General features: G+C 40.1%; 1 protein-coding gene across 1 annotated transcript; it reads left to right on the top strand.

The window, feature by feature from the left end:
• Nucleotides 1-36,065: 36,065 nt before the first annotated feature.
• Nucleotides 36,066-58,403, top strand: smad6b (SMAD family member 6b). The gene is made up of 4 exons (XM_057348079.1): nucleotides 36,066-37,624; nucleotides 39,693-39,749; nucleotides 40,407-40,484; nucleotides 57,475-58,403. The coding sequence occupies exons 1-4, from the start codon at nucleotides 36,817-36,819 to the stop codon at nucleotides 58,014-58,016; spliced, it is 1,485 nt and encodes a 494-aa protein (XP_057204062.1). The 5' UTR covers nucleotides 36,066-36,816; the 3' UTR covers nucleotides 58,017-58,403.
• The last annotated feature ends 13,686 nt before the right edge of the window (nucleotides 58,404-72,089 follow it).

The raw sequence follows: 72,089 nt of genomic DNA, 5'->3' as shown, positions 1-72,089 counted from the left end.
ATAATCTTTGTTAGAAACATGTTTAGGCTAATTTTGTTCAGTATATGCAAAACAATAATTTGACTGCTTTAACTAAGAATTCTATGTTCAAGTTACTTATTTATCTTTGTAGGGAGAACATTTTGCAAGTTAGATTTTTTACAGTGATAGTCACAGTGATCATATGTTGGGTAGAAGGGGGTGGAAGCATTTCCTTCTGTGTGTTAAAAAAACATTTGGTTATATGACCTCATAACCTACAGAGCTTCGAAGCGTGTGTACGGGGAAAGATGTGTGATGTAATATTTCTGTTGTGGATTAGGTGTCTGTGTATCATTACTAAATAAATTGCACTTTATTATATATACATATTGAATACTTAATTAAAATTCAAGTATGTTTGCAAATACCTCTTTTAAGTGGCATTCATTTTAGGTAATATTTATTTGCGTAAATACTCTATTTTTTTAAATATATTTTATCAATATATTTCTTTTTTGCTTCTTTGTTAAGCAGTTAAAATGTTATAATACAAAGCAGTTAAAAAAATGCAACAACATAATACCACATCATCAAAAATGCTTAAACAAAAAACACAGTAAGAAGAATATAATATAGGCTAATTAGTGGAAAAAATCGCAATAATGTTTGTGCAGACAATCAGACGCTTTTAATAAATCTCTTCAATATTTATTTTGAATTCTACAAGAGATCTTGTGAATCTATGACATCCTGTAGCATTTATAACGTGTGACTATGTAGCTAAGCTAAGCGATCCTTTGGCTTGCTCATGGTGTTGTAAGAATTCGAGGCATGAGAATTTTGAAACTGTCTCGTGTAATATTACATTGTGGTTAGCATCTAAATATGGAGTTAGCTTTGAAGTTCTTGTTCTCCTTTTCAATATCATAAGACAGCAGGGCTAAAGTAAATCTGGTTCCAATTTAGTTTCATAAAGGACTGGATGAATTTGGTTTTATGGTTGATGAATCAGTGAAGGAGCATTCTAAAGGTATTTGTAATAAAATATCATTATTGTATATGTAATAATAGGAAATTATTGTTAGATTGTCATTATTGAGAAGGCAGGCTAACAAGCTGAGGCAGTTTTTAAACACAGGCTAATATACATGCATAGTTGACATTTAATGTAATTGGTGTGTACAATGTGTTTATGTTCATGTACTTTATTTATTTTTTAATAAAATTATTTTAAAAGCAAATAGTGACCACAATAAAATATTTAGATGCTTAAAACACATTGAAAAACGTTGTAGATAACAAATATCAAATCCAGTAACATCTATAAACAATAACTTTTACATTAGATTTTATTACTTAAAAGTGTATGTCTTTGAAATTTAACAAACTTGCATTTATCAGAGTATTTATCAAGTATTTGTTTTACAATTTCTTATAAGTATTCCACTTGCTTTGTTATAATGTTGACATATGAATATAGTTTAAGTCTGGGTTAAGTATACAAATATTTTGGGTGGTCATTGTTTTTACAACCTGTCATTGTAAATACTATTGAAAAGACTGCGCTAAACACTAGTGCGAATACTGTTTTCTTTGATTTTTGTTTAGCTAACCATTTGACATACTTGTAGTGCTACTACAATGTTCTATATGTTCTGTTGTTTACCACTTAAAACAGACAAACAGATCATTAATCAGGGCTCTAGACTAACATTTTAGAGAATATATTTAAGCCACATTTAAAGCATATCTTTCTTAAAGCTACTTTCTTCCTTTATTTGTTGTGAACAACTCGTATAAGAGAACACAATTCCTTTAATATCAATGGGTGTTTTTGGGCCCGTCCTTTGTTGTTTGATGAATATTATAAACAGAAATCTTTATTATGCTGCTGCCCCTTTGAGAGCTAGCTCACTGTACTGTAACACACATGCGTTTTGTTTCCCAACTGTTTGTTCACGAAATGGACTACCTTTACAAGGATTCTTTTTAATATGGGAATTTTGTGTTTATGTGTCCGTTTCAGAGGAAGATGGCATGGAAGAGAACCAGTGTAGTATTTTGTGCTCTGACTTCCCCCGCATATCTCAAACAACCCTTGAGACCTGAAGGCTTTTAGTCATTATTCTTCATGAAAGCTGCATTGATTCACGTTTGGCTTTTATCAGTAGCGACTCACAAATAAATAAGATTTAACGTGATGTATAACGTTTACATTTTGAGCTTTATACAATAGTATAGTGCTTAAAGTTTAAAAACATGTTTCCTGCATTAGCTTCACATGCATACAATACATGCAACACATTTCGTTATATTTGCCGTTTTGTATCTTAGACAGGGAAATTCTTGTATTCTGCAGACGGCAAAACATATTAATTTCAGTTGCTAGATTAAAGGGTTAACAGATATATTTATTAATTAACAGAAACAAAACACCCACGAGGGGGTAACGAGGACACGACTAATATATATGAAAACTGAAAACAAAACACCTCCCTCGATGGGGAAAAAACAAAGGAGACAGGATAACTAAAAACTACTTACAAACACACTAAAACACAGGGTGGTAAATAATAAAGTTCCAGACACTGATAGGGAATCCACAGGGAAGACTAGCACACCGGACACGGAATACAAGGCAAGGTTAACAGGCATACAAGGTACAGTGTACACGTACAATGAATACAACGGACGAGCAACAAGACAATGAAACATGAGGACTATATAAAGGGAACACAAACGAGGAAGATAACGAGGGGCAGGTGAAAAACATAAGACAGGGCAGGGAGGCAATACAGGAAACGAGAGGGGCGGGGCCAATGACAAGACACGAGAAAGCACATGGGATGTCAAAGGTAAACAACCCATGACTTTCTCACACTAAACATAAAGGATCTGTCCCGATCCTGCCACACGACTAGAAAATCTTGAACAAGAAGGCAGGACCGTGACACGTTGTTGATGTTCAAATCACCAAAACAAACACACCCCTACCCCCATCTTTCGCTTTCGTCAGCGCTCGGCTAATGTCCGTCCTGTGCACTGTGCACCTTACTGCTGATTGGCTACAACGTTGTTTTGGTACTCAGCCCGACTCAGTTGTCTAAAGCGTAATTCGGAAATCGGTTACCCCACCTTTAAGCGCACTTCACGCACTGATAGATAAGTGAATGGTTGAAGGAGGGGAGACGAAAATGAGTGACTGACTGCACCGCTTGCGCAATATAACATTTCTGTGTATTAAATTTATAATACGCAAAAATTATATATTGATCAGTCTGGCAGTCGCACCGGTGCGACCATTAAGAAAGACTTGTCGGAATGGCAGTTAAAATAGTCGCAAAATGCGACCATACAGTCGCAGTCTAGACCCCTTTTTATTAATGAATTGACATTTTTAGGCCATTTACAATACCATTTCCTCTTCTAATCAGCACATATTTGTTAAACACTAACGTAAACTGACTGGCTGATGGAGGTTGGAGGGAGGTTACTTGTTGGACCGGTGATGATGTGACGCATCAACTCCCAGTGTTTGGGTTCTAGTGCTTGGGGTCTGACGTCCCGTGGCACTGCCTTATCTTAATGACCATTAACCATCTTTGCTCCATGTCAGAGAGGGAGAAGACGTGGAGAAAAGGGAGAGCGAGTGGGAGAGCCTCAGTTAGAGAATTCCGGACAGCTGATAAGAGGAAGTAGGAGATTCAGTTTACTGCACAGATAGGGCAGGAATGTGCTGCCAGATGATGACTCTGCCCATGACCACACTGCTACCCGTATCCTACCCTGCCAAGAACCATCAATGCTCTCTCGCTCTCTCTCTCTTGCGCTCTCATTCTTTGCCTTTTACTGAGAATGAGGGCTGTTATGACCCTGCATATCTCTTGTGAAGCATCATAAACCTATTTAGTTTATGACCGCAGATTGAGAATATCATGCCTAAATCAAACGTAACTATGGTACTTTTTAAGATGTCATTTTGGACATTAGGACTTTGAAAATAAATCATTTTATATATAGTTTATATTTTTATATTATTTATTATAACATTCATAATTTAATATTTCAGTAATTTAATAGATTTTTTTACCTTTTAAAAATCCGCTGTCGCCTATAATGATAAAGTGACAACACATTTTCTGTCTCTTTGTACTTTTTCATATTACAAAACAAAAATATGTAGACCCTTTGTTACTTTGAAAGTCCGTCTTTGGTTTCAGTTCCAGATGCAAGTGCTCGGGTATGCTCCTAATAACTTTGCCCATCTGGATTTGGGCAGTTCCTCTCAAATTTACGTATTCTCACAATAGTTGTCAATTTCCAATCTTCATGTCTCTCTGCAGTCCAGGCCCTGGGCGATTCAGGGACATTAAGAGATCTTTCATTTAGCCACTTCAGGGCTGTGTGCTTTGGCTCTGTTTTGTGTTGTTGTCATGCTAGAACTCATAGGCGCTCTGCACTTTACCAATGTGTCTACTCAGGAGTGACTTCTGTCTTATTGCTTTACAAGAGAAAGCTGGATTTATGGAAGTACATGAAATGGCTTTCCTCATCGAGGTCCTTCTTACCCAAAAATACACTCACCAAAAAGCCTTATGTGTATTTGAGGATTTTTAAAAATCTATATTCCTTAACATTAATGAATAGTAGTGAATCTTGAAAGCCCCCTGAGTGCTTTTTTTATAATGTTTCATGGATAAAAGAAATATAATTTGTGTGTTAGAGGTGGGACCAAGTCATTGCTTTGCAAGTCCCAAGTAAGTCTCAAGTCTTTGCATGCAAGTCTCGAGTCAAGTCCCGAGTCAAGACAGATAAGTCCAAGTCAAGTCCCGAGTCAAGACAGATAAGTCCAAGTCAAGTCCCGAGTCAAGACAGATAAGTCCAAGTCAAGTCCCGAGTCAAGACAATCAAGTCCAAGTCGAGTCCATGTCCTCCTCAAGTTTAAACTTCAAGTCTTTAACAAGTCATTAGTTCTCTTTCCCCAAATCAGTTTCACTGTATTAAATAGTATAGTAGATTTATATGAATTTATGTCAGAAAGGCTTCACAATGTTTTATACATATAACTAAGGGCACTGTGGTAGAAATTTACTTCACACACCTGACTGAAGATATAGCTTATAGATAATAGCTGTATGGGACACACCAGCTATTCTAACCATTCTAAATTTGGGTCTGACCTCTATAACTGTAATATTATTGTATACTGTATGTAGTTTATATAATAATATACTGTACAAAATTTAATTTAGGTATTAATTAAGTTATAAAATTGTTGTTCTTTTGTCTTGAATAGCATATTCAAGGTTTCCAGTAGGAATACACATTTTATTATCCCAAACACAATGCAATTTTCATTAAACCATACATGAATTAAATTACTTATTGTTATAAATTAATTATTAACTTTCCAATAAAATTTAAGTATACAACATTAATCAAAATATTATTGAACAACATGAAGGTGAATAAATAATGTCAGGTTTTTTATTTGGCGATAAATTATCATGTTAAATAATCCATTGACTATAAAACATATTTGAACATCACTTTTGTAAGACTATAGAAAGAAAATATTTTCTGGCATACTAATGACTGGGCAATGTGTTTTAGTTGTAAGAAATGGTTCACTCTTTTCTTCATTATCTCTTACCTTTCTACAATCATACTTTATGTTAGCTTTTATTTCTGTTAGCTAGTTACAGGCAAAAATATAGAGCTTGTATTCGAGAAATGTGCTATGACTGTCAACGAAAAATGTAATGCTGTATGCTTCAGATTGCACAGAATGAGCAAGCGATCATGAATTATAAGCATGATAGCAACAAGAGAGCAATTCTCTTAGATATTGTGTAGGCCTACATGGAATGCGTTTAGGCAGGCTAGCAAACAAGTTGAAATCATCACAAAAATACCTTCTACAATCTCCTAAACGACATTTGCTGCCTACAAAGAAGTTAAAGTATTTTAATTACATTATTAACAGTTTACTAGCACTTGTGTTCAAATTTTCCGAAATATGAAATAAACATAATGTGGTTTAAAACACTGAACAGTTTTGATAAATGACAAGTGCGTCAAAAAATGCGTCACAATGGGCGAGGCTTTCTCTGGCACAGTGCCAAACACAGCGCGCAGCTCTAACCTGTGTGATTCGCTCCAGAGAACAGCCGACTGTGATCACAACTTCGATGTTTGGTTTTAAAATATATAAAGACTTGCCGAGTCATAGTGTTCAAGTCTAAGTCAAGTCACAAGTCATTGGTGTCTAAGTCGAGTCGAGTCGCAAGTCATCAAATTTGTGACTCGAGTCCGAGTCGAGTCCAAGTCATGAGACTCGAGTCCACAACTCTGGTTATCACTGAAGAATTCAAAATATTTCCAATATTTTTTTTTTCAATTTAACTTTTAAAGCAAAGCAAAAACAAGTGTTTGACTACATTGCAAAAGATGTTGTAATCAGATTTTGTGAGATGGAGCCAAGCAGACGCTAGATGATTCATTTAAAAGCATAACAGCATAAACATTTCAGCATCCTTTTTGATATAAAATGACTTTTATCATAAATTTGATTGACATAAGTTATATTAATGCAGTCATTTTGAATACATCTATAACAGACAGTACTTCCTAAAGGCACTGTAAAATCAACACAAAATTCAGTGAACCACCAAGACCTGGATCTTATTTGTTTTCCACTCTGCGTTCCAACAAAACAATCAGAACTAAAGAAAAAGAAGGGAGTTGGTTACGTTTGGCAGACATTTGTAACTTTGCGTAATTTAATGCCTAAAATCATACCAGTTGTATGACATGAATTACATGATTAAAAACAGAACGTTTTCTCAAAAAAATGCATTTGTGTGCCATACTCTGATAAGCTGGCCGTCGTGCACTTTTTTCATCGGGTTCAAAGGATGCTGAAATGTTTATGTTATAAAAGCCTAATATGAATCATACAGCGTCCACTTGGCTCCATTCCACACAATCTGATTACAACATCCTTTGCAATGTACGAGGACAATTGCAGTTTCACGGAAGGTGCTGCTTTTATAACAATTATAGGGTCAGTTCAATCATGTGTGTCATGATCTTATTGCCTTTCCTTGAGATGTGAACGTGAGCTTTGTCACTGTGGCAGAACGGAAGGGGTTGTGTGTGTTGTCAGGGGTCACAGTACAAAGCCATCACTGCTGACCCTCTCTCCTTCTCCAGCCTAGACAGCAACAGTAAACAGAAGGACACATGGGCAGCAGGCTAGTCTTCAATCCCTGAACTGAACTTGAACCTGGTTTTCACATCCAGCTTAGTCAACAGTAGCGCTGCATGGAGTAAGACACGTTCACCCGTTCATACACGACTGTATGTGTACCACTTGGAGCATAGCAATAATCACCTTCCTGCGGTACCCTACTAACCTGATAAATCATGTTTACTTGCTCTTGTCCTTCTGTGTTGTTACTTTTAAAGGGATATTTCAAAGGTGAAACCAAATTTCCCAATGTTTTACTCACCCTCAAGGCATCCTGACTGAATATGACTTTCTTCTTGAAGAATAATGCAGTCAAAGTTTTAATACCACATATCATTTTACTTCCAAATGGTAGAATGGGTGTGAATGGTCATCGACTTTTTGAAGCTCCAAAAAGTGCAACCATCGATCAAAGAACTGCTCGACGCGGTTCTGTGGTCTTAACAAAGGTCTTCGGAAGCGAATCGATGCGTTTGTTTAAGATAAATATCCATATTGACAGGGCAATTAACGTTGATGTCTAGCTCCCGTGCAGAGGAGATGACATCCTATTGGAACAAAACTGAAAATGCAGCGTTCGTCACCAGAACTTACGACACGCCTGCATCATCAAAAACAAGCCTGAGGTTCACGCGCAGCAGAGGGATAACGGAAGCTAGACATCAATGTTAGTAACGCTGTTAATATGGATATTTCTCTTAAACAAACGCATCGATTTGCTTCAGAAGACCTTTGTTAAGACCACAGAACTGTGTCGAGCAGTTCGTTGATCGATGGATGCACTTTTTGGAGCTTCAAAAAGTCGACGCCCACTCAATCCCATTCTACCGCTTGGAAGTAAAATGATTCGTGGAATTTTAACTTCAACTGCATTATTCTTCAAGAAGAAAGTCATATTCAGTCAGGATGCATGAGGGTGAGTAAAACATGGGGAAATTTTGTTTTGCATGTGAAATATCCCTTTAAGATTGCAAAAAGATTGTGACAAGTAACAGGTCTGAAAAGTCTAAAAGTAAAATATGTTTTGGTAAAGCCAACATAATGTTTCATTTAAAACATGTTTCCAGATGATCCCTGTCTTCCATTGGTTGGACAAACAGATCACCCTGCCCAAAACTCACACCTTTGTTTGAGCTAATCTTGCTGCTTGGATGCTTAGACAGGTGATGTTTCGAAACTTTTCACAAACCCCCAGTGTTTACATTTTCAGGCATGTCAACCCACATTGACTTTTTATACTTTTATATTAAGCCAGCCCTGGCATACGTATTTAAACATAAAAAACCAAGACGCTATTTTTAACTGCTATTCATGACGCAACAAAGACTGGCGACATGGAAAAAAGTGATCTGATCCCTCTGTCTATTTTTCTGTCTGAGCATCTCCGAACAATAGCGTTGGGTGCATTTTTGTAAAGATTTCCCTCTATTATCTACCCAATCGTGCCCTGATGATAGCGCAGAGACTGGCGTCTGAGTCTGCGATGGCTGTCAGGAGCTGTATCTCTCTCTTTCTATCTCTCTTTCTCTGTGCATTGGACCGTGCCGTTATGGAGGCGGTCTGTCCGGGAGGGTGAGAAAAACTATCAAGTCACCAGCCTCTGTGTATGCGTGTTTGTGTTAGCGCTGGAAAACGAAGACAGCATGGCACCAACTGGAAGCCAGAGCAGACAGGAGCCAATGGGGAGAGGCCACCGGTATTATCACCCCGCGCTGTGCGCTCCGGTGACGCTATGGGCCCTTATCTCCATCGTCATTGGCCTCTTTGTCTGTCGCTGAGTCATGGCCCATCCTGCTCATAGCCCAGAGATACAGAGGGTGAGCAGGGCACATCTTCCGATCTTGTTGGGTGCATGACAGGCGTGCCCACTCCTTAAAAGGCAGCACGCAAGCACTTGAGACAGGTCCTCACACTCCCCTTGACAGGATCCTGAGATGACATCCACGGTTGGTCATCCGTTCCAAAGACACTAAGGCAGATTTGTTATCCGCTCCTGTGGTGGCTTTTCATCTTTTCCTACTCTCATGAAGAACAGCTGATCTTTAGACAGCTTTCCCACCCTTATCTTCCTTTGATATATGGGGGATTCTTCAGTTAGGGGCAGTTTTGCTTACTTTAAATCTCAAGACAATGCAAGATCTATGTTAAAACTTAGGACATGCATTAAAAGAAGAATCTGATTATGGCCTTGATGAACCTTGACGTGTGATGATGTGGGTTTTTTAAATTGTTGATGTATGACGATGATACTGCAGTTTTTTCACTTTAAGAAAAAGGATGAATAAGGATTGTTGTTATTAGGTAGACTTTGAACTTGTAAAAAAAGTTTTAGAAGTAAAATCTTGACTGGTATTGTAACAATAAAATGAGTAAAAAACAGGGAAAATCAGGAAAGTAAATTTTTGCAAATTTGTCTGACTTTCTATTATTTTGTATATATTTATGAAGGTGAGGGGATATTCCACTCAAAAAAATGAAACATCTGTCATCATTTATTCACCCTCAGGTTGTTTCAAACCTGTATACATTTCTTTGTTCTGATGAACACAAATAAAGATATTTGGAAAATGTTAGCAACTGACATTTCTGGGACATCACTGACTAACAGAGTATGAAAAAATTATTGTATATTTTTTTTTAGGAAAGCATTTAGGAAAGCAAACCATTCTAGGGCACCTTTGACTACAATTTCATTTTTTTTCTACTATGGAAGTCAATGATGTCCCAGAAATGTCAGTTGCTAACAACTTTGGGGGGGGGTGTAATTCATGACAGAATTTTTATTTTTGGGTGGAGTATCCCTTTAAACGGTCTATGCAGATGACAAGCAAAATTTTGGTAAATGTAACAGTACAGCACGAACCTTAATAAACTTTTAGCATGAAAGTTGAGCAATCAAATCAGTCTTTTGGCAAGGCTGGCAGTTTTTATTGTCTTAGGTATGCTATTCAGATTCAAAGATAGGTGAGGCTGGTTTTAGATGAGGGTAAAATCAGGATGGGCTTCCTTCAGATTATGCAGATAATCACAGTGCACACCCCATAACTATGTATAAAAACAGAAAAACAGGTAGTGAGTGTGCTGGGGCTTTACTGTGGATTAACCAGTCTGGACTGGTACAGTCATTAAACAGATCTTGTAATCCTTGCCACTCTGAGCAAAAACGTAGCATGAAGCTGATAGAAAAGTATTTGGAGTTTGGTTTAAATATTTAGCCTTTAGTTGTCAGTTTGCAGTTATGATCTTCATCAGCAAAATATTTGTTTGTGTTGCCTGACAACAGTTCTGAACAAAAGGCTTTTCTGAGGAGTTTAAACTTGGCGGTGATTTGGATCCTGTGATGTTTCAATGGTGATTGTTTGGAAAGACTTTTTCCCTTTTTTGTTTTCAGAGGACCACCTCTGAGAGAAACTTGTTAAAAGATATTGGATTAAGTCAGATTCTCTCGGATAAACAAACTGCGGCCCTTTTGTATTTAATGTTTAAATGTTAGCATCTTCTCTCTAACTCAGTTCTGTGTCTGCATTGGGGGGAGCAGGGTGGCCTGCACCATGAGAAGTGGGTTATTGAATGAAATTAAAGACCATAAATTATTAGCAGTATAGGTCGATCTTTTTCTGTCCTTCTGAAACCTTGGTTTGTGATTTTTCTTTAAAAATCAGTGAATGCATTAGTATTATTAGTCACCCTCTATGTTTGTCACTGGGTTTTGCAAATATTTAACCAATAAAAAGTGCTTGTCAACTTTTGACAACACCGTATTTAATCTTTTTAGAAGTAGCGTTTTTCCCATTTCCTGAAAAACAGCAAATTTGGACATAGGTGGTTTGGGAAGGAAAGCGACAATATTATTTTTTTTAGTCCTGCACGAAACACATGACCCACTAATGAATTCTGCACTGCTTTATCCACTTATAAAGTTTCTCCGTGTAGTACTTTCATCTCATGTGAGACTGCCTTCACACCACCACCCCACCCCCTGTTTCCAACCCCCTGCCAGACATCCTGACACCTGAGAGCTCTGATGCTGTTATTCCACCTCACCCTGTCCAACCCAGAGGAGCGTATTTCAGGAGAGCCCCCGTTTCCTCCGCCCCTGCTCGGGCTCTGTTCAGTGTCTGTCTGTCTGTTCCAGGTCAGCAAAAATAAGCAGGAGTACAAAAGACTCCGCCGCCAGTCCTCAGGCGCTCGCTGTGAGGTACAACTGTGAGAATAAAAGGGGAAAAAAGTTGAGCCACGGCTGACAGGAACCACAGACTTGATAGCACTGTTACTCCCACACAGTTGCCAAGTTCCTATTAAATCGCTGTCAGTATTACTGTATTTAGTCGTCTAAGTAACCAAAATCATAATTATAGCTGTGCAACCTGATTTTTTTTGTGTAGGCCGTGTGATTTTACATCACAAGTAGGAGTCTCCACATGTGTTGGATCATTTATCATTGATAATAGCTGTAGAGTGTTCTCTGACACATTGTCTGGTGTCAATAGAAATGAAACAAGCTTTCAATTAAATATTTTTTGTTTATACTTTAGCTTTTTGTTTACTTGATATGTTTACTTTAGCTTTCTGTGTGACTTTGGTTTAAAAAAGCCTACACTTAGGGTGCTTATATATTAGGATGCTGATTTGACAGTTTGTTATCGAAGTGCGAGAGACTTTATTTCATTTAAAATTATTTTTGACCTAAAATGAAAAATGATGTCATCATTTATGCATCGTCATGTCATGCAAAACCTGTATGTTACTTTTCACTGTGTTCCATAGAAGAAAAAGATTTTGAGAAATGTCTCTGTGGTTTTGTGTCTATACAATGGAAGTCAATGGGGTCCGGTGTTGTTTTGGCGTTCTTTAAAACATCTTTTCTGTTCTGGAAAATAAAGAAAGTCATACAGGTTTGGAATAACACGAGGGTGAGTAAATAATGAAAACATTTTCATTTTTGGGTGAACTATCCTCTTAAATAGATAGGAGCTGTACATGTATGCTATTTATGTACTAGAAAATCGCTGACCGGGTGGCAATATGGTTGGGTTTTTTTTTACTCTGTTAGTACTTTTCGGAGTGAAATGTGAGTGAAAGTCAGTATGGCTGACATTTTGTTTTAAGGAGTCTTAGACACACGCACGCACTCACACGCACACTCGCACGCACGCGCACACACACACACACACGCACGCGCACACACACGCACACACACACACACACACACACACACACACACACAGAGAAGATTGTGTGTGTTAGAAGATGAGGATATTTGAAGCAGATGTGGGTTTGGTCCAGAGCTGAGCCAAAGTGTTCACCCTTTGTTATTGATTGCCAATCCTCTGGCATGTTTGGCCTATCAGCGGCCCTCTGCAACCATGATGATGGATTATGATAGTAAGGGATATTTAGCGCAGGGGGAGAATTTAAGGCAATGGAGACATTAAATATTTTAAACTATGAAGATAAGAGACATTGATGTTATTCTATTCAAATGAGTAGTACTGTATACCCAAAATGAACGTTTGGTTGTCATTTACTCACACTTTTTCAATGGATCACAAAACAAGCTCTCAAGTTTCATTCAAGCTTGTGTATTAAAATATGTACTACCAATGGTTTACATGTCTAGGAACTGAGAAGCAGTGTAAACATTTTTCAAAATATTCAATTTGTATGCTTTAGGAAAAAAAGTTTGAGTTTGGAATGACACGTAATGGGTTAGTGATGAGAGATTTTTTTGTTTAATTGTTTTTTAAGAGCTTTAAGATTCATACCGATACTTTGTTAGGCCTCACATTAAAGGGATAGTTCACCCAAAAATGAACATTTTAATTTTGAATTACTCACTCTCTAGTTGTTCCAAACCTGTATACATTTCTTTGTTTGGTTGAACACAGAGAAAAATATTTGCTTGTTACCAAACAGTTCTTGGCCACCAATGACTACCATAGTAGGAAAAATTACAACGGTAGTCAAAAGTGCCCCAAAACGGTTTGCTTTCCTACATTCGTCAAAATATCTTCATTTGTGTTTAACAGAACAAAAAACAAACAATATATATATATATATAAAGTAATTTTCCCTACAATGGTAGTCAATGTGGTCCAAGAACTGTTTGGTTATAAACATTCTTCCAAATATCTTTATCTGTGTTCATCAGAACAAAGAAATTTATACAGATTTAGAACAACTCGAAGGTGAATTTTTAGGTGAACTATCCCTTTAAAGTCCCTTTAAAGGCAGCAGTTTCTCCATGATGTAAATATATGACAAATACCAGAAGAGTTTTAAACATTACGAAACTCGTTGTCGTCCCATGTAATGTTAATGATTTATATTTTAAGAGTTCATTCTTTGTGTTGGTCCTCAGAGAATGACAGTAATATATGAGCCGCCATCGAGGGCACCTCACTTCCTGGATGCCGACGTCTGCGTCTCTTTCCCCGCTCCCCGCGCCGATGCAGCCTGCTGATACATTTCACTCTCACCAGTCAATTAGGTGGCTCTGCCCTTTTGCCGTGAAAAGAGTGCGAGAGAGAAGAAAAGAGGAGAGATTAGGGCTGGGAGGAGAAGCGGTCAGGGGAGGGCAGGGTGCAGTCAGAAAGTCTGCTTCCCCAGGCCCCCGGTCCATTTTCCTGGCCGCCGCGGACCCGCCGCCGCCACCGCGTTTCTTATCAACCCGCTCAGCTCAGCACAGAGCGGCTCAACGCAGCGGCAGCTCAAACAAGAAGCTGTTTATCTGAGCTCAGCCTTGTATCTACACTCTGGCTCCAGTCAAATCTGACTGGACAGACCAAAAAACAGTCTGCGGGGATACTGAGAAAGACAGAGAGGTTACTGAAGGATAAATCAATAGAGAAGCACTGCCTCCGCGCTTGAGTATCCCACAGTCACGCTGCACGCCTGTCTTATCTTTATTATGGCCTGTTCTATCACAAAACATGCATTTTTGTTGGGCAACTTTGATGCATTTTTTGTAGTTTCTAGCTTGTTTGCACCTAAGTAACACAAAAGGTTTTGGCTTAGGTAAATCTGCACATTTCGTAATCATTTATAATTGCACCAATAAGCTTTGAGAAAGGAGCTTTGGTGGCAGGTGGATTGAAAGAAATGACTATAGCTTTAAAAATATCTTACAAACCATAGAAACAAAAAAATTGGTCCATAATATTATTAAATTTTTATTGTAAACCTTTGAAACTTTTTGTTTTTTACATTGTGTTACAGTATCATGTTCGAGCCGAACCATTGTAATTTTGTTTTTCATTTTTGTTTTGGTTGCTTAATGCAATGGTTCTCAAACTGGAGGGATCAAGGGGGATACACAGTTTTAAGGTAGTTTATGAAATATAGAAATTTATGATAAGCTTTGTGCAAATGTTTGAAAAATAATACCACCAACCAAAATAATTGCTGTTCCAGCATTGTATGATTATTAATGTTTTTGGTTTAATTAAAATTCTATGTTTAAGATCACACATCTTTATTCTACACAAAGGGGGCCTTACAATGAAAAAGTTTGAGAACCACTGGCTTAATGTCATATTCTTCCACATGTGTCTTCATACAAAGTTCTGGATAACAAAAATATAAACCTCAAAGAGTAAAGTGTTTTCTTCGGTTTTCACATCACTTATATCATTGAAGGTCAGATTATTATTCTTACAGTTTGACTGGTTTGATATCCATGTTATTTTTTTCCCAAACCTGCTCTGAGCTCTTTATGTGCAAAAGCCTTTCGTATAAATCCCATTTGCATTCCTGAGACGTGGGGTGAAAAAGAGCCCCCCTGATTCCTTTACTATCGCAGCGGCGGGGAACTGTCTGAAAGACATCCCAGCAGACAGACAGCTTCAGTCTCTTTATCCGCTTGTTTATTAAATGAACGAAGAAAGACAAGTTATTTGATTTGTCCATGTAGAGGACAGAAAAGCGCTGAAAAATAAACAAGGTCCTGTTAATTCTTTCAAACATATCAGACCTATTGACCCAGTCTTGGCTTTTGCTCGTTTTAGAACCAAACTGTTACATTTTAAGGACTTCTGCACCCAGAAAGTTTACATTGTATGTCGCTGTAGACATTGTGGTATAACTTAACCTAAAAAAAGATTTGCCAGGCTTATTTAAACATCTGTGGTCAACATATACGCTGTCACTGACGCCAGTGTTTCAACAAAACACTCAAGACTCCATTGACCCACATGTTGTTCATCTAAGCTAAGAGCGTTTTGACTGATGATCTGTAGAGCATTAAAATACACTGACTCTTCTTATTTGCTGACCTGGCTGAATGTCTGTAGTCAAATTCAGTGTGCTGCAAATAAAAAAATACATTCCATGACTTTAGTGTAGCTTTGAGAGAACCCACTGAACCCAATGTAGTTCATGAGGTGGGTTATTACTGACGTGCGACTAGAGCCCCATTGTGGGTGTATGTTTAACTTTGGATGGGTTTACAGTTCAGAGTTCATATGTCAAGATCTATTCATGCCTGTGTGGAGGAGATCAGCTGATGCTCATCAGGAACCCTTATTATGTCATATGTCCTTATTATATTCATTTTGCATTTTTAAAATCTAATTCATGTATTGAACAGCAAGAAGATGACTCGCAGTACCACACACCTTGAGTGATGTGTTGGAATGTGACGACTGACCAATCAGAATCAAGTATTCTAGAGAGCCGTGTAAGAAATGGTACATTTCTGTTGTAACTTTTGTAAGTGTAAATAATCACTTTTTAGAGAATTGTAAGTATTTTTTAGTTTTATTAGTTGTATTTAAATGAATCCTTAATTGAGATATTTATTTTAGAGATTTCACCACGAAGTCGCTTTAATATATTTAGCGACTTATCATTACCAGTTTGTAGATTAGCTAACTACATTTGTAGAGGGATAGTTTGTGTATAAACGCTGCGTTCGAAATCGCCTACTTCCATAGTTGGCGAAAAGGAGTATGAGTAATGAATAGTATGTCCGAAACCTCAGTATGCAAAAAACATTACTGAGGACTGGGTTCAATTTTCTGCGTTTTTTGAAACCGTAGCAAGCATTTTGAGAGGCGTTTTGACAATTCAGAGACACCGCACAAACTAGCCCCAAAAACGAAAAAACGCATATGAAAATTTCGGACTGTACCTTAAAGGTGCAGTTTGTAACAATTTTGCAGTAAATTATCCTAAAACCGCTAGACAAGTGTTATATATTTTGTTCAGCTGAGTACTTACAATATCTCAAATGTTTCCAACTACTTGTAAATCGTGAGAAAATCGCCATTCTAAACAGTGACACAGGGCTGTGCAGTCGCCTGTCAATGGCGTCATATCCGCGTTCCCCTTTGTTACCGCCGTTATTGACGTAGAAACCGCATGACAACAGTGTCGTGGACAAATGCGGAAGTAGTGTCTAGCGTCTAGCAAGCCACTAGCTTTTTTCCAGCAGTCACTTATTTATGGACCACAATTATTCGCAACATTTATAAAATTTTACTTCATCTGCTAACATGATTTCTCGTTGCCGTCTGATTGATGGACATCATCGCTGGAGTTGAAGACAACAGATCCCATCATTCCATGCGCCTTCACAGCGTCATCAAGCTACGGCATTGTTGATGTTTTGATAGTGCGCCCTCTAGCGGCGGTTTTTACAAACTGTAGCTTTAAGGCAGACATCCGTTTTTAATGTAAGTGCCAATAAATGAATTTCTCGTGACTAAATTATGTTTTTATCAACGTTCACGTATAGGTTGTTGTTAATACGTCATCGGTCAAAGCAGAGCATACAGGTCACATGACCATAAAACATGGCGGACGCAGTATGTTCGAAATGTATTCATACTACTCCCACTCATGCTACATAGAACGTACTGTTTTAATGGCCGATAGGTAGGTACTTATTCAAATTTAGTACGTATTGTCACAATATGCGATTTCTGCGATAGTCTATGCTTTAAAGCTTGGGAAGGTACATTTTGCCTGACACTCTTAAGAGAGCAGTGATGTTATGTTTATATGGGCAAGACCAAGAGCGCTGACTACAACCATTAAACAGCAGACAGGATAGAGATGTACTGATTGTCTCCCTGCTGATAATCACGAGAGGGAAATGACTCAGTTTGTGTTTACCAAGCGCCATAACACATCTGAGAGTCTGCATACATAATTATTACTGATTATTCAAATCATGAAGGCGGCATGTCAAGTACAGGTCTGGCTGGGATCAAACAAGCACCCACTACGTCAATGATGAAAACTTGTCTATCCCGTGTTCTTCGTCATAGGTTTTTGATTAATCACAGTTGTGTGTTTAATGTTAATGCTTAGGTTAAAGTACACGTAAGTATTGTCAGATACATTTACTCTGCTCTTCAGTCACGCCTTTCTTTGCATTACTGTAGCATTCCAATTGCCAGGTATACACTTAACAGTCTTTGTTTTCAAAAGCTTGGTTTGGCATTAAAGAAACATACTTTTAAGAGGTTTCAAGCAATTGAATCTCCCTAATTAATATTTAGCGCTGAGCTCCTATAACATTTGTCTACTAATATGTAAATAACCAATTTATCAACATGTTTACTGAGTTAAAAAAGGAATAGTTTTGTTCTGTATATTCTGTTTAGACTTTTGCTTTTCTGAATATGCGAGTGCAAGCTTGCATTTAGTCTTTGACCTTGATATTTCCCAGAAGTCCTGGTCCTCACAGGGAGCTTAATTATTTTCTTCTGGATGTTGTATGAATGGAATGGCCCAGTGGGTAAATCAGACTGCTGCCCACTAGATTCAAGCTTATTTTTATTGCTAGTTTGGGAAATGCAAATCTGCAATCGAGCATGTTTCTAATTAAAATCCTTAGATTGCAGTCCTTTGTGGCCAGTCTTTCTCTCTCTCCCCATCAGGGAAGGGTAGTGGTTCTGTTTCCAGCCATATATGTACTGTATATAGTGGATTTGTCCTGTTAAAAGAAATATACTTTTAATTTTAACCTTTAACATGATATTGTTTTAAAACAATATGGTTCTGAGGATTTCCTTCTTGCTGGGTGTGGAAAACGCAAAGCCTGGTTTGGACCCACATCAGTGTGGCTATGTTTGAGTGTACACACGTAGGCCTCATGGCTCCACTCCCTCTGTGACAACGCAAAGAAAGCTTTTATGAGTTCACATTCAGAACTGATAGAGAGTGGCTGGAAAACAGATCCACACTGGCGCTTTTATTAACTCGTCGAGGAATCTCATCTATCCTTTACTGTGCACTAAAGTGTTTCCTAAACATTTTTATGGGTTGGTGGTTTTATATTCGTATTTCATATTTTATCAGAACAGTGGTTTTAGAGTATCAGTATCATCAGTGTGCGCATTTATTTTATTACATCTAGTGAGAAATGTTTGACATAGAGTAACATACACCGTGTCGGATATATTGATTTTCAGAAGAAACACAAAAATGTATGCCTGTGCGAATATAAGTGTCTTTTTGTGTTAATGTGCAAATGTTTGTTCGATCAATGGAATATCTCTGCCGTTTGGTTTATTTATTCAGGCAGAGCAGTCTTGGCTATTCAGTGTCATTCTCTTAAAAGGATCCCTGGGTATAGAGCGATGTATGGCTTAATATATGAACAATGGCATTGACTTTATAATTGTGAAATAAAAAACAGTGTAACTGTTACAGTATTCATAAACTTTGAAAAAATATTTTTACTTGGAGGCTGCCATTTTTTTGCGTCAGAATCCGTGATGTCAAATGGTTGCGACCTAAACCTGTTCTCCTTCGCAATAGCGAAGCACACACGTTTTCCATATATAACAGTAAACTACGACACGTTAAACATAAGATCAGATATACAAATACGCAGGGACAGTAGGTGGCGGTATGTCCGCTTGACACAAGCCAGCCATAAAAGAAGAACGCGTTCAGTAGACGTCTGTTCAAGGTGAGCGTGCGTTAAATCATAGCTTTAAACTACCGCCTTTGAGACATTTAAGACTATTTAAGACATCAGCATCCACCATAATTGTATATTTATACATTATGAGAATATACTGATAAACACAATAATAATGCTTGCGGTTTGGTTATTTATTCTGTATTAGAGCACACGTGAATATTAGCTCCCGTCAGCTAATGACCGAGGGAGACAATAACGTTAGGCCACTGATGTTGATAAATCAACATCAAAAAGTCGAAATTTGGATTAAATGCATTGTATAATGGCTAAAACATCGTGTATATGATCAATTCGAAATGATTCTGGTTATTATTATGCATGTTTGTGTTGTTTCTGACGAACAATATTAAGATGTAGGAAAATACCCCAAATAGCGTCTTTATTTTCTTTCTTTCTTATTTTAGCATTATGTAAAAGGAGGAGCGACAACAGTAAAGGACGAGAGAGAACCAGGCCTGGACTTTACCTTATGTTTTATTATGTGTGACCGCAGTCGACCGTGAGGGAGCTGCCGGCATGTTACTTTCGTTTTGTTGTTTGTTTATTTTATTAAAGTTTGTTGTTCAACGTTCGCCGGTTCCCTCCTCCTTCTTCCTTGCTGTGAACATTGTTACACACACACACATATATATATATATATATATTATCCTACACAACCTTATATTTACTGAAGAACTGATTAGTGTGTCTGTGTTTAGTTTGGCTGCCTAGCTGTGCGTGCAATCAGTTTACGTCATCGAAAAAGAATATGGCGGCCTCCTTAGGTTAAAATGAGTATTACGTTTAGGGTTTTTTTTAAGAACTGAAAATATTTGATGTGTTGCTAACGACAAATGCTAGTAGTGTAAGGCTATTACAACGCATTAAGCCATACATCTCTCTATACACCGGGTTCCCTTTAAAATGAACAGTGCCAGTGAGAGCACAGAAAAAGGTTCGTATTTTGTTTCTAGATTACTTTTCATAAATGCCTCTCTCAGCTGGTCTGGACAGGTAAAATAATAAAGGGATTTAGAGGCTTTGTTGTGCACAAATTCCTTTGGAGCTGAGCTGTAAGACATTGCGCTGTACTATAGGGGTGTCCAGTGGAACTTGTTGCTGTTTTATCGTCATGTATTTTGTGCTTCAGTTCATGTTAAAGCAATGCTGGACGTGTTAAAAAGAGAAAACTGATTCTCTTTTTTATTTCACAATTTCACTTAATTAATATTGTATTACAAATATGTATTACAAACATATTTACATCTGTACAAGAAAATCAATGCAAACTTTAAAATTAGCATAGATCAGTATAGAGATGATGTGTAAAAACAAGGTCAGTTTCTCGCTGACTTACATGTTTTGCGATGTTTGTGTGTGTGTGTATTTAAAGTCCCCGTGAACCGGAAGTTCGATCTTTTTTACTTCCGTATTTTGACGCATTTCTGAGTGAAATGTAAGCTTCAGCGCAAGTTCTGCCGGGAAGACTCAGTCTTACGTCACTTACTACGTATAGACCTAACCAATCATCATCTAACACTTGGAGTATATAAGATCGCCGCTTACCCTTTGTTTGCGTTCACAGTTGAAGCAGCCGATATTCACCCCCATCCTCCCCACCACCACCAGGATGGTCCCTGTCCATTAACCCCAGGGGGATTGGCTGGGCCCCTGCCTTCATCATCAGGCAGGAAATGCAGGAATTCTTGACCCTCTGGATGCGAGCTATGGACGGGGCCTACGCCAAAGAACTATATATTTTACCATATTCGCACCTTGTCGCTGATCAGTTGTCTAATAAATGTTCATTGTCAAGTATTCTCGCCTCCCGAGTCTTTCTGGTAGAAATGGAATTTCTAATGAGAAAAATAGTGGCCGTGGCTTTCATCTTTCTCTGCGATTTGATTGGATGTATAAAAACAGCCGTTGCATTTTGAAATGGAACTGGCAGCAGACTGACAGTTGAAGGGGAGGAGTTAACGAATGCTCCGCCCAAGCGGTCTAACATGCGTCTTTTAATGCTGGGTTCACACCAAACGCGAACAATCGCATTCCATCTCTTCATTACTCGCGGGAAAAGTTATTTTTGCGCAAGTGATGCGAAATTTCAAATATTATCAACCTTCGCGGAAGACTAGATTGACGCGCGTTTGCGGCAATCGCGTTTTTGCATTGACTTTGTATGCAATTTACTCGCGCAAATACTTGATTCGCGTTTGGAGTGAACCCATTGTAAGATGGAAAGTCATTACAGGAAGGAAGTGCATTTTCAGATTTTAACTAAAGATTATGAGGGCTCACAAATTTTTAAAAGATAATGACCCCCATTGATAAACTATTTACAATAAACGCTGCAGTATTTCATGAAAAAATAGGCATTGTAATTTTTTATTTCACTGGGACTGTAAACAATGTGAAAGACAAAGAATATTTTATTTCTTTAAATTACTATGTGAATTAGCAAAATGTACAGTATGTCTGCTATTTTCATAATGCAAAAACAATACGTAATAACCATGTATACAGAATTCTAAACAAATATACTTCATGGAGCGTTTAAAGTTTTTGTAAATAAAGGCCTAATGAGAATAATTACCTTAATTGATGGTTGTGCATATAAATGTGATCTTTGTTGAAGACAGGTTAGATCTGGTCTGAAATCACCTGGTCTCCGGTAAGGTTAATTAACGCATGGGAATTCCCATGCGTGAATCATAGAGGGCGTTGTCTTCTGCTTTGAAGAATTAATTGCAGTTATAAAGTTTGGTGATATTTTACTTGAACATGTAAAATAATGTCACGTTTGGTGCTGTTCATCTCCCCAAAATTCAGTCAGGGAGAGACAGCTTTAGTGTTTCTTGATGGGATTGTGTACAAGAATATTGAATCTATACATTAGTTGCATATCAGTCCTCCCATTTGTTATGACAGGGATGTATTGTGTGTGTGTTTTATTATTGTGATCCTCTCGTTCACTTTAATATCTGAAAGTCTCTCCTCTATGTTAAATGGCCTGAAATGTTCTCATGCTTATCGTGCCTCTAAACCATCAATAGGGGGGTGGTAGGGCTGTGTGTGTGTATGTGTATGTGTATGAGCGGTGGTCTGGGGCCTGGAGCTCAGTCTAGGTGGGTGGACAGAGCTACTGCAAGGCGCCTGTAAAGCTGGGAACTGCTAGTCTGCTGAGCTCTGTGTTTGTGTATGGAGCGCGGCTCTCTTATCTCTCGCCTGTACTGACGCCACTCTCTTCCTGTTTAAAATCCGTACTGCTGATTTTTCTCTTCACTCATGCCTCTGCTAAACTTCAACTCCCTCTTTCCATGGCTCCTCGGGCCTCCTTTTCACGTCGCTAAGCTGTTCCCTTGTTCTTGCTTTGTTGCTGGCGAGTATGCGTGTGTTTGTGGGTTCAAACTTTCTTATTAATTTTAGTGTGGATTACATGTTGCCATTGCCGTGACTTGTGCAAGAGACTGGAATGTCGTCTCCACGGACACTAGCAAATGTTTTGGGCCGAAAATATTTAATCTCTTAACTCATATAACTATCTTCTTGAGGGAATTGAACGGAGGGGATATTTGCATAATAGACTGCAATGGGATCCCTAGAGATGGTTATTGCAGAGAGGATATGCCAATACTGACATAAAGCACACACACATATACATATTCTAACAAAAATACATCACTTAAAAATGTAAAGAAAGTTCTTTAAAAAATGAAAAAGAAAAAAACATTTTTATCATTCACTCTCCCTCATTCGAAACCAAAGACTTTCTTTCTTCTGCAGAACACAAAAGAAGAAACCTCATTGACTTTCATTATATGAACACAAAACCATGTTTAGAGACATTTCTAAGAATATCTTCTTTTGTGTTTCACAGACAAAAGAGGAGTTGTACAGGTTTTGAACGACATAAAAGGGAATAAATTATAACAGAACTTTTATTTTTGGTGAACTTTCCCTTAAGGTATAGAAGTAAAAGAGGTGCAATTGACATCTGTGTCATTCTTGGAAGAAAACGATTTTATCTAGTAATTTTTGCATAGTTATTTTCATTGCCAATGCATTGTGCTGTATGACTTAAACTTAAAGTTAAATGTCTACCTTATATACAACAATATTTACTTTGGTGTAAGTGCTGGCAACCCCCACGCAATAACATTAAATAATTTGAAATGCTTGACTATAGGAGGAGTTCATATTCTTCTGTGTTCTTTGTGTTGTTTTTGACAGAAGCCCAATCAGTACCATCTAAAACATGTAAACTCTGCCCCGGGCTGTTTAACTGACTAGCCCTTCTACTTGGTATTTAGTGAACGTCACCTCTTGTCTTCCTCTCCCTGTCTGCCTCATGCAGTCGCCTGGATGGCCGCTTCTGATGGCGCCATGCACTTGCTGTACTCAGGAGTGACGTGCTAACGATGAAGATTTCTTTCCCTTTCCTCTGTTTTCCATCGCATTTCCTTCCTCATTTTCCTCGATATTCTTTCCCCAGTGATGTGAAGCTGACAGACTTATTGAGAAGATGAAAACATAAATGAAGGGAAGCTTCTAATTGGCACTGGCATTCAGGAAGGCGAAGTAACAAGCGTCTGTTTCAAATTCATGCTGTCACTATTTACAATACCGATCAATCACAGGCCAGCATTTCAATGACGAGATTCCTGGCTCTGACTTCTAGATATGGTGTAAGAATACTTCATTCTTGATGTGGAACAGATCTGCATACTCTAGAGTGTTGTTCATGTCAGAGGAACTCATAGCATTATGTATCACTATGGTCAGAGCTGGAGGTTCAGATTTCTTCAGCTGACAATGTGTGATTACATGCTTATGTTTAACGTATCTATCTCAGACTTCCTGGGTAGGTGGTGTGGTTTCATCATACTAGTTTTGTTAAGATTGAACCATAAAGTATGTTAAGATGAAGATTCATTACTTGTGTCTGTCTTAAGCTCCACCTGCCCCATGGATCAAACATTTGCACACCTGCAACATTGTGAGAGGTGTCACATATGTTGTACCATTGTAGGCTCTGTGAAACTCTACAATTATTCAATCTGAGCTCCCTAAAGAATAACCTTCATAGACTCAGATATACAGTACATGAAACAATGCATGTATCATGTTGAATTTCACACTTCAAAGTGGAGCTTGAAAGACTTTCCTCAGCGCCTCCCATCTTAAGTAACAGTCTGGTGTCCATATTTACAGCACGCTCTCACTGAGAAATTTGTGCATAAAATGAATTCAAGGATGTTTTTATATCAACAGTAAAAAAGCAGAGTTTACACAGCTCTAAAGGAAACAACAATAAATCAAGGCACCCCCCTCCCCTCCAGACACATTTCCTTGTGTTTGTGTATTTATCAAACATTTTCACCATGACAAATATTTCATAAGAAATATGCTTTAGTGAGGGCCACAATGTAGACTTTTCGTGTATTTCTCAATGCTTATAAGCTGTAAATTTGTCTTATGACATGCACCCACGAAAAAAAAAGAAAGCAGCTTTCAAGGGAGCGGCTCTAATTATTTCATTGCATTGTCTGTCTTAGATGGCTTTGGCCTTTCTGAGTACATAAACTCCACCAGGATATCCTCCCCTGCCACTGACTGCGAGTTACCCATGAGGCTGCGGGGCTCCTTTGGGCCACCCATTGTGATCAGGCCTATGCGCTGAGGTCATAAGGGGAGCCAGACTGGCAGGCACTATGCGGCTTCCTCTGAGATACCAGATCAAGTAAATCAGAATTAGAACGTGTTAGCCCTTCAGGAGCCCTAATGCCGGCGACCAAGCGCTCGCCGGTACCAGGGAGACGACCCACTGTGGGAAAAGAAAGGTGCTATTTGGAGTCTTTGAAGGGGCCGTGTCTGCAAGCGTTTCTTGAACATGTGTTGTGCATTCTTTTATTGTGGTTAATCTGAGACTGAAAGTGTTTGTGTTGGTTTTACAGCTCAAAGGATTGCAGCGGCCAAAAGACATGGCAGAGCTCCATTAAGCTGCCGAGATGCAAGGCCCCTGGTGCCGCGCTGATACTCTATCACCTTTTAAAGAGATCCATTTTTCACAGGCTTCCTCAGGCCATAAAGACAAGAGACAAACCAATTGATTTTAATATGGCTTCCATGTCAGGGGAACACGGGAGAGTGGACATATGGAGATTAATCTCTTCTGCACCACTAGCCTAAATCCGCTGATTCATGCTTTGATGTATGGGGAGAGGTGGACATCTGATCTAATGCACTCTTTACTCGCTTTTCTATTTGTTGTGTGTGTTTTGGCCACCTTTATGTCAAAGCGCAGTTGTTTCTCGGTGCGGTTTGTCTGTTCAGTGTCACTGCGGTAAACCTCTAAATTCTCATTGACTTTATGAAAGGCCCGAGTGTGCACATGCCTCATTGTCAGCTGTGCCATTATGTTGATTGATAACTTCTGCACATTATCCGCTAATCACAGTGGCTGGATTTTAGCATCTGTCGTGTCAGATGCTAAAAGGTTTCAGTTTATAGAGTCTTTTGAGAAAGCGAGAACTACCAATTATATTTTTTTATCTTTTATTGTAATTTATTTTATTTCACTTTCCCCAATTTGCATTGTCGCGAAGTAGTTTTACAGAAAACATTTTAGTACAAGAAAACTAGCGTGGGTATATTTGCACATACACATTGTATGGGTCAAAATGTATAGATTTTTCTTTTATGCCAAAAATCATTATGATATTAAGCAATGATCCTGTTCCATGAAGATATTTTTGTAAATTTCTTACCGAAAATATATAAACATTTTTTGTAAGTGGATGCAGCAAAATCGTGACCAAAAATGGCTGGAAATACGCCTACAAACATTGCTCGCTGCTGCCCGCTCTTTGGGAATTACCCTCTCAACTTTGGTATGTATGTAAAGCTTAGAATTTCAGCTTTCGGGTTCATCTACTCTCCACAACCACATTACAGCGGTAAGCCAATAGAGAGCATTAAAACAAACCTGGTTCTTAGCTATGGCCTGCAACAGCACCTCTGATGGAAAACTTTAAAGGTGATTTACTCAATATTTAGATTTTTTTACTCCCTCAGATTCCAGAGTTTTAAATAGTTGTATCTAAGCCAAATATTGTACTATCCTAACAAACCATATATTAATGGAAAGCTTTTTTTTCAGTTTTCAGATGATGTTTCAGATAAATCTCAATTTCAAAAAGGTTTTGTGGCCCAGGGTCACATTTTATGTTATTTTATGTTTTATGATATTATTTTGTATCAAAATAAAAATATACTTAATAAATTAAAATAAAAAATTAAATATCAAGTATCTTATAATGAATAGATATATTTGGCCTAAAGGGACAGTTCACCCTCTTGTCATTTCAAACCTGTATGACTTGAATACATAATAATATATTTTGAAGAATGTTGGTAACCAAACAACGGTGGTACCCATTGACTTCTATAGTATAGACACATAAAAAAACAATGCAAGTCAATGGGTACCGCCATTGTTCGATTACCAACTTTCTTCAGAATTTCTTCTTTTGTGTTCTGCAGAAGAAAGAGAGTCATGCAGGTTTGAAATGACAAGAGGGTGAGTAAATGATGACAGAATTTTTCATTTTTGGGTGAAGTGTGCCATTAAGAGGAATAACCATAAAATAACTTATTTCTTGTTTGATAACAGTAAGTGTTTAAAATGTCTTCAGAGGCCTGGATTAATTGACTGTCTGCCAGCCATTTCTTTTAGGCCATAATGACCTTATCAGGTTAGAAAAGTCTTCAACAATGTTCCGCGCCAGCCTTGCACATTCCCTCATTTCCTCCACTTGTGAAAAACTGCACATTTTTAGATGTGCATTCAATGGCCGAAGATATATTGAAGTTTAAGTATGTTTAAATGTGGATGATCAACTGTAAGCAGTGCTTTAAGGATGCATTTTTATATGCAACAAGCATATTTTAAGAGGTTAGAAATGTTCCAGACTGACCTCACTAATCAATTTGTCATTTGTTGTACAACTACTCAATCAGTCAACTGTCGTGACCCATCCGTAGCAACTGGTTACCATATATTTAATTAAGATCTATCTCTGTTCTGTTTCTCACTCTTCTTTTACCCTCTGATTTATTCCACCAGGCCGGAAACAGAGGCATAGCAAAGGTATTACCGCCTCATGTTGTGTTCACCACTACACGAGTGGCTCTTCTGGGAGGATCAGGCCAGGGCAAGGCTTGGGGTCATAGTGGAAAGTGTGCCCGCCACGCCAGAATAAATCAAGAGTAGAGAGAGGGTCACGGGGATGACCTCAGCAGCACCAGCATGGCTTAAATCACCCAGCTTCCCTGGGTGGAGAGAGAAAGTTCAAATATGTAATGAAAACAGCATGTTTCATTTGACAGAATGAAAGAATCAGCTTTGCTTAAAACGTCGATTGATAATTTCAGCACCTGATGCATTTTTATTCATTGCCATGATTTTTTGCATATTTTTATTTTACAAATAAATGTATTAAAATAGTACAATAGTTTTACATTGAAAATTCTCCCGTGCAACAATGCACATTTTAGCGCAACATAATTAAATGAAATCAATTATGACCATTTCTTAAATCAGTAGGCCTAATGAAGATGTCTGCGTGCACATTTTCCATCTGTTTCTTTGTTAGCTTGAATGTTCTCCTTCATGGCTGTTATATTGTAACGTCTAGCAGAAATATAAAGCAGATGCCACTGTCACCACAGCAGTCTCCAGCACAAATACAGTCTTTGAGAACTAAACTGTGGTACATGAGAAAGACATATTTGGCCGCACAAGTTGTTCTTTATCAGAGTCGACCTCTGCTAATCTTGACCTCTTTTTGGTTGTGTCCACCACCTCACCGGTAGTAGTCCTGCCTGCCATTAACAGAAATTGGCTTGATGACATACTCTTCCTGTGTCTGCCCCTTTACAGGCCCCTCTCTGACGAAAGGGATGGCGAGGCCTGGAGTCCCAGCATTATGCTCTATTTTAGGAGGTCATTTTTAGCCGGACGCCCTGTCTCCCCAGGACTGCCTGCCTGTCTGCTGATAGCCTATCAGATTGCTGTCTCTTAAAGGGGAGACACTGCCATTTACCATCCTGACGCCAGGAGAACCAGTTATCATTATTAGGACCCCCGACACCAGATTAGCGAGTCGCTGTGCTAATGAGCATTTTTAAAAAGGAGCATGAAATAATATCAAGGGCACAAGTAATGGATTGATGCATTAAAGGGGTAGTTCACCCACAAATAAATAGTCTCTCATCATTTACTTACCGTTATGTTGTTAGATAGATAGAATTCTCTAGGCATTTTTTGAGAGATTTTTTTTATGTAAGGCTTCTGTAGCCCCGCTGTAAAAAAAACATGTTACTGGTTTCGTAGTTATTTGTGGCGATGCGAATTCTCCACAGCAGGTTTTTCCATAAACAATATTTACAACCATGAGACAATTTACAAAATCCTCTATCCCTAACATTTCCAAAGGATGTGACTAAGTAACCCTCAGATATCCAAGCCAAGCTCAACACGTGCAGTGAATAAACCAAAGAGAGTCAAGATCGACTGCCGCAGCACAAACAAGTGTGTTATTGATTGTAGGGTTGCATTCAGTTCAGAGACGTAATAGCTCATATAAAAGTGCTGCACACAATAATTGATTGTATTTTTATTTTACTGGTGTTTATTGGTATTCAATTTATGTGTTGTGAAACAGTTCAGTTGGCATTGCGTAACAGTTTGCAATTATAAAACCTTTCTGTCCTAAATGGGACCTGAACAAAGATTGTCCCAGAAAGTATGCAACATTTTGCGCAACCTTTTTGACTTTTGTTCAGTCTGTCAATGCCAAACTTTGTCCTTCTGGTCCTCGCGCCTTGTCTAGAAGACTACACGCAATATTCTCAAGCATTGTGCATCGGCTTATATGCTGTACGATCAAGAATGGCTCTATGGTGAATGCGTATGATAATAATTGTAGGGTGGAGTGTCATTATAAAAACAAGCCTTGTCATGCTTGTAAGTTTATATCTGCTCGCTTGATTATATTGGGTGTTTTCTCATTGCTGTTGTGTGTTGTAACCGATCGTCCCGTAATCCCTTGCATTGAAACGAAGTGTTGAAAGGGCACTCTTTGAGAACGGCCTGCGAGTGCCTTTAAAAATTCACGCTCAAGCTGCGGCTATCAAAGTGGCTCTCTCTCCCATTGTGAGGAAGAAGTCGGCTATTAAAAGGGCCTGTGGATACTTGGACAAACATCAGCCCACACGCTCAATTACTCTGTCATGTAGGAATGCTGTTGATCTGCATTAACAAAGCTTATGGAACGACCGAATTCCAAAAGGTGATATAATGAAGTTCTCTGCCCCAGAGGCTTACATTAGTGCTTGAGCGTTGAGATTTGCCACGTCACAGATTAACTTGTCAATTAAGCAGAAATCCTGCAACAGATTGAAAAGTGCAAAGTGCATTTGCACTTTTGTCCTTTTACAGGCTACTGGTGTCTTTTATCATCTGTTTTTTTGTATACCCAGCCTGACTTGTATAGATTGAGAATCTCACCAGTGCCATCGTATATGGCTTGCCGGGCCAGTCCTGTCAATGCACGGTTTGATGGGGTAAGCTCAGTGTACATAACTGGCCCTCTAGTCAGGCAGGGCTCCGTTTCCCCGTTTGCATATAAGGTTTGTGAAATCATAAAGTGTCTGTAGATGATGTCATGCTTGGCATTTGGTTCCAAAGCGGGCTTTTGGAGCGTTAGATTTACAAGCGTTCGGGAAACATTAAAAACTACAGTGGTTCACAGTGAGAGAGCTCTCGCCAGAAGTCCACCCCTTCGTGTCCCCAAAGCTCGGCCACTGTGCCATGGCAGGACACGTTAAAAACAGTTTTATTAAAATGTTCAGCACTTTGATACTCTCATTTCACCCAGTGTGAATGTTTACAAGATTTTTTCCCCTTACCTTCTGAGAAGCAGGGTTTTTTTAATGTTACGTGTTATGAATGCTTTGTTGTGCTAAGTCAATAGTCTGTTATTGGTGGAGGGTATGCTAAGTGCGTTTGGGGCCTACATGCGAATGTTTTTGCCGGAGTGTGAGGACTGGGTTATGCCAAGGTGTGAAAGTTTCCCTGGTGCCAGTTTATTTTGGCCCTGTTCTCTTTCTTCTGTGTGTGTTGGCATCTTTGCTTACGCAGTATTTTTCTTACTGTAATGGATCCTGGTTACTACTGCAGGCAGTCCTGAGTAAGTTTATGAATGTATAAATCTCTACATAAACATACAGTAATGAGCCCGGTCTAGTTTTTTTAATACAGTCAGGTATGACCGCATTTATAAATAGTTGTTGTTGGTAAATTAGGTATGGCTGCATAGATTCTTGATAAGCGGTGATATTTAAAGCTGTTGTGATTCCTCTGGCAGTTTCATAAAAAGTCACGCAGGCAGTTCCTGCTTTGTTCAAACACGACGTCAGCACAACATCTAATTCAAATTAGATGCAAAGGTATCATTACCGACAATTAATCTGCCAGAGAAGTCACAAACAAAGTTTGGGTGTTTCAGAGAGGGAATACGTTGTCTTTCCCATCAGGGTTGCCTTTCCTCTGTGAACATGCCTCTAATTTGAGGCCTAGAGGAATGTGTGTCTGCGTTTGTGTATGTGTGTGTGTGTGTGACTGGGTTTAAATCAATCTGGCCGAGACAGTGCAATTAGAGGTTTTGACTTGGTTATCTGGCTCGCAAAGACAGACTGTCTCCATAACCCACTGAACAAATGCTGATAAAATGCTGGAAAATATTATTCTTCACGCAAGTGTGTCTCTGGTTTGGGCTCTGGTGACCCAGTCGTACGGGGCTCAGCCTCGCCGTCTCCGCCGGTCAGGAAGACAGATAGGAAAAAACATGCAACACTCAGATAACCAAACTATTGATCAGTAATAGTGAAAAAAAACGACCTGATAGTGACGTGTCTGTCATTAGTGCTCGGCATGAGAAAATGGCACAGGTGTCATACTTTGCTTTGCTTCCCATGTTCATTGTTGAACACAAGTTTTAATTAGTTGAGGCGGTACAGTGTGTTTTCTTGGTTTTGTTGATGTAAGCGGCAGACACGGAACATTTCTGATTCATTAGTCAGATTCAATGTGTCCTTAAAGGGCCATTCCTGCCTCCTTCCTGGGGGTTGTGATTTCTGACAGCATCTCGACAGAAAGCATGGGAGGAAGACTTGCAGCGTGTGGAATGTTTCGAGGCAAGTTCTGAAGAGTAATGTATTACAAAGCTGAATTATTACCAGATTTATTGCTCAATCCAATGTTCTGAACTCAGAATCGCATTGCAAAACATTTCATCTTAAACTTTTGCTCCTATAAATCTAACCAATATTCAGTCAGTTTATTTCATAAAGCAACATAAAATATACAAAAATCGAATTTACTTTTTCTTTCCATGTCAACCTGGCTGCATTCTTAAAGCCGACCTGAATTAAGAGCTCATAGCCTTGCTCATAGTTCTTCAGAGGAGGTGTTTACCGTCTAGTGTGTTTCAGGAGTCGCGTCCCAGGCTTATCTGAGGAGTCATTGTAATCCTTCAAGGTTGATGCCTGGCCACAGTCCCTCGCACTACTGTTCCCATTTTCTTGCAGTGGGTGAGTGGACCCATAATGGGCCAAATCAGCAAAAATGTGATCATGAAGCCTGGCCACTGACAAGCCCGTCCCTGGAGGCATGAATTACCCTGACTGGTACAATGAGAAGATGACACGCAGCCTCTGGCCCTGTCTGCCTGGACTACCCGTCTCCAACACAAGCGAGTGAATCAGATTGCCTCCAATTAAAGATTTAACCATCTCTTTTTGCTTTGCTGTTCTCTCAATCCCTTCTGTCTTTCTCGACATGCTTTCCATCTCGTAGCGAAGACATGTCTTGTGGCATTTACAAGAATGGAATGATTGTACAGTATTGAATATAAAGAGTTGGGGGGGTGTAATTTTTCTGTTTTGTGTCTGTGTAGCATTGAGTGAATAGATTATCTGTAGAATCCCCTCCACTCGAGTGCCCTCCACCCCCACTGTGTCCACAGTCCTAAGTGTGTGAGTCTGTTTCTCATTACTGTCTGTCCATACCAAACTTCCCAGCAATTTCCTTATGGAGAATTAATGCCTTTTGCTTATTAAATATATGGCCGCTGTCACAAGCTGGTGAATTTTATTCTTGCGTTGCTGTATTCTCTCTACGGATGCTTTATTACACTTAAAAACGTTCACTATTCTATAGCATCTGTTCCTCTCTCTTTATTTTTTATTTCGCATCAGTGTTCCTTTTAATAAAGGACAATCTTATTTTTCACAGTGTGACAGTTTTGTTGAGCAGTTTTGTTAAATGTCCAGTGTATAAAATTTTGCGGCATCTAGCGATGAGGTTGCAAATTGCAACCAACGGCTCACTCCACCGCTCCCCCCTCCCTTACGAAGCACTATGGTGGCTGACACAGCACTAAGATATTATCTCGTTTTCGCTTCTTTGCCGAAGAACATAACATATTTATGAAACGTGCTCTGTAGAGCAGTTTGTCCATTTAGGGCTACTGTAGAAACAACATGGTGAATTCCATGCAAGGGGACCCGTGGTGTATGCAGATAGAAATAGCTCATTCTAAGGTAATAAAACCATAATGCTTCATTATGTAAGCTCTGTATACACCTCTAAAGACATAGTATGTATGTATATTATATTGCATTTCTGTCAACAGATCCTCCAAAAATTACACACTGTACCTTTAAGATGCTCAAAACTAATGTTCCATCAGATCCATCAGTATCAGTAAAATGCCACAGGAAGAGTTTATTTCATGCTCCATTTTAAGAACCAAATGTTCAAAACAAGACTGCACATTTTGCTGGACCAAACTCTATGTAACTGATCAAATATGTTATATTTCTAAGCATCTCAAATGCCTCTCTAGATCCCATGTTTCAGCCTTCCCTTCGCTTGCATGCATCTCTCAGTTGTTTAATTTGATTGTCTGTCCTCTCCCTCTGAAGTGTCAGTTGTGTACCAAGGTGGCGTAACCGCTGGATTATTACCCTGGGGTCTCCAGAGGTGTGGACGGTCAGCTTCCCTGGTCACGTAAAGAAGAGCGCAGCCTGTGTGAACAGCTGGGTCCTGTTTTCAGCCCTCTGACTCAATTACCTCCTTCTCTTTGAAGAGCTCTTTCTTTACATACTTTCACACATGCAGGCCACATAAGGGTCAAGAGAGTGGACTGGATCTTCGGTTACCCTGATAACTAATAAGGAGGTAAATAATCCGATGATATGTGATATTGGCAAAAATGCTCATGTATTTTTTGCACTGTAGATTCCAGTAATGTGGAAATGTTGAAATTTCTGTGTTGTGTACTTGTAACATGGTTTGTTTTACAGCGACCAGCTCCATGAAACCGCTAATGTCATTCTTTGGCCAAAAACATCATCTTAATGCTATTTCTTGTGTGCTTTATGCTCTCACACTGTTCCTTAGAAAAATGCTGTCTTTTTATTTATCAGCAAGCGAATGGAATTGAGAAACCCAATGATCACTGCCAAAGCCATTGAATGCCAAATCTCTCAAGGCTTACATGGTGTTGGACAGAAAGCAAAACTTGTTTTATCATTGTTTCTCAATGCTTGAAAGAACAGCCTAAGGTAAAACATTGCATTGTAACCACATTAGTGAATAGCAATAGCCAATGAATGAGGTCACAAATAATTTATAATGGAACCTGTGCCTACTGTAGGCATGAAATTGTGCAATACATTCATAAAGAAGTATATAATGTATTACAAAAAATAAACAGGAGTCCTTATATTTCAACGAATGGTAGCACGTCTCAAATCTCCATCTAAACTGCTACCTGTTAGAAGTGAGGTGAATGTGTGGCTTCCATTATCGCCAATGCAGTGAGTGGGACTTTCACAAATTTTTCAAGAAAGTGCAAGAATGATTGAACATGGAGTGCAGTGCTGCAATAACAGTTTTCTTTGCCCTGTCTGACATGTGATTAAGTTACAAAAGAGAATGTATTTGCAACAGGTGCCTCTAATATGGAGCAGGCATGAGGGGCTCTGTAGACTCTCTCTCTAACCCCCATGAACCTGCCATGGAAATCCGATTCCCACTTACACACAGGCAAACACGACTTCGACTGGCAGAGCAAGAGACAGAAGGAGAGGACAGGTGTGTCTGCTTGTTAGCTTATGAATAAAACTTAATTTATTTATTTACTGTTTAAAACTTTCTGATACATTTGTCTTTTATTCAGGAATTGCAAATCTCGCCTCCAGCTGTCATGAAGAGTTATTAAAGTCCTATTAAATCAATGTAGATTTAAACAAAATATTTTTCACTGTAGCATGTTTACAGCTCTTATTTGACGTTTTTAAACCTCCCACACAACTTAATTTGACATCTTCCTGATCACTTGATAAATAAGGCTGTCAGCACAAGCCCATTGTTAAGAGTGTATTTACATAGCTTCTGCCGAATAAGCGTGTCAAATATTGTGCTCTACTTCTTGGCAACTTGCCAGGAAATGGGGAATTTATTTCATTCACTGTCAATTGCAACAACTGTGGGCGCGTCTACTGTATGTGCGTGATTTATCTTCCAACCAATCCCTGTCTCAGGGGGCGTGTCGTTAACGTTGGGGAACCAATCGGCGGAGTTTGTTGCTGAACTTTTGCTACTTTGTGCAAGTTAATACATTGAAAGATGTCGCCCCGCCCGGTCTACTCCAGCTGAAGCATTTAACTCCTTATGTGCACAGCACACGCTTGAAGAATGAAATGGAAAGCGCGAATGAAGAAAAGGATTTCCCTGAGTAAAAATAATAGAAAAATACGTTAGAATAAATAAAATATTTTAAAAATATTTTAAATAATTCATAACACTCGTAGTCGGGTTTTGTTGTCAGCAAGTTGTGTTTGTCAGAAAAATGCAAGATGTTTAGCACCAATTGACAATTTTTTACACTGTTTTGACGGCAACATGCATTTAGCATAAGGATATGGAACTGATGTATCCTATTTAACGCTGCAATGTATTTGTTTAAAGACGTTAAAACGTTAGTCATAACTTCATAGCGTGATGCAATGATCGCCAAATAAATAAATAAAGATTAAGTATTTTAATTATCAATTGAGAATTTAACCAGAAGTCACAGAACGCAACAACAAGCTGGCTTTTGGTGTAGTGTTTACGTGAAAGTGTTACATATTACTTGTAGGCTGTGGATATTTAGGGGGGATTTATCTCACGGTTTCTACATTGCCCATAGCTGGAATTCGCACCCGAATGAGAGGCCCCCGCAACTCATGAGGTCATTCTGTGGAATTCACGCGCTTCCCACTCCACGAAAAAAATCGTATGGAGCAGGTAACTGCATGCGGATTTATTTGCTATGTAATGTTGCTCTAACGTGTGATTTCACGTGATAGTTGCTGATATAAGAAAATAAAACGTGGATATTTCGTAGTAATACATGCAAATAATTAAGAAAAATCTACTATATTATTGGGTTTTAAATTTAACATAGAAGCGTTTAAAGACGTTAAATGTGTCGTTATATTACAGACGGCCCATCTTAAAAACCCTGGTTAAAGTTCACGACCCTTTGAGACCTTACATTAATTTAATCTCGAAAATGTTTTTTTAATAATTCTTGGATTTTTACATTTGTTTTAATTTAGACTCAGTTTTTCTTTCTATTAAAAACAAACAATCATCTTATTGGGATATATGAAGGATAAAGCAATAGATGGATGTTACGCCTTTAAGAGTTAAGAAACTTGAAACCTTGTTTGCGCAACAATCAGTGCAGCTCAGAGCCGCCAAAGTGTCTAGACTAGCACATGATGGTAGTCAGCCAATGGCTCCATCGCTCTCCTCGGGGGCCCTGTGTGTGCGCGCGTATGTGTATGTGTGTGTGTGACAGGGGGAGAAAAAAGGAAAAAGAGAAAGAAACGGAGAAAGAGAGAACTGCAACCAATCTGGGTTGCAGTTTGACCAGGTCTGAACGCGGAACCAAGAGCGTATTATAAGTCCACGGATTGTTTCTTTTCTGACCCGGGCGCGCACGGATATTTTTGGAGTGCGCTGGAATAGTGGAAAACAACCGGAATTGTAAATTCTGCGAGGTATTGTCTGTGGATTTTATTGCACCGAGGAGCAGCTTCACCAGACCAGAAGAGTGGATTTGAACGCGTTTCAAAGTCCGAAAACATTTAAGAACGCGCAAGTTTTTCGCTAACTCGATTGCATTTTTTGCCAGCGATGTCTCTGTCTTTGTAATTTGAAGCGGTGAATAATTACTTGTTCCCTTTAAATCTGTAGTGCATTTAACATTTAGAACTATTGCCTTGTATGTCCGCTTTACAAACATTGTACCTGACAGCATTCTTCTAAGATGAATGCATTTTAATGTTCGTATACTCTTTGTGTAGTATGTTGTATTTTAATGCAATATAATATTGTGCCTTAAAAACTAATGTTGTGGCTTTGCCACCGATATACGGTGCTCGGCTGTGCACGCGCTGCACAGCGTTCGGCAAACATTAATGTTGCACGACCACAGAGATTGTTTTGAATCGCGAAGATCTGAACGTAAATAAGAACACATCTAGAGTTTCAAGTTGTCGTATGTTCAGGACGAAACGCTCAGGTCTTGTGCGGCGACTCTGGAGAAGCCGTTTGATTCCAGATAAAGAGGGGGGCGATGGATATGGCAAAAGCGGCGAGGGGTCTCGGGACGATCTACTTGGCACCAACCCAGAGAAAATTCCCAAGACGGAGTTCAGACCGATGACCCCGAGCGGGTCTCTTGGCGTGGACTATGGGGAACTGTGTACGAGGAATCCCACTGAGCGCGGCGGAAGCTCATCGGGGGGAGTTTTGGACCAAGATGGGGGTACGGTGTGTGTTCTGGAGCAGGGAAGCCCTCGGTCTGTGCAGGACAGTGATTGTAGAACAGTTACTTGCTGTTTGTTTAAAGATCGGGACCATCATTCTGGATCTAGAAGCCCGGAGGCGGCTCAAGGTAAAGAGCCAGGCTCGTGTCAGTTCGCGTTGAGGAACATTGGGTCTTCTCGGGACCCAGGTCTTTTTGAGAGCCAGGAGACGAAACCTCGCTCCGTCATGGAGCAGGAGCTCAAGACCGCCACCTATTCGCTATTGAAAAGGCTAAAAGAGAAAACGTTGGATACTTTGTTGGAGGCCGTGGAGTCCAAAGGAGGGATGCCGAGTGACTGTGTAATGGTATCGCGGACTGAGCTGCGTCTGGGTGGTCACATGGCTCCTCCACAGCTGCTTATCTGTAAGCTTTACCGGTGGTCAGATCTTCAGCACACTGCCCAGCTTAAAGCACTCTGTGAGTGCAAGAGCTTCGGTGCTCAGGACGGTCCGGTTGTGTGCTGCAATCCATATCATTACAGCAGACTGTGTGGGCCAGGTAAGCGCACATGTTCCCAAACTTCTTCAGGTGAAAGTGCACGTCACGAATGTCTGAAACGGTCCTATTAACTAGTCCAGATAAACTTGTGATCCATACACCAGCAGATTATTATTTTTGCTTTTTATTTGATAACAAATAATATGTAAAGAAAATACGTAAGGCGTAAGTGTTGCTAGTTGTAGGATATTTCATGTATAACACGTTACAGATGCATATTTTGCTCTTAAAAGTTTAATGCTATTTTTTCTGCTTCATTATTTATGAAAACTTAACACGCGTGGACTTGTGGATGTATTATGGGTGTTATTAGACGTTTGATCTAACAATAGACAACATTTTGTACATCTTAAAAATTACTGCATAGTTTATCAATTTTTGCTGGCTAGTGGCTTGTTTTTTTCCATTGTATTGCTTCAAATAACCAAGGGAATAAAACTATGGGGCGTATATAGTTTTATTTCATTTTATTCTGCCATCATTCAACCAATGTCTTCTTTCACAATTGACTTCGTGTTCATGTGTGTGCATCTATTGCAATATTTATCTCATATTAACCAATACTTTTAAGGTTTTACTTCTGACATTTTATCTTAATTCAGAATATTGTCTAATAAACAGGCTTGAGATATCACTATTTGATGGTTTAAAATTCCTTGCATTCAAGTGATAAATTTACAACACAGCAAGGATATATGCGAGGCATTTGACAACTTGTAGGCTATATCTTTATTGTGTAATAAATCTTTACATATATATGTTTAATAACACAACGCGTCCAGCAAAGGCTTCAAAACAGTTTTTGCCCGGCGTTTTATTGGAGTTTCTCAGAGCAGAAACGCTTGAGGGAGACAGCAGCCCCCTCTGTTCTCTCATATTGGGGCTGGAGTGCAGAGACGCACATAGCTCACAGGCGCTCATGCGTGTCCCCACGAATATGGTATTTCTTTCATGAGATTGAACAACCGAGCCCTCTCAATCTTTAAACTTCATCAATGATTTTGACGTCTTTCTTTAATGTTCGTTTTCGCAGACGACGTTAAAGAGATTAATCCTTTTGTTTAGGTTTTGCCCTGCTCCTATGATAGAATTTAATCACGTAAAACGTGGTTAAGCAAACATTTCATGTTTAGCTAAGATGCTATCAAACTCAAGTTTACAGCAGGCGTATTTATTAACCTAGGATTTACATGAACTAAAACATATTTTCTTTCCCCCCGCTTTTTTCTGAGACATTACCCTTTGAAATGATATCAGTTTCAAGTTGCACTTTAAAAGTCGCCTTTTTTCCTAAGGAGGACCCCTCGTGCTATTTAGGTGAAGGAGTGGCGGTAATATACAGTTTGCATACAACTGGCGCCAGACTGACTCGCTGTGTATCTGAGTGACTGAGTTTAGGATCCTGGCAATTACTGCCGCCACTCTTAAAGAGACAGTACGCACTATACTTTTCCCCCACGTTCAAAAGTCTAGGTCATTCCTTGTCCAGAGTTTTTTTTCTCCTTTTTGCTGACGATCTTTTCGTGGTTTCCTGTAGTTGCTTGATGGTTTATGTGTAAAAAGCATAACTTACTTTCCTTTTAGTATTTGTTTTAAATGGCAAAGTTGTACATAACCAGTGCCCATGTTATTTAAATGGTCAAATATCTAGCTGTTTATTATTGTTAGTATTCTGCATTTTATAGGCAGAGTGTTCACATTTGAATGATTAACATTTTCTTCTTAGAAATATTTCAAATGTATGTAAATATTTTACTTATTCCTCACTGTTCCCGGTGCATTATTTGATTTCTATGTGTGTTTCTTTGTTTTTAAATTGTCCTATTTAAAGCAATTAAGTTAGATTTGGTTGCCTTTTAGAAAACTCAATAAAATGTAGTTGAGCCTCTCGGGTTATAGACTTTGTAATTCAGTTAACCTATTAATTCTCTTAAAGTGAGCCTTAGGCCTTAAAACAGTTTGTCTAGATTTTAGAGCAGCATTAAATCTGTTACAATATAAATTATTTACAATATTATTTACAATATATATTATTTTCAAGTGTAACCATACTCTTGTTATGTTTTAGAATCACCCCCACCTCCTTACTCAAGACTTTCCCCCAGCGAAGAACATAAGCCACTGGGTAAGTTTCCCCATTTGTCTTTTTTGCACAATACACACTTCTTGGTTTTAATTGACTAAATCCATTCAATGTATACATTGATGTAAATATTCATTCTGAGGGAGCAGATGCCAGAAGATCAATTACTGACAAATTGAATAAACTAATCTGTGTAACAAAATAAACTGGCCCCTGTAATGAAGTCAGTACCATCCGTTGTCAGCCACTGGTTGAATCCCTGGCTTTACAGAGAGCCAGAGGGGAAGCAAAAAGTAGAACAACGTGAAGAATTTTAATGGTGGCAATTAGGCACAGTGACCAGCTGAGAGCCAGTGGAGGCTGCAGCCAGTATCCGGCAGGCCCATTTTCAGCATGCCAATCTGGAACCGGCCTGGGCTCAGCCCAATCTGTAGTAAGGCCTGGCACTGGCATGGCCACTGGGATGGGATATCCTATCAGTACCATAGCTCAACATCGGACAGAATGTTGACTGGAGGTTGGGTAGAAAGAGTACCATCTGGTGTGGTTTGCACGTCGGCTTGATAAAAAATATTTTTTAGGCACCATCTTCGTAACGGCATGTTTTCTCTCATTTCATTTAAAAATGATTGACTTTTTAAATTAATAATAGCAAACCAATTAACCCACAAATGACATAGTCATGCTTTCTCTCCTCAGATCTGTCTGATTCCACACTGTCTTACACTGAAACAGAGGCTGCCAGCTCGCCAAACGCCACCCAAGGGGAATTCTCAGGTTAGTCTGCTTATTTATTATATTTAGACTTAGAAATCTTGATTTGAAAGACGACAAATAGATTTGTTTGTAATGTGCCTGTGAGACCAGTCACACTTGTTAGTGTTTCTTCCATTCTTGGGGAGCTCATGTGGTGACATCTTTGTTCAAACAAATGTTACGTGCTTGTGATGGTGACCTTGCACCAGATATTTACTTTTTTCTTTTCAGGAGGGGGCACATCATGCTTGTTCTGTAAGATCGGCGACATTGTCCTGCATCAGTTTTAAAGGCCAATAAAGGGTTAAGTGTGTAGTAATGTCTGAAAGGCATTAAAAATGGCAGAGCATACCTTCTATTGTCTTAAGCTCCATGTTTAGATTAATGAGCAAACTTTGCAGGTAATTTGGTTTTTATGTTGTGCTTTGCTCCTCCTCGTTAAAGGCCATTAGGAGCAGAGAGAGTGCAGTGGAGATAAAGCTCTCATTGTGAGCCCAGCGGAGGTTCAGTGGGCCGTGTGTGCTGGCCATAGACCCTGCCTCCCCTCCTCTGTTTTCTTTCAGAAATATTTGAGTGGGATCAAACTGTAATAAGATCCAAGCTCGCAGGGACACACACACTCGAGCGCACAAAGTCACGTTATATGCACCGGCCGATTGTGCACACATGGCGCGCACACACACAGGCTCACTCAGACACGTATACACACGCACACACATAACCTTTACAGCTCTATCTTGATATCAACAGCGAGGGGTGGGCTAGGATTGTGTTTTTTCTATGAGAGAGCCACACTGAGAGAAATTAGAAGAAACAGTTCTGTCTCATGCTTTGAGATGAAACATTCCCCTCTCATGGAATAAAATCAACATTGCTTCTCTCATAAAACTGCAACCCAACTGTGCATGCGTAGGATCGTGGCCGCAGAGACAGAAAGGCTAAGGCTTTGTTTTGCCGAGCTTGAAATAGCATTCAAGAGTGAGCAGGGCAGTCCACTCCTTTCCCAGAAGAAGCTACCTGAGCTTGCGTCTTCATACACACACCCCCCCACTTACATTCATCCACACTGTCGCCACCACTTCACAGGCTGGCGACACTCCCTGCGTAAACAAATGATGTTTCAAATGCTTACTGAAATGTTGTGAGGCTGTTTCTCTGAACTGGGTTTATGCGAGCTATGATTTGCTTATATAATCAAGTCGTTTTTAGCCAGATACGTTTTTGCCGTTGGACCAACGTGAACAGATTTACAAATTAGGCTCTGGTAAATATCAAACTTTGCATGAAAAGTTTTGAAGGGAATCTAAGACCTGAAAGGCCCATTTTATAGTTCCTTTTTGTAGTTAAATGAACATGCAGGTCACCCAAAAGTAAAAACCCTGTCATCATTGACTCACCTTTGAGTTGTTCCAAATCTGTATGCATTTCTTTGAACCGATCAAAACAGAGAAAGTTATTTGGAAGAATGCTTGTAACCAAACAGTTCTTCGCCACTGTTGACTACCCTAGTAGGAAAAATGACAAAGTGCCCCAGAACTGTTTGCTTTCCTACATTCTTCAAAATATCTTCTTTTCTGAAATTTATACAGATTTGCAACAACTCGAGGGTAAGTAAATGAAAACATAATTTTTCATTTTTGGGTGAACTGTTCCTTTAAGCATCTAAAACGCCACATTGTCAGTAGTGCTGTTCTGTTTTTAGTAGAAATTAAATTAAATCAGATTTCTGAATTCCACACATATTATGAAATTACCCAGAATTCCATGTCATTCATCACCTCTATATCTCTATCCTGCTCCCTAGCCATAAAAAATAAGAAAACGGCTTAATCCAACAGTGTTCATACATGTGGCGATCCACCCACCTCCAAGTCCCTTATCCCCACCCCACCCACATGCAGGAACTAGTAAAGCTCATGAAAGTGAGGCTTGGGGGGCCGGCGGTGGGAGTAAAGCAGATTGCAGCCCCCTAGGCGGATGTAACTCTTTCTCCGAACACTCCTCCACTCTGTCTGACAATAGCAACCGAACACATCTCAACCAGCCTGATGAAAAAAAAGTCTATGGACGTCTGAGATCTGAGGCTGATTATGAAATACATCTTTGATCTTTCGCTGCCTTAGCGAGAAGGATATTAAGCTCAAATTCTTTATTAAGTTTCCATAAGCTTCCCCCAGCAGTCGGTGTGCTACGAGATAGATGTGTTTTTGGCATCTTTGTAATGTCTGCACTCATATGTGTTTGGGTACATCTATTTGGGCGCCGTCTATAGCTCGCTGTTCCCCCGCCAGGAATTTCCCATCATCGTATTTTGTTCGAACGAAACTGTGTTTGTCAGTTAACGTCTACGCTGTGTCAACGCGCAGCTATTGATTAAGTGTTCACTTTGTTTTCCCAGCGTGGCTGTTGAAACGTGCTCGTGTTGTGCATCGTGTGTGTCTATTGAACGTGTGTGTTCGCTGTCACATTCTGTATCTGTGACTGGCTTGTAATGCGGCCCACCTGTTTCCTCACCCTGTGTTGTGGTCGTGTGGAAATCAGAATGATGCCCTTTGAAGTAGGTCTCATTGCTTCCTGTATAACTGTATGCATGCGAGTTTGCGTTTCCTCCCAGTATTGGGGTTTCTGTGATCTTTGTGGCCCACGATCCCCTGTATTCAAGAGGCGGTCTTCTCATCCCTGCTGCGCCTGAGAATTTACGCCTTTTGATAATGCTGTCTGCGGAGCGGTAGAATTGTTTTTCCAGTAATTATTACACTCTGTAATGAGCTATCTTGACAGATGTGGAATGAAAGGCCAGCAGGGGCGAGAAGACCAGTTGCTGTTTACAAATTATTCTCAGACCAGCGATAGATGTGCCGCAGCTGAGAGATGCATTCTAATAAGCCTGCTGGAATTTGTCTCCAGATGTGGAAAAGCAAGCAAATCCGACTGTTTACATGCGTGAGATTGTAGTGCGAGACATCACAATCTGCGAACCGAGTTGTGTAATTCCAATGAAAAAGACCTCACATCCGTCGGAAGATGGTGTGATGTGTTTTTCTCGTCTCTTTCTGTTTTTCATTGAAATGGCCCTGTTTGGAATTGATTATTAGCATACTACTGTTTTAACCATATTAAAAACATGCATAAATACAGTGGGAAAATGTATCTTTAAAAAGTTTTTTTCTCACTGGAAACAGAAAGTCAGGTGGAGTGCAGTGCATTGTGGGATACCGTATTTCACACATTTCAACAGTGGGTTTGCTATGCATTCAGAAAATGTCCTACAACATACTGCAGAGATAGTGACAGGATAATACTAAAATGAAAGTATTCTGTTCTAAATAAAGCCAGAAAATAATGGAATGGCAGATTGAGGAGGAAAGAGTCTGTCAGGTAAAGGAAACGGTTGTGATGTTCTGTAATTTTACTTTGGCTTTACTCTTGGTGCTTTGTAATGTTTATACCGCCCTCACTGTTTTGAGGAGATGACCACAGCCTGGCTGGCGTCACTGTGAGTTCTTTCTGTGCTGTGCCTTGACAATAAAAAGTAATAACAACTTCTTTCAACATGAACTGGGCTTTCCCAAACTGATCAGCAGTGTGACTGTAAGCGAAAGCCAGTGATTCCCTTTTTCCATTAACAGAGTGTGAGCTCTGGTGCTAGTGTCCGATTCGTTCTGCTCATTTCACAGGCTGAACAAAATGCTGGTCTTGAACCAGCAACTATAGTGGCATGGGAGAGTTTTTAAAACATCAGGTTTAGGAACAAAACAAAACTAGATGGTGCAAAACTAGTTCGCACCAATTATAAACCTAAGTGTGTGATGTAATGTAGTAAATTCAGACCCTTTTTCAGAAAAATGAATTATATGAATTATAAAATACCTTTTGTCTGTTATGTAAAAGCAAGCTCAGAATCGAGTAAAGACACAAATGACTTAAAGTAAATGTTAAAATAAATTCACATAACTAGGAGCAAGACTTGCAATTGATGAAATGATTCCCATGATTCTTAGTGGTGCACTAAAGAGCTTTCATTGCTAGCAGAGAGTCATTGGTCGATCATAGCATTGAAAGTTCATCATCATTTCATACAGAGTACAGACAGGCTTTATCTGATATACTGATAGCACTAAGGAATGCTAGTCTGAAAAAAGAGGCACAATTAAACAAAATGATCGAAGCATGTGACGGGCTGCTGATTGCTTCTGATTCGATTGCATTCATAGATTTTGAACAGCCTTAAAAGGCATGTGATGTCTTTCCCTCAGTTTGAACATTTTTGCTAGAGTGAAGATTATGAAAATTCAGTGTTGAGGTTTCAATTATTTCCTATTTGTGTGATGTTGGGCTATTGAAATGTTCACCGAAAGAATCAAACTGATTTTATCATTTACTAATTCATTTCTTTCTTCCGTGGAAATTTTGAGAGAAATTAGTCATTTTAGATAAACACGGGCCAAGTGTCAAAAACTTGTCATTCACCGAAAGGTTATTGAGTTGCCCTATGCAGTAACTCTCAAATTACACGTCCACATATTCAAACTTGGCACGTCACGTTTGAGCACATCTTGAAAAGTTTTGGAACGGCGTGCGGATGAGTAAATGGCTTTTGACAGTTTTATGAGTGAAATAATCTATTAATCCTAGACCTTTGTTGTGTTGTGCACAATGTGAAGACTGTAACTGTACTGCAGTTTGTCCATCGCTGAGGTCATGTACATTCGTGAGAGTGACATCAGCTCGATTACATCATTTACAGCAGAACGATGCATTATATAACTTGAAGATTTAAGTCAGTTGCCATATTTTCCTCTCATTTTTAAAATCCATTCCATAAAAACAAAATACACACTCTACCCAGCCGCTAAGCCAATCTCTGTAACAGCGCTACCGTGCCAGTGAAAAATGGGCCACGTTGAAGTGGACACAGAGGCCGTATCAGAACGGGGGCCACCCTTTTGTCCTCCCCCTCATAATCCCTTAGTATCGCTCGCCCCCTCTCTCTCTCTTTCCCTCCTTTTATCTTTCGCTCCCGTATTCCCGTTGCCTGGCATGGGGCCTCAGGTTTCCACCGCAGCCCCAGAGCCTGCCCACACTCCCCCAGGGCCCCAAGTGCTCCAGGATACGGGATGTGGAAATAATGTGACTGGAGTACTTCCACCCTGCCTCTAGAAAATCAGGATCTGCGGATTGTTTATTTGAGGGGAAGGAGGCCTCAGCCAAACATCCTGTTTTAAAAAGCTTGCCTGGGTTTTGTAGCACAGGGGCTGCTCAACTACCCCTTTGACGGCAGGGGGAAGCTGAGGAATGTTGAAGAGAAGGCCAGTGGCCTGGAGGTGATGGGTTAAAATGCCTGTTTTCTTGTGCGTGCGTCCATGTTGCGTATTTTGCCGATTTGTGGTATCGCTACAAGCTACAGTTGTGTTGTGTTTTTTATGTTGATTGGGAAATGCAGCATGCAAATAGACGTAACAAACACAGGCGGTGCTGTGCTGTCATGGCTATACCATACAGTTCTCCTTGAGTGCGTGTTCCTGTCCTGAATTACCGACTTCCTCTTCCCTTTACATAACACACGTAAACAACCAAACACAAGCTCATCAGCCAGTACGGGACAGCTGAATTAGTCGCCCACCTTAACAGAAAATTGGCCCCGTATGAGACGTGGGGGCATTTGTTTGTTATCTTATTGTTTGTGTCTCGGTGGGAGCGTAGCGTGTTTGCGTCTTTGTCAATGGGATTGCGTGTGCGAGCGCATGCAACTTGGCCTCCTCGATGAGAAATCCGACTTGGTTTTCAGGGATATTAGATTAGGATTGTTTTCGCTCTCTGCGTTGTTTGACTGTTATAAATATTTCAAGATGTGAAGTGTTTTGGAGAGGGAGAAAGATGGATGTTTTTTCAAATCTCTTTGTAGTATTGTCTTTGCATATTGCAGCCACAGCAGTCATGTATTTCACAAAATCAATATCAAGAGAAAGTATTTGGCAATATCATAATAGCGCTGTCTTCTAAATGAGTGTGACATTAGTTTCAGTCAGGCGTGTTTTTAGCCCGGCAAACAAATCTAGTGCAACGTGTGCATGCTAAGAGACGTTTTTGTGTTTTCTGTACCATGTTTGCGAAGACTGCAATGCCACTATTTAATTTATTATTTTTGCGGTATAGTCTATTTCTAAGCCTCTACTTAACAGCATCTAAAATGTTAAACAAACTGTGATTGGTCGTTTTACATGTCAATCCTGTCTAAGTTTCTCAAGAGACTTGGAATTGTTTTGTCTTGTTTATATCTATTGTTCTTGAATAGAATATATTGTTCTTGAATATTAATTGTGTCATTATTCACTAACTGTTTTTAATACAACCCAGAAGCATTATTTCTTAAAGCTTACTGGTTATCCAACATATGACCAAAGTGCCCGTACAGTGTAAACACACACATCACCCACACAGAGCTTGTCTAAAAATGCAGTCCATTTGCGCAGGTTAATATTTTCCCAGTCCCCCCCTGGCCAGTAATGAGTGAGCCATCCAGCCCTGCAGTGTGCTCTAGGAAGGCTGGAGCAGCCCGTGGCTCCCTCCACCCTGCACGCCGCTGCGCCTGTGCCTGCCTCCTCTAATAGAGCCATTCATTCAGTCCAGGCCACGGGGTTAGAGAAACAAATAAAGAGGCAGCCATGCCATTAAAATGTATGGAATGCCCAACTGTTAGTTCAGTGTTTTAGCCAGCCTCCTCTCAAGGCTACGGAAGAGGGAACAATATTCCGTTGAGCGACCATCACTGTCAAATGCTTTTGCTGCTCTCAGCTGCCCTGTGCCCGGGGGAGCAGGCGGAAAAGGTGGCTGCAGTAGACGCAGAGGGCGATTTTATTTTTCGACCCAGTTATTTTAAATTCCTGAGCTGGGCACCGGGATTTAGGCCTGCGGTTTGATTGCCTGGCTAAAATAAAGTGAAGAATGTTTTCCCCGTCCTTCCCAGAGGAACACTGATAGTTGTGCGGGGACCTGTGGCAGTCAGTATTTTTAAAACTGGGAGAGCCAACGCGTTCCTTCGGCGTGCAGAATGCGCCGTGGATTAACTTCAGGGGCCCGCAGAGTCCGACATCCTCACTTTAACCTTCATTAAAAGAGATGCAGAGAGTATGCTTGGACAAACATACTGTGTGTGTGTGCGCATGATATGTGCATTTGTGCATGTGGCTCAATCAATGGAGTTATAGCTATTCATCACTTTGCTCGACAAGTGCAGTTTTTTCTCTTTGTGTACATATTTCTTATTGAAATGTATCAAAGTAACAGATCACAATAGGCGATAGGAAGTATAGGGTATAGGTGTTGTTCAGGTTATATAATCATAATAATTGCAACCAACGGCACACTCCACCTCTCCTTTTTGAAGCACTACGGCGGCTGACACAGAACAAAGATGTCATCACATGTTCGCTTTGTTGCTGAAGGAGATAACGTATTTACGAAACGCACTCTATAGAACAGTTTGTCTGTTTAGGGCTACTATAAAAACAACATGGCGATTTCCATGCGGTGTATGTAGATAGAAACAGATCATTCTACGGTAATAAAAACATAACGCTTCATTATGATGTAAGGACTTTATACACCTCTGAAGACATAGTTATGTGTATTATATTGGATTTATGTCAATAGATCCTCCAGAAAATTACACATTGGACCTTTAAGAGAATGCTGTACTATAGATTACCTTAACAGACGAGGACTAAAAGCCACAAAACTCTCATTGTAATTTCATCAGGTCATCAAGTGTTATTTTGCGCATGACGTCCAGTTCTCTCCGTGTGGTGAGAGTATTTTTCTGATGTAATGTTATTCTCACACTGGAGGCATTTGTCACAGCACATTTGAGTTTCCTGTCTTTTTGAATGTTTAATTTCTTGATGTTTTTCTGTTTCTTTCCACAACTTTGGCCAAGCAGTGATGATGGACCCTTGTTTTAGAAACGGGTGCTACAATCAAACGGGGTTGAACGCAGTGCACGCTTGTCAAGCTAACTTATATTGGCATCAACATATTTTTAGATTTTCCAGAACACTCTGAGGAGAGTTGTTTTTTTCCCCCATGTGTTTGCTACTCAAAAATATGGAAATATTATTCAGACTTAGCAAGTGGGATCTGTACATCTGTCATCAGAGAGAGCTGAGCTCACAAAGGGGGAATTCTGTATACCCTCTTACAAGTCAGATCCATTACATAAATCATACAGACGGATAAACTTAAAGAGCTATTCAGCACTGAAATGAATATGACTTCACACATTTTGCTTAAGTACGTGATCGCAATAGCTATGCACTGGTCAGTCTTTGCACAATGTCATTGCATTGAATTGTTGAATACAACCAACGTAATCTCACAGGAATTATTTTACAAGGCGGCTAATTCATATGAATTCGTACGATGCGAATCGTACATAAACAGCCCCATCCCCACTCCTAAACCTAACTTCATTGATGCTAAAGCAAAAAATACTAAAACCTACGAATAAGATCGTACAATTTAAAACCAATAGTTACGAATTCCTGATTGTGTTGAATCACACACAACTATTGCAAAATAGTCAACTCATTCCAATGACTAAAGAAGCAGCCGTTTGCTTTTCTAACATACAAGAGTCCTTGATCCCGACGCTAATGACTCCGAACAGATAAGGGCGAGAGAGATAAAGGAGCGACAGAGAGAGAGAGAGGCCTAGCGATCAGACTGCGATCAGTCACTATTTCACTCATCTAGCCGCAGCACGTTCTCTGATGTGATTAGTGGTATGACGAAACACGCTGTACCTGTTTTAGTTTGCCCTGTTGGTCAATCTGCGCACGGAACAAAAGACTCCCTCAGAGACACAAAACGGGATTTGTGAGCGGCTGAGAGCGAGAGGAACGCTAAGTTGATCCGCACCAGCTTGACGTATTTGCTCTGTGTCCAGAGTTTGGTCTCTCTTGCTAAATGCAATTAGAGGCCTCAATGGAAAGTTTGTGCCATACCTCAGTGGCCCCTATTGAGTACTTTGAAAACCCACAGCAAACAGACCATTCACTTGGGCTTTTTGTGGGGGTTTTCAGTTCGAGTGGTATTCTGAGGTAAATGTTGTAGTGGAGTTTTTATTAAAGTGTGTGATGCTAAATCCATTGCACAAGAAGCAATGTGCTGTTTGAAAAACTGGGGTTTGTTCGTACAGTATGACAACAAGTAGCTAAGCATAAACATTTTGAGTTTTGTCGCCATAAATGAGACTTTAAATAAAAACATTAAAATATCTTAATGTTGCTCCTTTGGTCAAGTGTCGCATTAGCAGCGCAAACGTCATATGCCTGCCAAATACGTAAACATAGCTGAAACGCTCACTCCTGCATTTTTAATAGGTAACATAAACATTTTGCTTTGTTCTATAGAGCAGCTGTGCCGCACGAGAGCCATTGCAAGCTATCGTGTGTGAAACTGAAGGTTGAGGCGGCGAGGCTGCTGTCAGAAGACATTGGCTTGAGTGTTTATGATCCAGTGAGCTGATCAATAGCGGCTCATCATCCGATCTGTGTGCGTGTCCATCAACTTGCAGACGTGCTGTATCCAAATACACAGCTTTCGTCTTAAATTAACCTGAGCTCAGAATCTGTCTCAATGCTGGCACGGCTCCCCTCTGTGAAACCATACCTGATGCGTAACATTCGGCTGCCATTTCCCATTGATGCACGGCGGCTTGATGTCTTTTGTCACAGCAATAGTTGCGATGATCCACTCCAGTTCTTGGATAAACTACACGTAATGGGGTTAAATCATGTTGGTTTTAAGGTCTGTTCACACCTAGTTGAAATGTGCATCTGAAGGTGTTTTTTGTTGAGGAAAAGTATAAATATAGATTGAAAGGTCCAATGTGTATTTTTTTGGAGGATCTATTGACAGAAATGTAATAAAATATACATAACAATGTCTTAAAAGATGTATAAAGACCTTACATAATAAAGCGTTACGTTTTTATCACCTTAGAATGAGTTATTTCTATCTACATACACCGCGGGTCCCCTTACATTGAATTCACCATGTTGTTCTACAGTAGCCCTAAACTGTTCTACAGGGCGCGTTGCGTAAATACATTGTCTCCTTTGGCAAAGAAGCGAAAACGTGACGACATCTTAGTTCTGTGTGAGCCACCGTAGGGCTTCAAAAGGGAGGGGTGGAGTGAGCCATTGGTTGCAATTCGCAACCTCACCCCTAGATGCCGCTAAATTTCATACATAATTTCCACTTAAACAGAAGTAGCCAGAAGTAATGCTAATTTTACCTCACAGCCTGAAATTTGATGACAAGCTGAAGTAAAGAATGATGTCAAGTCATAGTCTGTTTTGCCGGACATGAGAGACTTATATCTTCTAAATGTGAATTTTGTCTTACTCTTGAAGTTTATATCCATTACCATTTTTCTTAGACAAAAAAACTTCCTTGTGATTTCATGGGGATTTTAATGCTTCTCAAAACTGATAGTGTACATTTTTAGTGCAATAGATGCATGTTATGTGGTGGTTATTTCCTGATGTTATGTTTGTGGTTGGACTGGTAATTGTTTATTGGTTCACGTTGCTTTGTGCCTGTTATAGTTGTACTGTAAATCACTTTGAATAAAAGTGTCAACTATTTGACAAATGAGTCATTTACACTGTCAGTGAAAGAGCTTCAGTTTATCAGATGTTTATGGCTTAGGTTATGGATATTTTCATGGCTCCTTGCATGCTGTGCAGAATCTACCTTTACACCACCCTGTTATACTGACAAAGTACAGAACACTCACAGATCAAAGCAGAAATAAAAAATCTATCCCGTGATCCCTGATAGAAGCAGAAGAAGTGTGAAGTTGTAGATGGTCTGTTTCTGGGAGTTCGTCCTTCACACTGCCACCATCTGTTCTCATGGTAAAGGAATTCAGCTTGGAACCCCCAGTCCTTCTGGCTGTTACTCGCCTGTGGAGATCAGCACACAGATCTGTGGGTCTTTGCACTGCTTGACTGGGCTGTGGAAATCACTGCAGAGGCCCAGCGATGTGACCTGGGCAGACCGCGTTCAGTTGTTGCTCTGGGCTCAGATGGCCCATGTGTTGAAATGTCAACACTGGTGAGTGTTAGGGAATCCAGAGAGGCAGGGCGGTCAATCTGACTAGCTAAACTGGGCTTTATATGGGACTGAGGTGTGAATCTTATGCACATTTGACCAAGTCATCATTAACACTATAGAGCTATGGCAAAAGGATTAAAATATACAGTCGTCTTTCGCAATGCGATGTGCAGGTGCTCTGTCACCGTAGACTATGAATTTAGTTTTTTTGTATTTTGTGTGACGTTATAATAGAGGAAACAAGAAAAAAAGCCACATGTATGCAACAAAATTTTGTGCAACAGTTGAGTAACCAATCACAGACCCTGTAGGTGTGCGCATGAATGCAATGACGAATCAGATGTGTAAAAATGAATCAATAATGATAAATTATTTTCATGAACAAATTTTGAGCAACCTGATTTATATTGTTTAAATTATGTACAAAAAATGAATTTCATAATTAGACATTTTCTCAAATAAATGTATCTTGGAGATATTTGTATCATGGAGATATTTGTGCAGAAAACGAGACAAAAATACTTTTTGCTGTGTGCAGCTCCACACAAACTAAGAATGTTAGTTAAACTAAAAATGTATTTAAATAAATGACTTAAATGACAATGATAATCCAGTTCAAATAAATACAACTGTTGGTTGTTTTTGTCACAATCAGTAATCTCTTAAATATATGTATCTGTTATTCTGTCTTTCTGGATTTGTTTTACACACTTCTTTCTCACAGAAATGAGCGAGCATGTAATTCCTGCCTTGCATTTCTCTCAGCATGATTCCATTACTCTCACTTCTTCCCGTCGACATGTTGTTTCACCACTTTATAGCCCAACAGTTGAAACAAGGAACCTGAGAAAACAGTCAAATCTCCCCAAAATTAAAAAAGTAAGCCAAGAAGGAAAAAGAGAGAGAGGCTTTAAGAGAAGTAATGCCATCCGTGTGCGAATGCAGTTTCGGTGAGTGCATCGGACTGATAAAGCCGTCTTTGATGGCAGAGATAGCGCAGACGCCAACCTAAATGTGGCCCGTTACTGTGTCGTAAGTCGCCCTGTAGTTATAGTTGTCTAAAAAATCAGAGCCGTACCAAAGAGCAGAGAGAAGGAGGGAGGCACGGCGGCATTGTTTCTTATGTTTCGCTTTTTTCCCAGTCCAGGCAAGCGTTTTCCAGCGAGCAGCTTCTCTCTCTGACCCCAGTAAGCAGAAGAATGCCCAGGCCTGTCAAGACTGGCGTCAATGATTAATTCTATCCACCATAAAACTTCACTGTTCTCTCTTTCTCCTGCTCACATAAACACAGCCTGACTCTTTTCCCCCCTCTGCATGTCAGCTCAATGGTATAGTCTAATAGCTGGAGGGAATCTAATCCTTGGCACAGGATAAGAGACTCTCTCTCTCTCCCTCCCAGTTCAATTCGATTCAAGAGCGAGCGCTCTATTGCCATGAATGTTAGGATCACATTATTTCCAAAGCAACAGTGTCTCTCTTCCTCTGGTTAAAGGCTCTGGCAGGAGAGCTGTGGAGGAATGAGTTCATCTATTCAGAATTCCCTGGATTAGAGAGGATGAAACCTCTGGAGTTTGGTGCGAAGAGATGACAAACCGCTGTTTTTCTCTGCCCGGAGCTCTGTGGACGTGTGTGTTTAGCCCAGAGTTGTTCTTTTACTCTCCCTTCTAAAAGCATTAGCGGATAATCGCAGCATCTCTTTGCAAAAATTGTATGATTTATTGTTGGTTGTGAACCCATGCATGTTTCTTAAACTGCCCTTCCGAATGAGCTTCCTACGGGTTTGATTCTTTAAAGAGCGGAGAGATCGTATGAGGTGGATGAGCGAAATCTTATATCGCAGCAATCCTGGTACTGATATATATCCCCATAAACTGTAGTTCTTTTTAGTGTGATTAATTATCGAAAGACATGGATGTAAATTAATTCATTAAATGAATAAGTCAAAAATGCAAAATCATAAACTCTAGTTACAAAACAGTCAATTTATTGTACTAATATGCCTATTTATGTTGCTTTTAAAGCTGCTTCAAACTGTATATGATATATTCCGCCATACCGCCTGACCCTGAAGTGTTTTTTACTGATGGGAATGTGGCCGTCTGGCCTGGGAACAGTCTTGTTTATCTTACTGATTGTGATGTCCACCAGAGCATTATATACAAGCTCTGAATTTCAAAGGAAATACCTCTCTGGCTATCTAGCTGAGTGTGTGTGTGTTTTGTGCATTTCAAGCTTTGTAAAAGAGCGGGTCTTTGTCTTTTATTTAGGCTCCATTTTGTTTTCAGACAAAGTAACCTTTAGTCTCACAGGCTCCGTCATAAGCTCTTGTGTTGTGAGTCAACACAGCCCTCGCTGTTGTTTGATCTCAGCTGCCCATGCTCCATATTTGCTTACCTTAGAGACATTTACTCCCTCAAACAACTTGATGTCTGTCACATGTGTTTTGAACACATTTTGCATCTTTGGGCAGACAGTGAAATGTCACTCAACAGGTACTCTGGGAGGGATGAGCTTGTGTTTCGTTTTTTTCTGAATTCGGGCACTGCCGTCCCCTATGTGCCCATTGACAGCGCGCGTCTCGGAGAAGATTGACAGTGGCGGAGACAGTTTTGAGAATATAATGGCAGTAATAACATACTCTACCTTTCTAATGGGTAAACTGAGCTGTTGAGAGGTTCTGGGGTTAAATGAACACAGAGCGATGTAATTGCTCCCAGCTTTTGTCTTTTACCCCTTGTGAAATGTGTGTGCGGATGCATTGAAAGCGAGAGAGTTCCAAAGCTTAAGTGAGGAGTTACCACTTAGTCTGGCATTATTATCTGTTCTTAAAGTGACGGGCCCACAGCGCTTGAGTGTTGTTAACCAAACCGTTGCTGAGTCATTACGTTTACACGAGTTTGGATGTCAGCTGCCTTTGAACGAACACCTACTCGCTGTGGCTGATAGCTTAAATAAGGTTCATTATACTAAAGTAGAGTCATTGGATGCGATTAGAGCAGAGGTGCCGTCCGTCTGTCTGTCTGTTTCCCGCTCTGAGTAAGACTGTATTTCCAGCTCTGGCGGATTGTCAGAGACACTTGACTGACTCAGTAGTGAGGCCTCATGGGAAAGGGAGACAGGAACTCTGCATCCTGCTTGTTGTGTGCCTGCTGATGTGTAGTTTCCAGCTCCTACCTGAACGCACGCACACACGCACCGATTGAACGTTCTGTCAAAGAAGTTGAAGTGTGACTAAATTAAAGAGCTATAAATTAAGCGATTTGAAATGATATTGATGTATGGGATACGTTGATGTTACGATAAGCATGTGCACATATTTTGAAAAGATTTAAGATATGCTTGGTTTTGTGTCCAGTGGAACAGATATACTGATAATGTACAGCTTGAAGTCACTTTGGAGAAAGCATATGCTAAACGCATAAAATATAAGAAATGTCAATGAAATTTGCATTACTTTTATATCACCATCTTCGTTTGAAACATCAATCTGCAGGTTATTTTTACTATTTTGTTGTTCTGATGAAGACGGTGATATTTGGTATGATATTTTGGTGATACTTCAAAATATCTTCTTTTGTGTTCAACAGAACAAAGAAATTTGTAAAGCAATTTTTCCTGCTATGGTAGTCAATGGTGGCCAAGAACTATTTGGTTACAAGCATTCTTCCAAATATTTTTTTAAAGGCATTTATACAGATTTGGTGAGTAAATGATAACAGAATTTTAAGTTCCTTTAAGGCTGATTATGTACTTTCTCAATAACACGTTTTTTATTACCAAAAAAGTATTGTGTAACAGCTTAAAGTTGAACTATTTAAATAAATAAATAAAAGACTGTACGTTGACCTGATGGTCACAGGCTCCGAGTATAGTTTGGTCTATTAAAAATAAGATTCTTGGCATTTGAATATCAATACATTGTTAAGTGAAATATCACAGTATTTTAAAATAACACGTTTCACCCCAAGATAAATGAGGGAATCTCTCAAAGGTTTTCACTTAGACAAATTGCCTGTCAAAAGCAGGATGATACGATGACAGACATCGTGCATTACGAAAACTCGCAAAGGACACGACGTCGGAGTAAAGCTAAAAAACAGACCGATGGCACGGGTTGGTTAAGAGCTCTTGGATTCTGATGAGTTTGCCCGATTTGTTCCCTTCCTTCCCTGTCTCCTTTCCCACTGATACACGCTCACACGGCACCTCTCGGGCGAGAACAGCCAAAACACACACTCCCCTCTCGAACACAAACATTGGCGGATATTCTCTTCAACTCTAATACACTTAAAACACATGAACACACATGCAGAACACCCTCAGGAAACGGGCCGGTCTCTGGGCTGAGCATTGTTCGCTCCCAAGCTAAACATTAAATAGATTATTAACCTTTCATCCTCTGCTTAAACCCACAAAAACATCGCCACATATCTGTTTATGTCTCACATGAATCATATCGCAGCACTTCTGTGTTAGATGGCCACGTGAAACTTTTGCTGTTTTGCATCTGTTTGGTTAGATAGCAATTTAAATTCTACTTTCCAGTGTTCTTTTCTTTGCCTTAACATAGAGTCTGTACAGGGAAGAATCGTATATAATTCAGTCACAATATTGTCCATCGGTGTAAAAGCGAGAGTCATGGTTTCATCAGACCGTTCGAGCAGGAAACGCTGCTTTGCGAGCTCAAGGACGATCTAAGGAATTCAGTAATGTTAACACGCGGGGGCCCACGGCAGAGGGGCCGTGATGTGTGCATGCATGCTTGTGTTGATTCTTGGGGCCAGTTTTTGGGGTCTTGCCGCTACAGCAGATTTTCAAGGTGGTTAATGACCCTGGCATTTGTTCAGCTCTGAGAGCAAAAGAAATGGGACCGAAGTCCCGGCCCTTACAAATTCCCCCTGCCAATAGCCTCTCAAGAGCAAAATAATGGCACCGCTCAATGTGTCCGAGTTAATCTGAGCTGATAGCGTGAAGCTCGAGAGGTCAGGGGGTCACAGGCTTGTGCTAAATTGTCAGGGAGCTGAAAGCTGTCCCCAAGCCCACAGCAGGAGCCGGCAGGGAGGAGACTCTCCTTCTCCACCCAAGCCATCACCACCATCACCCACCAACAGGAATGTGGAGGAGAACAGGGGGGGGGCATCTGAACCCGTATGAGCTCATAGCTTTTCCATATCCCCCTCTTTTCTTTACTTTCTCCCCGGATCAAGAAATAGCATAGAGAAATATGCACGGTGTGTGGTGTGGGATCGTGTGGAAGCGTTTAAGAAATGTGTGTGTGTGGATGAGGTAGACAAGGATTCAGGGAGTTGTAACTCACTCAGGGTTTGGCACAGCAGAAACGCAGCAGACTGGCTCCTGAGCCATGAAAAGTGAATTAAATGAGCTGATCTGGAGAGGTTCACTTTTCTCAAGAGATTTGAGTTTTTTTCAGTGTTTTCGAAGGGAATGTTTGCTAAAAGTTAGCTTAAGATGGCGAGCCTATGTGTGGAATCCTAGGATAGTATAAATACATATGAATTTGCTAAATTTGAGATTTTGGTATCTTGGCAAAGTTTAAATTGAGCTATCTTCTGCGGCTCTAAAGGAGAAATGATTGCTAGTTTTTCCTCAAAACAAAAATGGTCCACAAAAATCCACATTTGCTCTCCATTGAATCTTTTCTGGATATGAGATGCAATTGTAATAAGACAGAGATCTCATTTGTGATTTTCATTCTCACCTTTGATACTTTCAATGAATTAACTTTTGAAGTAGTGCCCTCTTGAGGTAACATATAACAATGCAGAATTACATTAAATCTTTTCTGATTAAAAAAAAAAACATGCTATTTTCGTTTGCTAACTTGTTTGAATTTTGAAAGTAACTCACGTTTTCTTGTTTTCTGTTTCAGATGCCAGTCTGTCACCTGACGCCGCCAAGCAGAGTCACTGGTGTAATGTGGCATACTGGGAGCACCGGACGCGGGTGGGCCGCCTCTATACGGTGTACCAGCCTGCCGTCAGCATATTCTATGACCTACCTCAAGGCACGGGCTTCTGTCTCGGCCAGCTGAGCTTGGATCAGCGCAGTAGCACCGTGCAGCGGACGCGCAGGAAGATCGGCTATGGCTTGCTTCTCAGCAAAGAGCCGGATGGGGTCTGGGCCTACAACCGCAGTCAGCACCCCATTTTTGTTAACTCGCCTACTCTGGACGTACCGGGGAGTCGTAGCCTAGTGGTGCGCAAGGTGATGCCGGGGTACTCCATCAAGGTGTTTGACTTCGAACGCTCAGCTGTACTGAGACAGGGGGCGGAGTCTGAGCTGCTGGAAGGACCGTATGACCCGAACAGTGTGCGCATCAGCTTCGCCAAGGGCTGGGGCCCTTGTTACTCTCGCCAATTCATCACCTCCTGCCCTTGCTGGCTCGAGATCCTCCTCAGCAACCACAGATAACACACGCAGACACACACGTGGACGGACTATTGGACTCCACAAACTATCCCAAATATCACCTACTTAGATTTAATATAAAGTTTTATATATATAAGAAATATATATTATACTTGTAAATACTGGAGTCATTTTTACGATGTAATTATTTATGTATGGTGCAATGTGTACATGGACAAGAGGAAAAAAAACAGGAAATGCACTTTGGCTTATATATTATATATATAAATATCTATTATAGATAAAGAACCTTTCAGTACCAATTTGAAAAATTATACAGCAAAAATAGGAAGAGCCTGGTTTTGGTGTATTGTTTTCATATACTATTAATATCCAGATGAAAAGCTAACACCATTCACACATTGATAATAAAGTATTCGCATAATATCTCTTTGCTTTCTGTCTCTCAGTTATGAATTCTTCACTCATAAACTGCTTCAAAATTAATCTTGTATATCGCTGCTGTCCTTTTGAAATCTTGTATCTTCATATTTCATGATTATATTTTTTTTGCCATAAATCATTTATATTAATCACCCTTTATGTTTGGCACTGGGTTTCTAACCAATGAAAAGGACATTGACAACACAGTATTTTATCATTTAAAAAGTACGGTGTTTATTCCATTTCCTGAGAAACAGCAAATGTGGACATCCGAGGTTTCAGAAGGACAGCGACGATATATATATTTTTTTAATTAAGATAAGTAGTGTAGACACTCTTCATGTGAGGCTTTGTGCACCATCATCTCAGTGTTTTATTGGCTGCTGAAACAAACCCTGTGGTATTGGAAAAGAAATGCAGGCAATCTTTTTAGACCAAATTTCAGGCTTTGGCTGCATTGGCTCTAAATTGTTAAAACCTCTGGAATTAATATTTGAAACAAAGAACGAACATCATTTTCTTACATTGATGTGTTCCTCCAGCCACGAGCTTGGTTGGTGAAGAGCAACTTACAGCCAGAGTTCCTTGAGGTCCTTGAGAGCCTTGTTGGCCAGTGTTGAGAATGGAGGAGGAGCTTTATGAGGAGAAGATGATGCATCCTCAAGCATGGTTCAAGCTGGCCTGTTCTCTGTCCCTACAACTTCAGCCTGCATGCCTGCGTCCTGAGCGACCGGTCTCCACAGCGGCCGTGGTCAGCGGTTTATGGGCCCAGCTGCGCTCCTCTGCTCTGCGAGGGGAAGAGGTGGTGGCTCTGGTCCCAGTGCATTGATATATCTCCACGAATGCACATGGCAAAACCCAAGACCTTTGAACGAAACTATGCGCAGGCCAGTAAACTGCATCCAAGGTGGATGTGGTAGGGCTGGCTTCCTTTCTAATTGTGGGTGTTGGTTGTGCGAGTCGCTGGGGGGAGAGGAGGGGGCTGCCGACTAACCTGCCAAGACAAAAAAAAATCCGGCCACGAAGGCAAACAATGCTCTCCTGCACCAAGATAAAATGCACTGTTTATTCGACTGTTGTCGAGTATTAAGTTTACAGAACTGTAAACAGGGAGATGCGTGAGACGAGTCGAGGACGGCTGCACTCGGTTAACACTGTCTACCATGGGACGCGTTGCAAAAACGTCACACAGAGAGCAATGCTCTCTCTCCCTACCCTGCGTCTGCCGCCAGCCGCCAGCCCCGTGCCGAGTTCAAACAGCCCAGAGGAGTGGCTCCTCTCCCTGCAACTGGGGGCCATTATTCTGCTCCTTTGTGTCTGCTTTATGGGAAAAGGTCCCAGATCACTACTCGGGGAGGAACTGGCAGACTATTATATTAGGCAGGGCTAGAGTCTGAGACACATAGCACACAGATTACACAAGGCACCTCAGCGGGTACAAAAGGGGGCCTAATTAGACCAGGCCTGGGTGAGGTCCAGAGAAAAAGAACGCGAGAGAGACACAGATAGACAGAAGTGAGGGACTGGTTTCACGTCCAACTGCCAGGCCTGGGAACGGTCTCTTCTCTCACATGTGGGAGCTCTGAAACTCCAGCGTGCGGTGAGTATCAGAGGGACGGATGGGGGGGAGAAAGGGAGGAGAAACGGAAAAGCAGCGTAAGCAGCTTTGCGAATGCTCCGCTACCTCAGGGATGGTATTGATTAACAGGGTTTCAGAGTCCTCTCGCTGCCAAAGATGTCTTAAGCAGCTTTGAGCTGGTGAAGTCCAGCAAGCACGCTATTTTGTTCAGCCTCTTTATGTACAAAAAACAATTCTTTATAATATAATTTAATGAGCTTTTATACTCTTACAGTTCTTAAAGGAACAGTTCACCCCAAAATGAAAATTCGGTCATCATTTACTCACTGTCTTGTCATTTTAAACTGTATTACTTTCTTTCTCCTACAAAATAAACAAAACAGAAAAGAAACAGTTGGTCCCCATTCACTTCTGTTGTATGGACACAAGACCAATGCAAGTCAATGGGGACCAACGGTTTTCACATTCTTCAAAATATCTTCTTTTGTGTTCTGCAGAAAGAAAGCCATACAGGTTTGAAATTGCATGAGGGTGAGTAAATGATGACAGAATTTGCATTTTGGGGTACACTGGAAAAAAGTCATTCTGAACCAGTTTTTTCCCCGTTATGAAACATAAAACAGGCAGAATATTAGATTTTATTGAGAGCCATAGTGCAGAGGAAGATTTTTGTGAATACTGATCATATAGCTTTAGAAATTTGGAATGAAGCACTTTAGTCTGGTCTTTTATGACAGTTTTATAGTTTGTAATATAAATCACCATCCACTTTCATTGTATGGAAAAGAAGAACCTAGGCTAAATATCTAATATCTTATTTTATGTTTCATGGAAAAGAAAAAAGAAAATGGGGTTGTAACGACATGATGGTGAGTAAATAATGATGGAATTTACTTTGAGTGAACTGTTCTTTTAACAACCAGATCACCATCATTCCAAACTGCTTTGATAAAATTTCCAAGGTCTCAATAAAGACTTCTGAAAACTGAGTGTCCCGCATCTAACTACTCTTTTTAAAGCATGGTTTGGAAGCCTTATGATTATGACATGCATCTTGCCAAACCCTCAATGAATTCCATAGGCCACAGAGTTCAGAATGTAATCCTCCCTCGGTTCTGCTCTCCTATTACACTCAGGCTAATTCCTGCTAAACTCTTTAAAGGAGGTTGTTGTTGTCAAAACGGATTCATAAAGTGAACTGAAATGTTGTCCGTGACAAATTGTATGATGGACCAACACCTCCTATACTCAACTATTCTGAGAGTAAGTTTGTGTGAAAATACAGTGGATAAAACTGAAAGTGGGAACACTACAGAGTGACAAATGCAGATTAGATTGTCCTTGTATGAAAGAGCAACCTTCTGTACACCTTTTGTGCATTTTTCTCCCATGACGCTGAATTTGTGTGACTTTTTTCCAGCTACACAGAGCTGTCCTGGATTGTACAGGTATGCCATCCTGATCTCACTGGAATTCATATCTGTTTTACAAGATGGCTAATTTGTATAAATTCATACAATGTGGTACAAAAACGTACAATTAGTAAAAGCAATACTGAAGCTTCACTCCTAACCCCACCTCTAAACCTAATGTCAATGGCGCATGAGCAAATTGAATAAGATGTACAAATTAATACGAATTAGCCACCTTGTGAAACACAAATTGCCGTGAGTTTGTGTTGGATATTCAACATGTATCACTAGTATAATGCTTACAGGTTTCACTTTGAAGGGATAGTTCACCCAAAAATTCTGTCATCATTTACTCGCCCTCTTGTCATTTTAAAGATTGTTTTAAAGATCGAAGATTGTTGGTAACCAAACAACGGTGGTACCCATTCACTTGCATTGGTTTTGTGTCTATACAATAGAAGTGAATGAGTACCGCTGTGGTTTGGTTGCCAACATTCTTCAAAATATCTTCTTTTATGTTCTGTGGAAAAAAAGTAATGTTTGAAATGACAAGTGGGTGAGTAAATGATGACGGAATTTTCATTCCTGGGTGAACTGTCCCAGTTTTGTTTCCGTTCTAAAGTAAACTTTTTTTTGTGGTAGAAATAAAAAGTCCCAAATGAGAGAACTTGAATCTGACCTCATTTTGAGATGCGAGATCTCTTTCAAAACTCAAGAGAAAGCACGTGTGTTATGTCGCATGTCTGAAGAAAACAATATATAGTACAGGAGACTAAAGCACAAGACTCTCCCGTTAATGTCATAGCTGTCGGAGAAACAATTACGATATTAAATAGATCTCACCGAAGACATCTCATCTGTCTTTTTACTTTCCTACAGGTAAAACAGAACGAGTTTATCTTGGATATTTACCAAACTTGAAATGCTTTTAATCCTGATACTTTTATGAGATCCCAAATGTTAAATAATATGAGGAGGTCAGGTTTATTCTTGCAGAATCGCTCTTACACCACTCCCAGGTAATTTCCTACGCTGTTATCAGCGTCTTTTGATGATTGCGTGGAAAGGTTTTGTTTTGTTGCAAGGCGTCACATCCTGTTTCAGAATAGTGCACATCTTCCAACTTTGATGTTTCATTGACGGCTATTAGATTTAGAACCTGTCTGGTTTTCTGTACTTAGGCTAATTAAAAAAGTTACACATCTGAGGTCATTAGATCATCCCCCTCCACGTTTAAGCAGTAGCTCTGACAGACGGGAGCGGAGGAGCAGTTATACAAGCAGCTGCCTGATTACCGTACACTACACAGAAGCTGCTGTTGATGACCTGATCCAGCCCGGCACATCTGGCGCTGGCACAAACACGCCGCACTAATAGCAAATTTGAAGGAGGGCGAGAGACGAAGATTACATAGAGTGCCTGGAAGACTTCCTGCTTGCTTGCTCTCTCATGAGTGAGACCTGCGGAAGTCTTCTCACCTAGGCTAAGGTTAGTGTGATTTAATTACAGAAAGCCGCTTGTAGTTCACCCGACTGCACGACATGCACGCACACGCCTCATCGCTTGATGCGTCGGGGATGTACAGAGATGAGACCACACTCGGGCTGGAGAGGAGAGAATGGAGACAAGACGTTCACCTCCCTTTCTGTATCGGGATTAGCGTGACTCGGTGCGGTTGAAGTACGTTCAAGGTTTGGAAGTACGTTAGGCATATTAGGGATTTTCTGCGAAACGGCAGGCAACTGGTGAAAGCCAACGTTCCTGCGATGTTCCCGCCCTCCCCGCTATAATTGCAGGGTTAAGAGGGGCCTCACTGACGTAGATGCAGGATTTATTTTAGTGAGTTTCCAGAGTTTAAAGAATGCCGTAGCACACCCTCCACAGAACACGCACTCCAGAGTTTTGAGCAATATGAGTTAAAATGCAATAAATACAAGTGCACTCTCATTCACCTTCATGCCCTCACTCAAACACACACACACACACACACACACACACACACACACACACACACACACACACACACACACACACACACACACACACGCACACACACATTATGTTTCTAACACATTCTGGAGACTTTCCATAGGTGTATTGATTGTTATACTGGAAAAACGGTATATTCTATTGCCTTCCCCAACTCCAAAACCTAACCATCACAGAAAACTTTCTGCATTTTTACATTTTCAAATAAACATAATTTAGTATGTTTAATAATCCATTTGAATTGTGGGAACCGGCCATCTGTCCCCACAATGTAAGTGTGTGAGACTTTGTATGTGTATAAAAACAAGTACACACACACACGCAGCCGTAGGCGAGTTTTTGATAACATAAATCAAACGTTACATCTTCGTAAACCTCCACCTTACTCGAAGCTCTCTCTAGGCAAGAGACGCACAATAGACCTCCTTCGTTTTTGCGGTTTCGGCTATTCACCCACGTTCAAGACCTTTATTTGATAATTTATAGTCACTGCAAATTTTCATTGAGAACGCTTCCATCAAAGGACTTCCTTGTACTCCGTGTTATCACAAGCAGTGATACAATAGTCCAACCTTGTAAACTACTCGGGTTTTGGATCGCTTTACGTTTTAAAGAGCGATATATTGTCTTCGGGTGCTTTTTGAAAACGGATCAGAGAAGTATATTTCTTTTCCTTCAGTCTCAACAAAGAGACACTACGCCTGCCTCCACTACAATCTTCCCTTTCAGCAGCGTGTAGCCATGACAGTGAGCTGTGTCCCTACCCCTGAAACCTGGCCAAGAGACCCCCCTTTTCAGAAGAATGAGAAAGGCATTCCTCTTTCAGTTAACCACCAGGGGACAAGACTCCATTCAGATGGAATCAGACTTAAATTACTCAGTCCTTCTGTTTTTTTAGAAAGGGAAGGTTAAGTTCTTCCTATAGATTCCCCGTATATGTTTCCCTAGGGACAAGTGTAGTTAATAAGGGCAAGTTTTGTTAGTGTACTTGTCGTGCTGGCATATTTGCTTAATCTAATATGCAATTGTGTATATGCAACAAAAAACTGACTGAATATGGTCGAACACAAAATGTTTTTACTATGAATGGCTCTACATTCGTAAAAATGTGGATTGTGGTTAAACATGATGAAACCGAAAAAAAGTGTAATCTTATTTTATTCATTATTCATTGATGCCCTCTTGAATGTTGTGTTTACTTTCGCCACACGACATTCCTTCGTGTCATGTTGTTTTAGCCATAGCGTAGCATTCCATGACTTAAAACTATGTAATGTTTATTTTGGGGTGAACAAGCGTCTCTGCTTTATACTGGTTTACCAGACTGTCCCATCAGCTCAACGAAAGACGAAAGTTATTTCCAAGGGGGCCTATTAAACAGAAAATGTACACTGCTAACAGCCTCTCTCATTCTCTCCCTCTCTTCTCCCTCCTAATATGTTCCATATTGTGAGTTTAAATAGGGTGGATTCAGGAAGTGCAGTCACACTGCTTTGCCTTTCCAAAATTCCAGGCTGAGGTTTGGCCCGGTGTGGTGGTGGTTCTGCGGGCTCGGTCTCCTGGGCAAGCCTGTGTCGGGTTTCCTCCTCCTGTGAGAATAGGTGTCCACGTCGCCTGTTTTGCTGCTTATATGCGAAATAGTTTGTACTCTTGTATTGTGCTACGCTGCTTTGCGATGCAATCCTTTTGCAGACGATAGCAGTTGTTAAGCGTTATACGGGGTAATTGAAGCTGTTATAGGAGCTTAGTGATGTTGTTTTATACTCATAAAAGTCTGCAAATAATTTTTGTCATATGAGGTGTGAGAACTTGTGTGCCCACGTTGTGTGAAAGTGTAGTTTTTTCCATAGGATGTGCATTGTGTATCCTGAATATTCCCATTTGAGCGCTGTGATAATCTGGAGAACTTCACGAACACTTCAGGGAAGCAGAGGAGATCAGAGATGTTCTGTGAATACCTCCCTCTTTCTCTACTCCAGATAATCAATCACAGAGACTGCTCTACTGCTGCCAAGCATATGACGTGTTTCTTGCAGGGGAATTAGACAGAGCAGTGTTGTAGTGTCTTTATCTCAGGCTGTATCTCATGCAGAATTGAAGAAAATGCCTCTCGACTTTAAGAAATATTTTTATTGTGGATTTAAGTGCCGTTTGCAGCATCGGTCCAGAGTGTGTGGGTGGGTGTGTGAGTGTGTGTATGTGTACAGGTTTGTGGGGACCAAATGCTAAATTATGTTGATTTGAAAATGTAAAACAACGCAGAACGTTTTTTTGTGATGGTTAGGTTTAGGGTCCCACAAGGAGGGCGGTAAGTCTCCTCCCACATTGAGGCTAAAAAATAATGCTTATTTGAAAATGTAAAAATACTAAAAGGCGGCTATAGTCCTTTTAGGAACAAATCTCTCCCCAGATGTATAATTCTGACAACAGTTTTTTTTGGACGCTCAGTTGTATATCTGAAAAAATTGTGTACATTTTATTTTCTGAAACAATTCTGAAAGTCCAAAAAGTGTTCTGTTCTAAGTTATGGGTTAGTCTTGATTAGTGTAGTATGTGTGTAAGGGGGGTTGCTTAAAGAAACAGTTTACCCCAAAAGTTTGTCATAATTTACTCCCAAATTCGTACCCAATGAGCACAATCTGACAAATCTGAGCAGAACCTCCCTTTGGGAACATCATCGTTTGTAAAAACGCTAAAAATATAGATATTTAAGTTATTTTATTTTTTTTTCGTTTTATAAATGCAAAAAAAAGTAAGAGTTAGAATGTGTGTTAGGGTGAGGTTGTACTGTAGTGTTTATAACTAGCTGGGTATTAAAACAACAGTCTTTGTAATGTCCTCATTTAGATAGAATAGATAAGTAAATGTTTGTGTGTGCTTACGTACGTGCGTGTAAAGGGTAAAAGGGGGTTTTGAGCACTTCTCTCTCAGGAAAAAAGATGAGTGAATAGATTCAGCTTCAGCTTAGAGGTCAGGTTACACATTCCAGGGGCACACACTACTGCTTGTCTCCATACTGAAATACCTGCATTTATGTGTGTGTGTGTGTGTGTGTGTGTGCGTGCGTGCGCGTGCGTGTGTGTGTGTGTGTGCGTGCGTGCGTGCGTGCGTGCGTGCGTGTGTGTGTGTGTGTGTGTGCGTACATGCGTGTGTGTGTGTGTGTGTGCATCCATTTGTGCATATATCCACATCCATAATTTTCAGAAATGACAAAAAAATCTCCATGCTGCACAGTATTCCTTTTCATAAGCCCATGGTTTGCTTTTTCTGGTTCCTTCCAGATATGATATCCAGCATATAATTATAGTATTGTAAGAGCAGAATTACCAGGCATTAGTCTGTTGAAGGCTTTTTCTCTTGACATTACTGGGAGAGAATAAAGCTGGTATGAGGGCCAGGATCCAGAGCTGTGGAGAGGGGTAATGAGAGAGAGAAGCCCAGAGGCAGCCACTGTAATTGGCCTGTAAATGTCCAGAGAGCCCCAGGGACCAACCCCTACACATGGACTTTCCAGATGTTGAATGTTCTCTTCAATCATTTTGATATCTGAGTCACAATGGCCACACCCGAAGAGAGTATCTGTCACATTTGTATGGAAAAAGTCCTCAATTAAGTTCTCCACATATGTGTTATTGTTGGATAAACTTTGCTGTTGTTTGCATAAAACAATTGTTCAGTATAAAACAATGTATCCAATGTAGGAAATTGAAAGCTTGGTTTTCGATTTCATGGAGGATTGTTTATAGATTATTGTTTTAAAACCAGGACTCAAGTTTCTATGGTAAACATCTGAAGACGTATACAAAGCTCTAGTAAATATGACCTCAAACTGATTTCATTACTGTAAGTAACAGGCTCAATACCACATGGATTTGGAAGAAATAGAATCCATAAACAATCGCATTCGAGAGAGAAAATACAGAAAAGGAGAAAGGAAAAGAGGAGAAAGAAAGAACGCTGCACTTTAAGTCTAATTTGTGGAAAAGCTTGTTCCCCTTAAAACTCTGAAGAATCCAGTAAGAGAAACCACGGGAGTGACGTTAAGTGCTGCTGGTGCCTACTGGATGTGTGTGTGCGCGTGTGTGTGTGTGTGTGAGAGAGAGAGAGAGAGAGAGAGAGAGAGAGAGAGAGAGAGAGAGAGAGAGAGAGAGAGAGAGAGAAAGAGAGAGGAGAACCAGGCCCTTCCACACTGTGGCTTTGATTAGCAACAATGCTGTTTATTTGACTATTTTCTGACTGTACAGGGAAGGGAACTGAATGTACAGCAAATGACGTATTTGTTTATTAAACATCACAATCAGCTGATTCACTGTTGGTTTAGACTGTTATTTACGTAAGGCTTTTTTCTTGTAAGATGGCGCAAACAGGCTTGCTTTGCACGTCACATACTTACAATACAAAACTGAAACTCAGGTCCAAAGATAACAAAAATTGTTTTCCTTTTTCAACCATTACAATGTTCTTTATACAGTACAGAGTTTTAGAACAACAATACTGTTCCACTATTCTGACTATCACTTCAGAGACAAACACGGTTTAATGTTAATCCACTCCTGACATGAATATTGCCGCTTCAAGTATGAATTTCACGAACGAAAGAGCAGAAAAGTGTGGATATATCGGTTTATCCTCTCTTTGTTTGCTTTACCCGGCCGTATCATCAGCCGAAAGACCCGAGGCTCTCAAACCTGAACAAAATTTTTTGCTAAAGGCTTTTAAAGGTCCCGGCAGCACTCTGCGTTAATAACCTGTCTTACCGCTGAGCCGCCGTGTAACACAAGCCCTCGCTCACATTCTTTGCTCTTTTGTTTGACTGCGTTTTGAGCTTTTCAGACTGCCGGAGCTCCTGACTGCTTCGCTTGTCTTGTGCCATCCTACTGGAGGCTGTTTAAGGCCTTAATCTAGACCTGTCTGTCAGCTGTGCCCTGTTAAGGCCCGAACTGATTGACTATGAATGCTAACTTCTGTCAGCACCTGGGAGTAAAGACCTGGGGTTTTGGGGATGGAGAGGGAGAACAAGTGAATGAGATGGAAAGGGAGGGAAAGGTAAGATGAAATGAGAGAGATGCACAGAGGGTTGGCAGTGAGGTTTATGTGTGCTCCACATAAGCTTTTTGACTCAAAAGTGTGACAATAATTTAAAGGAACAGGTCACCCAAAAATGAACATTCTGTCATCATTTACTAACCCTTTAGTTGTTCCAAATCTGTATACATTTCTTCGTTCTGATGAACACAGATAAAGATATTTGGAAGAAGGTTTGTAACCAAACAGTTCTTGGCCACCGTTTATACAGATAAGGAACAACTCGAGTAAATGATGACAGTTTTTTTGGGGGGTGAACTGTCCCTTTAATATAATGTAATAAATCATTTCTTTTTGAGAAATTATGATTATGTTGTGAATGTATGTGAATGTTTTGTTTTGCTTGTAGGCCATGTAAAACAACCGCTTATATATTGATTCCCCCGCAAAAGTTTAAACACTGTGGCTCTGTGGCACTTTCAAAACATTGCCCAAAATCTACCAGATGTTAATTGCGTTACATATATTTCAAATGTCTGGAGTTTGTAATCAGGTCTTGGCCTGCCGGGGTCCTTGAAGTTGTTAAGGCAGGTTATTGGAGGAATATATTACATGTCATTGGTGGAACATTGCAGGCATGGTTGAAGCAAGAGGGAGCAGCGAAGTGTTTCCATCTGGCCCTTTCCATGGCGGTTTAGTGTCCAAACCTAACACTCGCTCTCACAGACGGATTGATGCCTGTTTAATGTATACCATTAAACCCACAGGTTCACCAGACAGCTACACCAAAAAGTGCAGCCTGCTTGCAAACCTCGAGGGAAAAAACAACCTTCGGGAAACGAAAAGAATGGGAGAAAACGTAGATTTGCTGTCGTGGTGTTGTGTGTTACAGAAACGTTCCTGGCCTGGTTCTCACGGATTCCTGCAGGGAGATTTATGTAATCGCCCTGCCCCTCGCCTGCGGCTACAGGTACGAGTGGCGGCAGTTTGTCAGGGATGACGACGCTGACGATGTTCAAACAGTCATTAACAAGTCCAAGAATCTCTATTAAGAATGACCCTGCAGGTATGAGAGAGCAAGTTTAACCTCAGGCTTGACAGCGGCACGTACAGACTCATCGCTTCGAAACCCACTTGACATTTACATATGTACAGCGGTGGTTAAAATCTAGTTAGCACCGTTATCTTGTAGTTTTGTTGCAGAATCTGAAGCGAGTATGACATTCCAGTGGCAATAGCTATATAAATATAGCATACTGTCAGATCGAAGCAATAATGGCTACCACAGTATGTATTATATACTATAAAAATACAACAGAATGTTTCAAAAATATTAAAATGATATTTCGGCCAAAATGAAAATTCTCACATCATTTAATCACACTCTTGTCATTTCAAACCTGTTTGACTTTGATTCTTCTGCAGAACACAAAAGAAGATATTTTGAAGAATGTTGTTAACCGGCACCCACTTGCATTGGTTTTGTGTGCATACAATAGAAGTGAATCAGTGCCAGCGCTGTTTGGTTACCAACATTCTTTAAAATATCTTGTTTTTTGTTCTGCGGAAGAAAGTCAGGTTATTACACAGATACGATGACGGAATTTATTTTTTGTGAACTATCACTTTAACTAATACTTCCAGAAATTTGGTATTCACAAACATCATTTCAACCCCTGTTGGCCTTTCCGATATACCTGTGTTTTCTTCTGCTTGTATGAACAGAATGAAGCAGGGCAGATTATTAATAAATGCAATAACTGCCCTGAGGCTTCTCTGTAGTCTGTATAATAGCAGATGCCTGAGAGAGAGAGAGAGAGAGAGAGAGAGAGAGAGAAGAGAGAGAGAGAGGCCCTCTGCATTCTTCCTGAGAGGCCTGCATGCTGACACTTGCTGTTGATGTTTGGAAAGTGTGCAGCTTGTCTTGCTGACACAATCCTTTTCTGTTCACACTACAAGCCAAGCGTACAACAGGTAGTTTAGTCAAAAGCATGTAATGTGTGCGCTGATGTGAAGTCCACATCAAGCATAAACAATTTTTGGTTTGGTGTGGCAATTTATAGCATTTAGGAAAATAGTGGGAGGAGTCTATGACTTGTTTTGTGCAATGAAACATTTGGCAGGGAGTTCAATTTATTATATGCCCTTGATGATTGATACGTCAAGGGATAGTTTATCCAAAAATATTTATTTAAAATCTGTATATGACTCTTTCTTCAGTGTTGTTTGGTTACCAACATTCTTCAAAATATTTACTTTTGCGTTCTGCAAAATAAAGTCATACAAGTCTGCAGTGCCATAAGGGTTAGTAAATCATTTGAAACATTTTCATTATTGGGTGAACTATCCCTTTAATGACAAGGTTTGGTATTCATCAGGAAAACAAACAAGTTGGAGGCTATTCTTCTATTATTGTGGGTTTTTGTTTGTTTTCTTATGTTAACATATTCATCATTGATTGTTGTAGGTAAAAATAGCTTCTTTTTCCGTTCCGTGCGAACGGCCCCTTTCACTGCTTCTACCGGATCATTATAAGGCCATTAAGTTCACGCTGGATTACATGAGCCACATCCCTGAGGATGGCACACTTTTTGCACTGTTTAGACTCATCTGGGTTTTCCTATGAATTTCCACTCATTTTCTTCTGTTTCATTTAGAACGCATTGTTGGGAATTTTCCCCAACCGCTCTGGGGGAATTTTGGTACCGACCGCAACTTTCATGGTTTGACACCTGATGATGCTTGCTATCAGAAAAGCAGGTACAGTATGCGTCAAAGGCATCACTGTTGCATATTTTAGAGTGGTGGGGCACACGGGTCACAGCTGAATAAGCCCACTTTATGAAATGTCAAAGAGCCATTTTTATTTTGTTTTGACTGGATAAATATTTGTGAGTCCATTATGGGGTTACACCTACAGACACCAGCTCAGGAGACAGTAGGAGTTTGTTTTCATCCTTTTTATCTTTCCTCTGCCTCTGTCACTCCCCACTTTCCCTCCCCTGCTCGTGAGTTTTTAATATCAAAGTACACTGTCTGACAGGAATAAGTCAAGAACAAGGAGGCTTTTGTTAGATCTTTCTAGAACCAGTCAGGAACGATAAGAGCTTGTCAACCCTTGTTCGGCGTGAAAAGGAGATGCAGGAAAAAAGAGGGTGAGATGGAGAGAGCTTCGTCTGTGGAGCACAAAAGAGATTTTTCTCTCCCTGTCTGGTTCAGTCGCAGGTTTGAAACTGAATAACTTAATTTCACTTTGTCGGGACGTACAACAGATGTGTAACAAAAGTTTCCTTTTTCTTAAACCACCTCACCACTTGTTTTCAAGATTGTGACTTCTAACAGCATGAAAATATCTGTATCTCCTCAAGGCATTTTTGAAGATAGGAGGGTTTTACCGCGGTTAAACTGTGCCCCGGCGTATTATAGATGAAAAGCATAGTTTAGCCTGGCTGATTAAAAGAGTAAAACCTGTATAGCTAAAAAACCACACGGCTGTTCAACTGGCAGGCGTTGCCCAAGGATGTGGTTTGTATTGTTATGTACTTTGTGCAACTGCCGAACAAAACTGTAAGACATCTGAAGTTTTTCTTTGCTGGAAACACAAAAGGAGGCAAAGCAGTGTCCTCGCATTTTCAATGATCCTCAGGGTGTGTGGCGAGGAACTGAATGAGAGGTTTACCGTCCTCC

This window comes from Triplophysa rosa, linkage group LG12 (genome assembly GCF_024868665.1).
Source record: "Triplophysa rosa linkage group LG12, Trosa_1v2, whole genome shotgun sequence".
NCBI classification, from domain to species: domain Eukaryota; kingdom Metazoa; phylum Chordata; class Actinopteri; order Cypriniformes; family Nemacheilidae; genus Triplophysa; species Triplophysa rosa.
This window is presented reverse-complemented; position numbering and strand designations above follow the sequence as displayed.

Bases quoted from the DNA above. Each gene is read 5' to 3' on its own strand.
- smad6b (XM_057348079.1), top strand. From the start codon at position 36,817: ATGTTCAGGACGAAACGCTCAGGTCTTGTGCGGCGACTCTGGAGAAGC. The intron at 37,625-39,692 runs GTAAGCGCACAT...GTTATGTTTTAG, and splicing joins CAGCAGACTGTGTGGGCCAG to AATCACCCCCACCTCCTTAC. The intron at 40,485-57,474 runs GTTAGTCTGCTT...TTTCTGTTTCAG, and splicing joins CACCCAAGGGGAATTCTCAG to ATGCCAGTCTGTCACCTGAC.